Source organism: Panicum virgatum, chromosome 5N (genome assembly GCF_016808335.1).
Source record: "Panicum virgatum strain AP13 chromosome 5N, P.virgatum_v5, whole genome shotgun sequence".
NCBI lineage: Eukaryota > Viridiplantae > Streptophyta > Magnoliopsida > Poales > Poaceae > Panicum > Panicum virgatum.
The window spans coordinates 30,824,356-30,896,444 of NC_053149.1; the positions used below are offsets into that span (position 1 = coordinate 30,824,356).

The window sequence follows — 72,089 nt, forward strand, 5'->3', positions numbered from 1 at the left end:
CTCGAATCGCTTGGCATGGCCAAAGTTCTGCCTCTTCAGTAGCTCCAGGGCCTCCCGTTCATAGTCGTTCTTAATGACGATTTGCTCAACCATCGTCAGGACCCTGATGCGGAGATGGTGCCTCGGGACTACTGGAGACTCCTCTTCCTCACCGGACACATTTGTATGGCGACCGGAGTCGACCGACATATTATCCCGCAAGGAAGACAAACTCCGTGAACTTCTCGAGCTCTTCGAGAATGTCTTCTTGATCTTTTCTTTTGCTTTCTCAAACATGGTTCCTGCAAAATGTTAGCACACAATACCCGAAGGATATGACAATTAATAGAGAGGTTAGTCGTTCTTGCGGGGCGTTAAACCACCACAACCGTTTGTCATTCAGCGTGCCATAACTTTATTCAAGGAAAATATTTTTTTTTGGGATTTTCAGATTTAAAGAACTTCACTAAATGCTAAAGGGTTTATTTTTGGTTGAGCTAGCACTTGAGTTCTTTACTTAATCAACTCAAAAGAGCTCAATTAAGCAAAGGAACTCAGGAAGGGAGAGGAGATGGACAAGCTCGGGCTGGAACACGCAAACCTGAGCTTCTGATGCACTGAGGATCATCACCATCATCGGGTTTTATAGCGTCGTGCAGAGGCCAGGCCGGCCGACCTAGGCTAGGCCGGCTGGCCTCCAACGGAGGCGAGCGTGCTACGGCTGGGGTCTAGAGCGTAGTTCTGCTGTTGTTGGTGCTCCCTGTCGACGGTGAGGGGACGTGAATGGCGCAGGGAGGCCGGCCGGCCTGTATGGGGCCGAACGGCCTGACCTTGGCACGTTCAGTGCTCGTCCTTTTTCCTTTGCTCCATGTGCACGCAATACTCCTTATCCCTTGCTGTTCTATGCCAAACCAAAAGAGTGTAGGGCCGGCCGGCCTAACAAATGGCCAAATTTTTTTGATTTTTTTTTTGTAAAGTTCTTTTGAATGTAGTGTTTCAAAATTCAAACATGCTTTGGTTTAAAATCAAACATGCTTATGCAGAGATGAAGTAAAATTTATGTAAGAATAAATAAACTATCCTATATGCAATGCGATGATGGATACGTACCATGAACCTCATGGCACGGGCACGGGTTTTGAGTCCAGAGCTGGACTCTCCTTCCCTTTGGTTCGTTTGTCGTCGCTGGGTGGAATTTCCGACGACGACCCTTTCTTCCGCCACACCTTCTTGGGTGTGGTTTTGATTCGACCTCTTTCTTCTCCGATTCCAGAAATTTCTTACGTTGGATTCTTCGTCTCACATTTCTGTAGTTCTGAAGCTTGATTTGCTTCGCCTCCTCTTGAATCCGTAGAATTTCTACGTACTCAATGAGGGCTTCAATAGGTGGGATGAATGGCTTCTCCGACTCTTTCTCGGACTTCTTTTTCCGGTTGATTGCCTTGACTTGAGAACATTGTTCGACCTTCGGTTTGAAGGCGAACGTCTCCTTCTGACCATTGATGTTGAGCTGAATTTCTCCAGCTCCCACATCAATACTTGCGTTTGCCGTACTCAAGAATGGTCTCCCAAGGATGAGAGGTGTCTTGGTGTCAACTTCCATGTCGAGGACGACGAAGTCTACGGGGATGAGGAAATTCTGGATTTTCACCAGAATGTTTTCCGCTACTCCCGCGGGGTAGCGAACTGATTGGTCCGCTAGCTGCAAACACATGGCAGTAGGGGCAAGCACATGATGATTAAGGCGGTCATAGACTACCTTGGGCATGATGCTGACGCTTGCTCCCAAGTCGCATAAAGCGTTTGAGAAATGTTGAGTCCCGATAGAGCATGTGATGGTTGGGCAGCCTGGGTCCTTCTTTTTCACCAGGAGAGGATTGAGTATAGTAGTGCTACACTCTTCTGTTAACTGCACGACCTTGGTGGTGGGTAGCGCTCTCTTGTTTCCAAGAATATCTTTGATATATATGGCATACGTAGGCACCTGCATAGCATCAAGAAGCGGTATGTTGACATAGAGCTTCTTTATTACCTCAATGAACTTGCTGAATTGTTCGTCGGCCACCGGCTTCCTTATCCGTTCCGGAAACGGTAAGGCAGTTGTGTCGTGGTAGTCCCATGAAGTTCTAGGGGGTTCCACGAGGTCTTCCTGGGCTGCAATAGTGTTGGAGTCGACAGCCTCCTCCTGCTCTTCTTCTTCAGCTTTGGTATCGCTGGCGAATACGGCTTTCCGCCGGGTTCCTGCATCCTGTGGGAGGGGTGGCTCCCGTGTGGACTTAACGCCACGCGTAGTCACCACATTAACGTTTTCTTTCGAGGGAACTTCCGGTTACCCGGGCAGTTTCCCTGTGTTAGCATTAGGACAGGATGAGGCTAGTTGAGCTACCTGGGTTTCTATCATTTTATTGAAGCTCAACTGGTTTTTAATAACAGAGCTAAAGCCCTCTAGTTGTGAGGCCAAGGATTCCAAGACTTTGTCATTAGCAAGAAACTTCTTGCTGATGTTGTCATTTATTTGCTTCTGGCCATAAACTAGGTCTTTTAAAGAAGGCTGAAAATTGTTATTAAAGTTCATACCTTGCTGATTTCCGAAGGGGAGGTTGGGCTTTGAGTTCCAACCTTGCTGAGAACGGAATCCCGAGTTGGGATTATTGTTGTTGGTGTCAACGAAGTTCGCGTCCTCTTGAGTAAGGGGGCATGATGTGCCCGAGTGCCCAGTCTCGCCACATGTTTCACATGTCATCCGAGACTCCGAGACCTGGTTAGCCTCCATGTGCAGAGACTCCAGTTTCTTCATGAGAAGATCCATCTTGGCAGCCAGCATATCGACGCTGTCGATCTGATGCACGCCCCTCGGACGGGCTGGCTGCTTGTCACCTCTCCAACTCTGATTGGAGGCTATCTTGTCAATAAGCATCTTCGCTCCTGTAACATCGAGAGAGAGGAAGGAACCACCCACTGCTGCATCTACGTGGTCCTTGGCTTGCTGATTCAGGCCATGGAAGAAGTTCTGGATAATCAGCCACTCCTCCATGCCGTGGTGTGGGCATGCCTGAATGTATTCCTGCAGATGCTCCCAGGCCTCTAGGATGGTCTCATCCGGTAGTTGCTGAATACTGGAGATTCTATTTCGGAGGGCGTTGGTCTTGCCCACCGGGAAGTACTTGGCTAGGAATGCATTTGAACAAGCTTCCCATGTGCTGAAAGCCTCTTTGTTGGAGTAAAACCACGTCTTGGCCTTCCCGAGCAGTGAGAACAGGAATAACCGAAGGCGGACGATATCCATCATAGTACCTTTGGGGTTGATGGTGTTACTCACCTCCAGAAAATTCTGGAGATGGACATTGGCATCCTCGGATGCCTTTCCACAAAATGGACTAGCTTGAACCATGTTCACAAGTCCAGTCTTCAGCTCAAAGCCGTCATTGCCGGCTTGGTCTTGGTTTAGTCCAGAGGGAATGTGGCTATTGGACGGGGCCAAGAACTGACGAAGTGACTTCTGGGCCATGGATGATGCGACTGAAGTGGATGGTAAACTAATGGGCAAGGTAAGTCTTTTCTGAGGTGGGACAGCGCGGCGTCTCACGATTCTCCCAATTCTTTTTGGGTTCGGATTGAAGTTACTTGGTAAGTTGAAACCGGTCATGCACTGGTCTGCAACAATCAAGAAGATAGAGAGAGCAAGGGTAAGCCCGCTAAGATTAGTGGTGACAAACTAGTAAAGTCTATCAAACTATTTACGATATCTTTAGCCAATTGCTTCCCCGGCAACGGTGCCAAAAATGCTTGTTGGCGTTTCATATGCCCCAATAGAATATCAATTCCGCAAGCGCACAGAATCACCACTGTAGCACTTCACCATGGAGTATTCCAGGGTATCGTATTTTTCCTCAGGGAAGCACTATGGTAAAGAGTATCATAAATCGAATGATAACTATACTAGTTTTATCAACCGACTAATTTAGACGGGGGTAAGCCAGATACAAGGATAAGATAAATGGCCAGTCTATGACCGAGTGACACACCGAGACCCAATTCCTTAGAGAGGTAACAGTTGGGAGGACAATGAGCGAGATAAGACACCTGATACACTTCTGAACTATCGAGCTAGCCTCTCTAGATCAAACTAACTATCTAACTAATCCTCGGGAAAGAAGAGCTTACTTCGGCGGCCTCAGGGAATGACTCAGAATGGGATGAGAAGGGAGTCCAACGGCAGTCGGCACTACTGCTATGAAAACACCCGAGCATGGTGGACTACAAGGGATGGACAGGGTTGTCACCATCTGCCGCCTACCACAACGGTACTGTGGGGTGGAACACACTTTCTAGCTAACACTAAGCTCAGACACCACGTCTGCACTCGGTGTTAGTATTTCTCTCGAGGCCTTCGAGAGAAATCCCCCTCAACCTAGAACACTAACTTGAGATACTCTAGTCTGGGCGAGAAAATTCGTAAGATAAATTCCCAAATATCAGAGACATAACTTAGCCTAAACTAAAGGATAAAACTTCCGCGCTCAAGCTGAACACTCATTCTCGAGAAGATAAAAGAGAGCGGAAAGTAAAGCTGACTCAGAAAAGTATTGAAGATAACTTATATTGATAACTTCGAAAGAAAGATACAAGAGCTTTAGCAGACTTCCGAGAACTCCGAAATCCCGAGCAAGCTCGACTCAACTCTAACTCCCAAACTACTAACCCTTCCAAGATCGGTTCTGAGCAGGTGAAGCACATGGCGTTGGTTGGAGGCAGTTGTGACAGTTGTGCTTAACCTTCACGCGTAGCCAGAGCCTGAGTGGCTGCAGAGTGGGGCCAGCCGGCCTCTACTAGGCTGACCGGCCTAGGATTTTGGCCATCTGGCCACCACCTTTGCTTGGACGTCCCTGATTGCCTCCTGGAGTCAGTGTAGCTTGCGTTGCCCAAAAGCAGACAAGCCCAGGCCGACCGGCCTAGGGGAGGCCGGCCGGCCTCCCTCTGGCTCCTCTCGGCCCTCTGTTGCACCGATGTTGCTAGTGGACGCTTGTGATCTTGCAGGGAGGTGGATTGCTGACTTGGACAGGTCTTTGCACTGAATGGTGGGGCCTTTGATCCTTGTGCAAGCCTTTCGGTCCATTCGATCAAACCGACGTCCAATACTTGGCACGGATACACTTGAGTTCATGACAATGCCCCTGGATCGAAGATGTGGCATGGTTTGTAGGGGTGCCAGGCCGGCCGGCCTATGATAGGCCGGTCGGCCTGGGTTTTGGCCCAAATTCGTCCCTTTTTGTCATGTATTCTCCTGAAATCAGAACTTATCAAAAACTCATGGAACTTATTAGAATTAAACAAAATATGAATGGAACATAGTGTAAAGCTCGTTTATTACCGAGAAGTTGACGGCCAGAACGTGAAATAATGGCCATCAACAGTAATCAATAGTGTAGACGTGGTGTCTAGGCTAGGGGTTATCCTTCGTTTGCCTTATATCCCACGGTTTAGTAGAGGTAGGTCATAGGTGGTGACAGCCCTATTGGTCCTTCATAATCCTCCATGTTCGGATATAGCATAGAGCTGTTGGCCGGAGTCGACTGGCAGACCAGTTGTAAGCCGGTGCCCGAAGCGAGTATTGTGCCTGAGAGATCGACCTTTAACTCGGCAGTAGCACTATCTTAGGAACCCTCTCTACCCTTCTACCTATCTTGGTGTGTCCTTGGACCGATTAGAATAGAAGAGAGTGCACACACGTTCCCTGTGGATTCGATAACCCTTGGAATACTCTGAGGTGAAAGCTACAACGATATCCGTGCGCTTGCGGATTTATTCGTGACGCTTAAATATCTAACACATGGCAATGTCACACTGGCGAGAGACTCCACGACATGGAGCAGAGGCAGCTGCAGCCCCAAGAGGAGTCGAGGGCCTACTGCCGTTGGACGGGTTTCAACCCCGACCAACAGTACTGAGCATGAAGTTATAGCTTGGGGGAGGACCCCCACAAGAGGTAACTTGTATCATGGATCTTTACTGCTTTCCAAATCTTGCATGAAACCCATAAAAATTTGCAAAACCTAGAAAATCCATAAAAATGTGCATAACTAAAAACAAATAAAAAATTGCAGAACTTAGAAAACACCAAAAATATTTCCCTACTTTAATATGTGTAGTAAGCATGGTGTGAGTTTTCCTTGTTGATGATGAATAGTTGGTCTGTTTATTTCCTTCATATGCTTAGTTACAACTTTATGCTCTACCTAGTTTTGAGTTCGTTGGCTAAAGTTCAAACCTTAAACTTAAAACTTGTGGGTAGCAAAAGCATGATCCAAATCTAAGTTGTTGTGAGCTATGATATGGTTAAGTAGAGTTTCTATGATCTTCTCTTATGTGATGCTTGATATCCGGAGTATTTAATTTTCAAAAATACAAAAATAAAATAAAATTCCTCGATGATATGAAATTCCTATCCAAAGCCATATGTTGTTTTCATTGCAAAATCTTCCACATATGCAACTTGCTATCTTATTGAGCTTTGTCAAATTGTTGTGACCCTTATTGCGATTCATTTCATACTCTCATGATCAAGATCACGTACATGTTTCACCACATACTATGTTTCTACACTAGAAGTAAGCAAACATCCATCCATCCACAAAATAAAACTCCATGTTGTAGTATGACACCTCTCTCACCAAAAGGTTAAATCAAGGATATGGGGCTATGCAAAAAGAAATAAAAAGATGCATACCCAAAGAAGGTATGCCACATGCTTCGGCATGTCAAAAAAAAAGAGAAAAAGAAAATAAAAGATGCATACCCAAAGAAGGTATGCCACATGCTTAGGCATGTAAAAAAAAGCCCCTTATCCAAAAAGAAAGAAAAAAAGAGATGGTTCATACAAAGGAGTTCAACATTGTAGCAACTCCTCATCAACAACATGAGCCAAGTTTTGCTCGAGACGAGCAAAAGGCTAGCTTGGGGATGTTGTTGATGGTCCTTAAGTGCAAAATATGACCGTCAACTATACTCACAAAAGACGGAAAACCATGCCTCTTACTCACGTATTTGTATCACTAACCTAGCTCCAAAGTTGTTTTGGAGAATTTATCTTTTCAGGAGCACAAGTCCGGAATAAGAAGAAAACATGAAGAATACGAAGAAGAAGTCGCAGAAGATTACGTCCTGCGTAACACAACCAAAAGAGGCCCACTTGATAGACCAAACCCATCAACCAGACCTCGGCACCGACAACCTGACACAAGGACCCATCAAGCAGTGACCCAGAGGAAGGCGGTGGCTAGAGGCGCCAAGGTGGGGCTGGCCGAACCATAGGTTCGTCCAAACCTGGACAAGCACCTGTCCAGTGCATTTTGATGGGAAGCTCAATATTATCCTTCTGAAGTCGGTTTGGCACATTTCCATATGAGGGGATGGCGGGAACCGACCTCTCCAAGCTATAAAAGGGGCCTCTCCTCTCCCACTCAACACACTCCACTTGGAAGCCTCTCTCTCTCACACTCTCATGTGACTTGTACTCCTTAGGGTAGTGGAGCTAGGCTAGTACTTCATTTCCTTAGCGAATCCAATCATCTTGGGGTCGGTGAGCAATCCTCGACCTTCGGTATGGCTTTGTGTTTCGACTATCGTTATGCTATTTATACAGAGTTCGTTCATGGTTATCATGCTATGTTATTAGCTTGCCTAGCAATGATCTGTTCTTCATCCGGTCTTGGCCCTAGGTTTTCGTCGAGTTCTGGGTGGATCGATGCCGTGAGTTGAATAAGGTGTGAGCTATTTATGAGCCGAGGAAGACACCGGTCGAAGGGGAGGCCGAACCGCCTCGGAAATGGTCTAGGCTGGTCGGCCTCATGGGCCTAGGCCGGCCGGCCTACCCCTTTCGGGCCTGCCTCGGTCTCATCTTTCGCGTGTAGACTCCTCACATCTTCTAGAGTTTATGTCCTTCACGATTGCACCCCTTTGGACGTCGTTATCTTAGAGATATCTTCGAGGAAAGGATAGGATAGGGAATCCTTCCTTAAATCTTCATTTGCTTTGCTTAATCCCGAAGTATCTTAATCTCATCTTCGTGGGCTCGGTCCTTTGGGCTCTCTTGGAGGATGGATGTGCATGAATGGGCTTCGAATCAACATGGGCATTGGTCCTTCCTTTGGGCTTTGGCCTTCGTCTTTCTTCGTGTTGGTGCTCGATCACGGGCCTCATCATTTCATGATCCAAAATAGGCCAAAACCTGCAAAAACGAAGTTCCTCCAAAATATATGTGCAAGTGTGAAAATGACCAATAATTAGGCCGGGGTTAGGACAGTTAGTGATTTTGATATTAAATTCATGCCATTATCACGGATAAACAAGGGATAAAATGGGTACTTAAGGAGCGCCAACATGCACCTACATTCTTCAGCTCAAAAGGCATCGAAATGTAGCAGTACGACCCGTACGGAGTGATGAAGGAGGTTGCGAGCTGGTCAGGGATAGAAACCGCTGGGGTATGTTCCCGATCTTTCGATTAGAGTGGGGGATAACTCGATTTGAGGAGGATCGATGTTGTGCTGCCCGACTACAACACCACAAGGGCCGCGCTGCGTCTTAGTGACAGTTACACCCCCTCCGATTTGTGTTGTAATCGAAGAACTCTCAAGAACAAGTAAACAAGGACTGAAATCGCAAGGGGAATAACAAGAACTCAGCCTGGATTGAACAAAAGTGGGGTTCTGAATACAAGGAGACGAGCGGCTGGATCAGCACGCGCGCTCCAGGAGAAGTAGCAAGTGCAGTTCGGGAAAACAAAACCCACCCCTCCATGGTGGCCGCTGGGGGTACAAATACTGGGAGGGGGTGACCTCCAAACCCTAGGACGTGCCCATAGTGAGCTCAACTAGATACACGGCCCATTGGGCCAAAACAGGGTATCGCAACACCATGGGCAGAACGACCTTTTATGAAGAAATGATGATTGTGCCCAACTCCTAGTAGATATCATCATGTGGCTGTATCCTTTTGAAAGTAGACTTCATAAGCATTCCGTGAAGTACATGAACGCCCCAAACGGAGTTCGGATGAAGTCGTGGGCGATGTTACAAGTTGGTGCTGTCCTGCTGTCCGAAACCAGTCCACGCCAAGCCGCTCCCCTTCTTATCCTCTCCATCAGTCCTAAAGAAAACAAGAGTACGTGTGTTTCCATTGTCTAAATATAATGGACAAGAGGTTAAAAATGAACTTACTTGATGATTGAGTTGACGGGCATGAGCACGAGTAATAGGACCAAGCAGTGGTGGCATTGGTGTGGATGTATCATTGGTGTAGATGTCCTCATCATCCTCCCCTTCTTGCATTTGAGTCATCCTCGACTCAAGCTCATCCTCCTCTCCCAAGTATGGTGTCAAATCTACAATTTTAAATGTGGGATGTCGGCGGTCGATATCGATGATTTTCGCCGCCAACGCTCTGCCTAATTTCATGAAATATAGGCCATAACCATGCCATAACCATTATTACTAATGAGTTCCACAAGTTTTGGTATTTATTTGACTTCATGAACAACATATCCCAATTTGACCCAAAACGGATGCTGTTTGGACCGGAAGGCCCGAATCCGGCCGACCGGCATACTTTCGGTGGAATCTTGGCATGAAACTTTACAAAAGTCACATAGAGGGAGAATTCAAGCCATTTTAATGGGTTGGACCCAGAAGTACACAACTTGGACCCAGAAGGCTTGGACCCATATCCTAAAGAGAAACCAACCTAGGCCATGGTTAAGTATGCAACATCCACCCTATCCAAGAATGATCCATGGCCAGAGAGGAACGTGTCGGAGCAACGGAGGACCGAGAGGCCGCCGGAGGTAGGCCGCCCGGCCCCAAGGACGCCGCCCTACCCAAGGCGGAGTCGGTTGATCATACCGCCTGAAGGACCGACCTTCAGAAGTAATCAGGACCGTCCCACGGGAAGGCGGTGACACATGGAGGCAGGGCCAAGCCGGCCGGCCTAGGCCAGGCCGCCCAGCCCCACTTTCTAGTGTCTCGTCTTTAGCCTTCGCGTGGAAGTCAATCATTGCCTCCACTGTTGCTTACAACCGGCGCTACCTAAATTAACAATCGAGAACCGACCTTGGCAATCTATAAATAGGACCCCCTCACCTCACTTGTAACACACACCTTTGGAGCTTGAGTGCCTCATAGTTTCAATTTCATCCTTAGTAGTGTGACACCCTAGGTGTCTGCACAGTAGAACAACATTTATTTTCTGTGCTTCATGTGTGAAATTGCTTGAGTAAGGGTCTATTTTAAAAATATCAGGGCCATTTGTGTAAATATGAATTGATGTAGGGTCATTCTTATAGTTTTATTTGTATAGGATGTGTGATTATTGTTTTGGTGGAGGGTTTATTTGCAAAATTCAGTGCAATCATTACATGGCAGAAAATTTTACTTTTTAGTCTGAATTTGAGGTGAATTTGCATTGGAAAAGACAAAAGTCCATTAAATTCAAAATCCTTCTTATGTTTTCAAAATAACTCTTTAACCTTTGGTCAAATCAATTTTTGCACAACACCAAAGTTGTAGATCTTGAAAAGTTGAACAACTTTCATGTTGGACACTTTTTCATTTGAGACTTAGTTTAGGAGATATTTTAGTTTTACAGTGGGCCCCCTGATCTTTTCGGAATTTACAAAGAAGTCCAGCTTCTTCTTCCTCCTCCCTCCCATCCTGCTTCCTCTGTCCACCGGCGCATCGCTGCCCGCCGCTCAGGGCCGGCCCCGGCCACCTCCTGCTCTCCGTGGCACCCACGCATCGCGCCCCAGCCCTTCACCGCTCTTTTGCCCTCGCGCTGGAGCTCTCCTCCCCTTGCCACGCGCCCCCACGGCTCCGCCGGCCGCCACCTCGCCGCCACCGTGGACAGCACGGGATAGAGCCCTGCCGCTCTTTCTTTCGCGTGCCCCAGCATCCAGAGGACCCCCGCATCCTAATCCTCATGCTCGTTCCCCAGCTCCCTGCCTCAACACCCCAGACCACCGCCATCACCACCCGAACGCCGGCGAGCTCGAAGCTCACCGTCGACCCGCCATTCCAGACCCGCTCCGCCCGCGCTGACCCCACCATTAGCTCCGCCTCGTCCTTGCGCAGCTTGCAGACCTCTCCTCCTTGCCTAGAACCCACCGGAGCACCCTCGCCGCCGTTGTCCTCCGCCGCCGCCGCCCTGCTCGCAGCGGACCTGCCTCCTCCGACCGTTCTAGACCCGGCCAAGCACACCTACAGGTGCGCCCTGACCCGGTGAACCTCCCCAACCCCTCCACCCTCGCCGCCGGTGACGAGCCCCGCCGGAATTGGCCGGTCAACCCTCTCCCGTCGCTCTGACTCCGGCCAGGGACCTATTTGCTAGAATTTGAAAACTTCTAGGGACCCCTCTGCATGTTCTCAGATCTTTTCCGTTTGTTTTTAGGCTGAATTTTGCAAATGACTAGAAATTTGTAGAAAAATCAGAAAAATTTAAATCCAAATGTTTTGGAATCCTTGTTACAAGAACTACAAGTTTTGTTACATGCACATCTTCAGTTTTGGTCTGTATTTTAATCTAAGAAAAAGGAAAGAGTAAATATGCTTTATTTGTTCTAGGGGTTCTACTCAGTAATTGCATGTGGACTACTCTTTATTGCTTTTCAACCAAAGAAAAACCAGAGCCAACAAAACCTGCATAGTCTAGCTAGGTGGACTAAGTATATTCGTTGACGGTTAAGTCTTGCTGAGTATTAGAATACTCAGCCTTGCTGTTGAAACCTTTTTCAGGTATGAGTTTTGAGGACTAGATCGCTAGTCTGTCTTGGCCCTGCTCTTTGCCTCCTGGCTGGTCTGTAGAATGGATCCGTCTTCTACCGGCCATAACCCTGACGAGTGATACCTTGCTTGGGCTAGCTTGGTATACTTTTGCGACGTGTTGTAGCCGTCGTGTTTTCTTTCCGCTGCTTTTCAAACTCTGAACTTAAACTTATGTCTTGTATAATGTTTTACTAAGTTTGTATCTGTATTAAGTACTTTGAACTTGATGTAATAAATACTATGCTTGTGTTGTAAAATATGTATGGTTGTAATATCTCTGGACTCGCCTTCATGCGGGGTATGCTTGTTCGATCCGAGAACCGGTGGTTGTATCGGGACGTTACCCGACAGACCAAGAATTGTTCCGTTTGAAGTGCGTGTGAGTCGATGTTACCTTTATGGTGATGGCCAGCGCACTTGAGCCGGGATAATTCAGGTGGGCCCCCCTCTCATCCCTTTATGTGCCCTTCTCTTAGGCCGCCGAAGCAGATCAAGTTAGTAGCTTTCCAAGTTATCTTGGTAATTAGGATTCTATCTGGAGATAATCCCTCTACCCTCGTATCTCTGCTCCTTGGCGGGTCTGACTGAATCGCTCCAGACCACTAGTCGAAGCTTATCATTCCTTGGATTCGATATCCCAGGCTTACTCACCTGGTGAAAGTTACAATCGATCTCTGTGCGCTTGCGGAATAATTCATTAGGCTAAGGAGTGCCAACAAGCTTTCTGGCGCCGTTGCCGGGGAACGGTAGCAACACTAGTACTAGAGGTTTTCTGCTGTACACTTATCCATCCATCCACCCACCTTTCCACATGGAGTTTCCTCCTAGTTATCCAGCAATTCAATTCCGCGAGTATATGGAACCGCCTCCATCCTGCCATCCCATTTTATCTGATGGTTACGAGATCCGTGCCAGTCTCATAGCCATGGTTAGTGCATCAACCTTCTCTGGTAGAAGAGACGAATGCCCCTATGCTCACTTGCAAAAATTTGAGGAGAATTGTTCTCTCCTCATCATACCCAGAATGAACCAGGACACCCTGCAGTGGAAGCTATTCCCGTTCTCTCTGACTGAAAGAGGAAAATCTGGTACTACCGGTCTATAGTGAGAGTTGGAGGAGATTGGATTCAGCTGAAGGACGAGTTTTTTCTGTTCTTTTCTTCTAGTCCCCAAAGTGATCCCGCGTCGCATTCAACTGCTCACCTTTGAGCAAGGTGACAATGAATCACTTGGGGTAGCGTGGGCACGATTTACGCATCTTGCAACCTCTGGTCCCCCTCACAAAATTTATGAGGAGATGTTGATGCAACACTTCATTTACAGCCTCAACCCGAAAAGTGAGCGTTTCTTAAACCTTGCTTCCAAGGGATCTGTCATGTATAAGACAATGGCTGAAGTAAGGACCATCTTAGAGAAGGTCCTTAACTCTACTTAGTACACTGATGTCTTTGACGATCCTCCTGAGCCAGCAATTCCGCCCACCGAACAGTAGCCACTCCACATCCTTTCCGTTGTTTCCTCTCCACCTCCACCACACATAGAGGAAATCACCGAACCACCCAAGTCCTCAGATCATGAGCCACTCCTTGAAGATTTGCCTATGTTCGTACCCGATCTCTTCTCAGAGGAGGAGTACATTGAACTCGGCCATGTTTCGAACATGCCGAAAGAACATAAGTGCATTTGCTCACGATCTGAGGCGTTCATTCCCAAAGCCACCTCACAAATCGAGGGTCTTTCTATGATTATGAGCCAGGAATGGATAGAAGAAGCAGAATCTTGCGGTAGTATCATCCAGATCTACCGTAATCCCAGACTTCTCTTTTGCGCTATTGGGGACGCCTACCCGCAAGAGGCCTTTTACGACCCAAAGGTCGGGGTGAACGTGATGTACAGAGCTCTGGCAGATCACATCTCACCTGAGGGCCCCTAACCTTGTCTCGTAAGCACCTGAAGTGGATCGATGGCTAGATTGTGGAATGTCAAGGTATTCTCCGAGTTATTCCCCTCATAATGGGAACCAACAGGGTCTACCTAGACTTCCACATCTTCAATATCCCTGAAGGTGTAGAGTTTCTCTTAGTCGGAAGGCCAATTGAGCCTCTCGCCAACCCCAACAGAGACTGAGCCACGCTCGAGGTTGAGGTTGGCAGAGAAATTATCCCAGTCAGCATAATGCGTTCTTGCAACACCATTGCGGAAGCTAGACCGGAGCAAGACCCACTCGAAGACGCTGTGTGCACCATCTAGGAAGGGCTAACTCAACCCTCCCTCAATGACGTTGCCACTTATTTCACCCAGGAGCTAGAACCGGACGGCCAGAGTAAGCTGGACGGAGAGGAGCCACCGCAACCTACTCTCCCAGAGCTGAAGCCGCTGCCTCCTGGATTGAAGTATGCCTTTCTTCACAACAACAGAGCCACGCCAGTCATCATCAGTGATAAGCTGACAGAGTGTGAGACTCGGCGGCTCGTTGCATTCCTGGAGAAGTACCGATTCGTCATCGGGTACTCCCTACAGGACTTGAAGGGGATTAGCCCCAATCTGTGTACCCATCGTATCCCTATGGAATCGGACCATAAGCCGTCGAGAGAGCACCACCGTCGTAGTCAAGAAGGAGGTTCTGAAGTTACTACACGCGGGCATCATATACCGCGTGCAAGATAGTGAATGGATTGGCCCAGTTCAAGTAGTCCCAAAGAAGTGAGGCATGACAGTGGTCCAAAACGAGAGAAATGAGCTCATACCTCAGAGGACCGTTACTACTTGGCGAATGTGCATCGATTACCAGATGCTTAACAAGGCTACCCAGAAAGATCACTTCCCACTCCCCTTCATTGACGAGATGCTTGAACGGTTGGCCAAGCATTCCTATTTCTGCTACCTCGATGGCTATTCTAGTTATCATCAGATTCCTATCCATCCTAATGACCAGAATAAGACTACCTTCACCTGCCCGTACAACACGTTCGCCTACCGACGAATGTCATTTGGTCTTTGCAACGCACCCGCTTCTTTTCAGTGGTGTATGATGGCGATCTTCTCTGACCTAATCGAGAACATCATGGAAGTCTTCATGGATGATTTCTCAGTCTATGGAAAGAGTTTTGACGAATGCCTTGAGAACTTGGATAAAGTTCTCAAGAGATGTCAAGACACGCACTTAGTCCTTAATTGGGAAAAGTGCCATTTCATGGTCAGAGAGGGGATTGTCCTAGGACATAGAGTGTCCGAAAGAGGGATAGAAGTGGATCGGGCAAAGATAGAGATGATTGAGCAATTGCCACCCCCGACAAATGTCAAGGGGTGAGAAGTTTTCTGGGCCACGCTGGCTTTTACCGAAGATTCATCAAGGATTTCTCCTATATAGCCCGACCCTTGACAAATCTCCTTGCCAAGGATGCCACTTTCAACATCGATGACGATTGCCTCCTAGCCTTCTATACCCTCTAGAAGGCACTCGTTACTGCACCCATCATACAACCCACCCCCCCCCCCGATTGGAGTTCCTTTCGAGATCATGTGCGATGCGAGTGACTACGCCGTTGGAGCATTGCTCGGTCAGTGCAAGGATAAGCAGCACTACGCCATATCTTATGCCTGTAAGACACTGACTGGCCCCCAGCTCAATTACGCCACAACAGAGAAGGAACTTTTGGCTGTGGTTTTTGCCATGGACAAGTTCAGATCCTACTTGGTTGGTGCTAAAGTGATAGTGTACACGGATCACGCTGCACTTAAGTACCTACTCACCAAGAAGGACGCTAAGCCACGACTCATACGTTAGATTCTGCTCCTTCAAGAGTTCGATATTGAAATTAGGGATAAGAAAGGAGCTGATAATTGTGTGGCTGATCATCTCTCCGGGATGCAAATCCAAGGATCGGACCTTCCGATCAACGATTATCTAAGAGATGATACTCTCCTGAAGGTCACTGCATCCAGTCCATGGTACGCTAACCTAGTGAACTTCATGATAACTGGATACATACCTCTAGGAGAAGACAAGAAAAGGCTAATTCACCTCAGTAGATTCCACCTTTGGGACGACCCCTAGATGTGCAAAGTCTGTGCTGATGGTCTACTTCGCCGTTGCATCCCGCTTTGTGAGACCCGGAAAATTCTTGAGCGTTGTCACTCCTCGCCTTATGGAGAACACTACGGAGCATTCCATACCCATGCAAAAGTTTGGCAGAGTAGATTCTTCTGGCCAAACATGTATGGGGACGCCAAACAATTTGTCCGGCATTGCCCAAGATGTCAGAAGTACGGGAACATCAATTCCCGAGATGCTATGCCCTTGAAGAGCAATCTTCAAGTGGAAATCTTCGATGTAAGGGGAGTTGACTTCATGGGTCCCTTCCCTATGTCAGAGCAATGCGAATACATCTTTGTGGCTGTGGACTACGTGTCCAAATGGGTAGAAGCACTTCCTTGTGTTGCGGCCGACTCAACGAGCTCCAAAAGAATGTTTCAGGAAACCATATTCCCGCGCTTTGGAGTTTCGCGAGTCGTGATTAGTGATGGAGGATCACACTTCATCAATAAAACCTTTAGAAAGTGCCTCAGCGAACTTGGAGTAGCTCACCGGGTTACTACTCCATACCATCCCCAAACAAGTGGTCAAGCAGAAACATCTAACAAGCAAATCAAGAACATTCTGCAGAAGACTGTAAATGCCATGGGGAAGGGTTGGAAGAGCAAACTACCCGAGGCACTTTGGGCATATCGGACAGCCTATAAGACTCCGATAGGGATGACTCCTTACCAACTAGTTTACGGCAAAACCTGCCATCTTCCGGTTGAGCTAGAATTCAAGTCACATTGGGCAATCAAGAGGTGGAATATGGATCTCCAATCAGCTGAAATTAAGAGACAAATCCAACTAGCTGAATTGGATAAGTGAAGGGAAAAAGCGTACCATAGCTCCAAGTTATACAAGGGGTGTACGAAATGTTGGCATGATAAGCGAATCAAGATCAAGCAATTTAAAGCGGGGAATAAGGTACTCCTCTTTAACTCCTGCATTCAATTGTTTGGTCATGGTAGGCTTAGAATGTAACACCCTAATTTAAATTTCAGCCTTTTTAATAAATTTAATTGGCTTTATTTAAATTTCTAAGGTTTATTGTGTTTAGTCTTGCATTTAATCAAAATTTTGTTCCATTAGTAATTAAAATTTTTTCTTAGGTTTAACTTTGTTGATGCATTCATGCTGGTGCATTATTTTATTTGTTTGAGTGTTAGGGTTGAATTCAAATTCAAGTTTGAATTCAATTAGTTTGTTTGGTTTGAATTGGAGTGAAGTGGCAAATAGAATAGAAAAGGAAGAGAAATAGAGGAAAACCCAAAACCCAAACTCAAACCTAGTGACCTACCCAGCACTATTCTTTTTCCCCACGACCCACTCACCTCGCGGCCCAACCCGCACGCGACCTGGCCCAACGAACGCACACGACTCATGCCCCGCACGGCCCGCTCCTCACGCCCGCGCTAGCCCAGCGGCGCGCCCCCCGGCCCAGCACCGCCAGTGCCGCGTCCCGCTCAGCCCAGCGCCGCGTCCGCCCGCGCGCTCGCCTCCTCCCCGCTGGCACCGCGGACCCACACGTCAGCGCCTTCCTCCGCAAGCGCCCGCTCCCGCTGACCAGCCGGGTCCGCTGGCAGCTCCGTCTCCCTCTCTCGCGTAATGTCCGGCCGAGATCCCCGGCCATAAATCTCGCCGGCCTTCCTTACCGGCACGCACGCCCAGGCCACGCCGCCGCCCTATAAGTAGGATCCCCGGCCCCCTCCGAACCCCAGTCTCGCCCCGCAGCCACCACCGCACCCTAGCCCCACCTGCGCCGCAACTCCGCCGGAGCAGAGCCCCGCACCACCATGGACTCGCCGCTCTGCCGCCTTCAAGCCTCCGCAGAGCCGTGCAGCGGCTCCGCCCCGTGCCCTAGGAGCTTCCCGAGCCCGCAACCTTCGACTCCAGTCCGCACCTCGCCGGGAATTCCACCCGAACCCCACTGCAGGTAACCCGGCCGCCGCCCTATTTCCTCGCCGTCGGCGACTCCGGAGCCCCCCCCGACCCCTGTAGCCTTTCCACAGGACCGCCAGGAGTCGAACCAAGGGGATTAGAAGGCCGGAGCTCCACTCTAGGAACCCCTCATCGCACCCCGCCGAGCTTCGCCACCGGACTCGCCGCCGTCGAACCTTGTGCGCCGTTTCAGCCCGAATCAAGCCTCGGTGAGGATCTCTTCAGCCCGCTCTCCCTTTTAGACCTGCTAGCATAGGCATAGCGCACCCCAGCCGCACAACCCCGCTCGCCGGCGAACCCAAGCCGCCTGTCACTGCCGGCCGTCCTCACCGGCCGATGCAGCCCTTTCCTGAGCCCACCAGTGGATCACGCGCTCCGCGTATATCCTCCCCGACCCAAAGTACGCTCAAATCCCAGCTCGGAGGGCCGGAAGCGGCGCACTCCGGCGAACTTCCGCGCTGTGCCGCCGCGGGAGATGAACTCCGGTCACCCGTGCCGCCGGCCCGCGCGCCCAACTCTCCCTGGCCGCCCGATAGAGATCAAACGGCCCAGGAACACCCGAGCCCAGGTCAACCCAGGCGGATACCGGTCAGTGCTGGTAATCTTGCTAAAGAGACCCCCACTTTTCCCAATATAAACCCGCAGTCCTTGTCTGTTGAAAAATAATTCCAAAACCGCCCCTGCTTTTTATGTTTTAGACCCTGGGTTTCTTTAAAATACAACCCGCCGTCCAGCCTGGTAGTTTTTGTGCGTTAGACCCTAGAACTAAGGTTTAATTATGTTTTAGTCCTCGGTTTTTGCAGAAAACCCCCTGGAACTTAGTTTTTCTCGCAGATAAGCCCCTAGAACTTGTTTTTAGCCTAGATTATGCGTTTTAACTCTGTTTTAAGCGTTCTTTATGTCCACGCGATCGTTGTAACACGTAGAATAGTCTTAGACTAGTTTAGTGTGCTATTTTTATGTATTGATGTACTGTTTCTTAGCTTTTGCTATTGTTTACTTGTATGCTTATTGTTGTGCTTTGTTTTTGGCCATGTGTTCGTGAGTAGACGTTGAGCTACCGGAGGAGCCCCAGTACCAGTACCCGGAGCAGCCGTCTTCTGACCAGTTTGAGCAGCAGCAGGAGCAGTACGAGGAAGGCAAGTATAACATGAACAACCTATCACTTTTAAATACATTTTCATACTGCATTTTAATACTGTATGCCTATAAGGATTTCCTAGCCACTTTATATCCTTTATATATCCTTTGGGTTGCATTTTGGTTTGTTGTGCTAGGTGCCGCGCTATTGTAACACCTCAGGTGTTTGGCACTATTAAACAAGCAATTAACATGCAATGACACAGTTAACCCTAGTCGGTTAATTACTTAAAAGCCGGGTTCCGTTTAAATACACCAAAAAGTCAACTCTCGCATCTTTGATTAAACGAACTTTTGCCCAACATGAAAGTTGTAGAGCTTGACAAGATAAACAACTCTCGTGTCCAAAGTTTTTCAAGTTCTAACATGAAAATTTGAGAAAAACCCCGAAACACAAGCGGGATCATTAAACTGGATTTCAAATTTTAAACTTTCAAACCAACGCTCAAATGCATTTTTGCCTAAAAGGAAAGTTGTAGGAAATTTAATTTTGAACAACTTTCATGTTCAAAATTTTTCGAGTTTCCATTGAAAATCTTAAGTTTGAACCAAGTCAAACCGCTGACTTTTTCTCCCTCTCTCCACTCTCTTTCTCTCTCCCCTCTCTCTCTTCCCCGCTGACTCTCTCCTCTCTGCTCTGTGCGCGCGCGCAGGCACTTGAGCGCGCGTGCGCTCGCTGCCTCGCTGCGCTGCTGCCCCGGCCTTGCTGCCTCGCTGCCGCCGCGCTACCTCGCCGCGCCGCTGACGCCCCTCCACTTGAGCGCGCACGCTGTCCTCGCCGCGCCCAGCCCGTTGACGCGCACGCCGCGACAAGCGCACGGCGACGCGCCGCCTCGCCGCCGTAGCGCCCAAACGGGCCGGCCGTGCACCTGCTGCCCGCACGCCACCCCGCCATCATCGCCTCGCCTTCACTGCGTCGCTGCCCCGCTGCTGCCTCGCCGCTCAGCCACGCTAGCGCGCCATAAACGCGCACGCGGAGCGCCACGGCTACCCTCGCCGCCGACGCCCTGCTTCCTCCGCCGAGCGTCCCGCCCCCTCCTCACACCCTCACTCCCCCATTTAGCTCGCGCCGCACGTGTGCACGCACGCCCGCACCCCATTCCCCTCGCATCTGCCCCACCCCTTCGCCCAGAGCGGCCAGCGCCGCCGCGTCACCGCGCAGCGCCGCCGCGCCCCCATTTTCCGCCCGCCGAGCCACGGCTCTCGCGGAGAGCCTAGCTCAGCCCTCCTCCACCCCTATCGAGTACCCAGCTAGCTTCGATTCACCCCCAGGCAACTCCCAGGCCCGCCCATTTTCACCCAGAGCCTCCCAGCGCCGCGGAACACCGCCGTCGCCGTCGTGGACATCGCCGGCCACCCGCCCGCCACGGACCTCCCTGCTTCGCCCTTCCCCGACTCCAATCGACCCCCGAGCTAGCTTCCTCATGGCGCCGTGAAGCTCCCCGTCCTGCTCTTGCCCCTCCTCCCACACCGGAGCGCCGTCGTCCGCTGCAGCCGCCGCCGCCGGGCCGACCCTGCTCCGGCCGCCCCCGTCGACCGCATCACCCATCCTTAGGTAGAGCTCGGTGAGCTCTCTCCCCTGGGCCCCATCCCAGCCGCCGGCGAGCCCCTCCTCGCCGGGAAAACCCCCACCGCCGCCGCCTCTGTCCCCAACTCCGGCCAGGGACCCCTGCGCGAATAGTTTTAGGTTTCCAGGGGGTTCTGTGAGAATTCCAGGGACCCCTTTGCAATCTGTGTTTTTGTATTTTCTAGATTTTCCAGTGAACTTGTAAATTCGTTTAAAAATCGTAGAAAAATCAGAAAAATGCAAACTCAACTGTTCTGGACTCCTTGAAAATAGATCTACAACTTTTGTTACATGTACTTTTTCATTTGCTCAATAGTTTTTACTTCAATTAAAATACAAAGAAAATATACTTTATATTAGATCTCAAGTTACAAGCATGAGTTGTTAGCCATTTTTGGCCAGTAGGGTACATGTTAGATGTATAACATTGTGTAAAAGTTTCATAGACTTTTGACATGCCTAGCTATCGGTTTTATTTAAATCTTGCTTTATGCCTTGTTTAAATTAGTTTGTTTGTACATACTGTTTAACTTGGTTTAATGAGCTCAAACTTTTACAGTGACTTTAACTTGATATTTAGTTACTGTACAAAATTTTTGAGAAATTTTAGATAGGTGGAACCAGTCCAACTAATTAATAGTATAGATATTTACACTAAATCAAGAAAAATAGTTTCTGTACATGAAAAATTCTAATAATTTTTCTAGGGGTTAATCTTGAATATGTGACCGTTCTGGTAAAAGATGAGGCCTTGTAACTTGCTATAACCGTCTGTAGAATTTAGTTTTGATCCATGCAACTATACATTGTATTATTTTTCATGCCCTGTACAATGCTTGTTTAATTGTGAAAAATTTATGGCAGGCTCATCTTTAGGTAGACAAACCTCAGTTAAAATTTCATTACCATTACTTGCATAGTTTGACCTGTAAAATTCATTTTTGTTTCCAGTAGTAGCTGTTTGTTTTATTTTTCGTGGTTAATAGGCTGCATGAAATGGGCTGAAAATTTCACAGTAGGCAAGTTATTTAGATTTGTATCTTACATAAAAATTTCAAACTTAGAATCTCTGTGTAACTTTATTTATGATAAGGACATGCTTAACCTAGCAATAAATAAGTAAAATCTTTCTTTTGCTGCATAGGGATAAAAGAGACAACCCATCCGAGTTACTTTGTGGAGTCAGTATAATGATTATTACTCTATAAATGGTTGCCCAAATAATGTAACAGAATATTTTATAAATCATCTTGAGTTGCGTTGAATTACGAGTCTTTAGTGAAGAATTGATTAAATCGTATCACTAAAATAACTCACGCATATGCATTTCATATAGATTCGACTACTCTCCCTGACGGTACGTACGAGTTGGTGCCGGAGTCCGAGAGTGAGCAGCGTGAAGCTCAAGTGAATCTAACTGAAGCTACTGAAGACCCGAACCCAATTTCGGAAGAGCCCACAGCTAGTTACGCTCAGGAAGGCAAGCCCCGGAGCATGTCCTACCTATTTTAAATTATGCAACTATTTGTATTCCTGTTTATTGTGCATTTAAGTTGCAGGAATTGTTTGGAACCTTAGTTGCATGATCCTAGGTACCTATGCTTGAACACTAGTATGTGTAGGTCGCTAGTCGGCTATGCTAATGGTTCGGTAGAAGTCGAGTGATTTCCTGTCACTCGCGAGCTCATAGGAGTTGAATGCTTACTACACACTGCAATATAAGGTTTACGGGCGGGGTTGTTGTACTTGTGATACCCCGTCTGTTTAGTCAAAATGGATAAGGTCGCGGTGTGTGGTAGTGGTGGTTAAGCGTTTGAACGTACTAACCACATGCCGAGAATATGGTAATCGGTAAGCTTAAGTACCTGATGGAACCGGCCGTGGAACATACTCCCCACTGTCTGGTCTATGGTCACGCACGGGTGCAGGGCACCCTAGGACGGTGGGCCTGTTTCATGCCCGGGGAAAAAGGGGAAAAGTCGCGTGGGTGATTGCATTCCCCATGCGTGTGTTTAGGTCTGCCTGGCCAGGTTAATAAATTCGATTCGAATCGTCCGTCTCTCACGGATATTGAGACTGCTTAACCCTTTTGCCACATAGAGTAAGAAGTGGAACAATGATGATGAGAAATATGGTTGAATGATGAAAAATAATTGCTTTCCACCATGTATGCTTTAGGATAGATGCTAATGTAGAATGGTTAAGCATAATAGAACTTGAAAGCTAAAATCGGAAAATAAGGACTTACTGCTTTTCGGCAAAGACAAACCCCTCAAGCCAAAAGCCTTGCATGTCTAGTTAGAAGGTTAGTTATATCCTAGTCGGGTAAGCCTTGCGGAGTATTAGTATACTCAGCCTTGCTTGTGGCTCAATTTTATTTCAGGTAATACTTTTGAGGACATGATTGCTAGCTCGACTTGGCCGTGTACCTTACCCCCTGGTTGGTCGGTGGAGTGGGATACGACTCCGGCCAACGATGGCAATGCCGAGTGATGTCATGTACGGGCTTCATCATGACATCATGTATCGTCGTTTAGAACTCGTTTTATTTCCGCTGCAGTGAACTCTGAACTACTTTCATTTCGAATTTCAAGTACCTTTCAAAGATTTTGAACTTGGTTTGTAATAATTAAGTTAAGACTCCGTAATGTAATATATTTGTGAAATGTTGTACTCTCTGGACTCACCTTCGTGTGGGTTACATGTAAGCTTTGGGTTCGATCGACGCTCAGGTGGATTCTTCGGGACTTTACCCGACAGCACTGCCGAATTACTCCGTTTGAAGTGCGTGTTAGCTGGGATTGTCTTTAAGATGATGGTTAGCGCACTTGAGCCGGATTAATTAGGGCGGTACTGCCACAGCTATAACACATGATGGCCCTTTTTAATTAATTTGATTAATGATATATGCAACTTAATTCTGAGAGTGACCCTCTATGTGGCTTCAGTGGTTCACGTCTTGTTAAAATTGGTTTTGTTAGAAACATGGTTTAGGGGGCCAGCACGGTGCTTACTGCCTGGTTGGCCACTCTCCATAAGGACTGGTTCATAGAGCGACAACCTGGGACAACAACGCTACCACAAGACTGGAATGGGACGGTCTTGGCTTACTAATTAGGTCATTTTGGTTCGGGAGTAACTTACCTGCGGGGCAAGAGGGGAGTCGAGCTTCAATGGTCCCTATGCTACGAGGCTGGTCTGTGTTGTCTTGTACCCCCTCGAGGTGGGCCCCATCATTGCATTGACTGAATCCTTAGCGGTTACACCTTACCAACGTGTCCTTTGTAACGGCCTCGTAGTGAGTCGCTAGCCATCTCACCTAAGGAAGTGTGATGAACAACTAGGATAGCTCAAACTTGTGGGTAAAGATGTGCAACCTCTGCAGAGTGTAAAACTGGTATACTAGCCGTGCTCACGGTAATGAGCGGCCCAGATCCTCCTTTTGATTAGTGGGGTTATCTCCTTCCGACGAGGGAGGTGCCTCTCGGGGTTACCTTGGTGGTTTCGGTTTGGTTCTCAGTAGTAACATGATTAATTACTATGTAACTGGGTTTATGGTAAATTCATCAACTTGTAGTAAATAGCTTTAATAAAATTTTGCCAAAACTTAAAAGCTAATGCAGTTGAGTCAGCCAACCTTTGAGCCTCATAGTTTGTGTTATACTTGTTGAGTACAAGTTGTGTACTCACCCTTGCCTCTTCTCTACTTTTTCCTCTTGGATACGCTGCTACTGCTCAGTTCCTGCCAACGCGAGGGAGTTCGCTCAGCGCTACCAGGACTACGAGGACTTCTAGGCGTTCATCTCCCAGTCGACGTCCCTGTGGCGCCCTGCTTAGCTTCGGATAGTTTTTATCGTATTTGTACTTCGCTTCCGCTGTATCAGACATTTTGTCATTAATGTAATAAATAACATTCGTATTCGCTTTATTATATCTTTTACGTGATATGTGCTGTGATATACTGTTCATTCTGTTGTATATACGTGTGACTTGATCCTGGCACGTATATGATTGCTCGGTTTATGTCCTTTTATAAACCGGGTGTTACATAGAAGTAAGTGGGAAGGCCCTTACATAGTGCTTGACGCCGCCGATCACGGCGCGGTTACCCTCCAAGATGATGACGGGAACATCTTCAAGGTCAATGGCCAAAGACTTAAAGTGTTCCTAGAACAAGAAATGCCGAAACTCGAAGAAGTAGACGTCTTCAAGCTTTCCGAGATATGAAAAATCTCGTCTATGGTCTTCGCCAGACCCGAAACCAGCCTTATCTTGGGGTAGAACCCTTTTCTACTCTATTATTTTCTTCCCTTCCTACCCCTGGAAAAACTACCCCAAGAATTGAGGCCTACACATGATGAGAGAGCACCTGCCAGAAGACCGAAGCCTACACTTTAGATTGTGGGGCCGGCTGGCCTTGCCAGGGCCGCTCGGCCTTTGCCCAGGCCGCCCGGCCTCTCCTGGACTCATTTCAGAGAGCCGTTGCACAGTAACGCTCCTCATCGGGTGAACATTCCACTTCTGAAGGAGTTGCACCGATCAGAGTTGATTTAAGTCGGGAGGCCTCTGCCTCCTTGCCACTCCACTCCTTTCCTGCAATCCAAGATCTCGCCCACCAATTCTTGAGCCAAGATCACGTCCATGGCATCGCAATCCTCGCCCAGAACTCCACAATCTACAGCCATGGACAGTTCCACTCCTTCTGCTCCCACCAAATCCATCCAGAGCCAAAGTTTGGATTACAACCTGCGGATCATCGAGCCAATTCCCATGGCTGATACCATCACATTGCCGCCAGGCCAGCGAGCCGCTCCTCAGGCCGGTCGGCCTATGGGAGGCCGCCTAGCCTCCCCCTCGCGCCGGTCATCTCCAGCTTGCGCGTCGTCACCCTCCAAAAGCCCTGCGTCAAGGGGCAATGGGTGGCTTCGTGCGTGCACTCCTGGACAGCCAACTATCGGGGTCCTTTCCCCATGGAAAGCCATCAGGAAACGTCTCGTGCCATCATCTTCCCGCGGCCATGTGATGCAAGTCGCTGCCATCCAGGCAGTGATGCCCAAGTCCCCGGTGTACACTCTGGCCAGACCAAGTCCACCATGCACTCGTGTGGTTGGACGGAAGGTCGGCCGCGGCAAAGGAGCTGTGCCTGCCATTGGATCGGGAGGAGATGGAGTCCATTGACTCCAACCCAGGATCAGTGCAACGGTTCAGATCGCCACCACCGATCCAGGGTCCTCCGGAGATCCACGCCTACAAGGATAGGGACGAGGAGGAGGAGGAGGACAAGGACGATATCGCCGCACTCCGTGAGCAGCTCGCTGCTCTTAAACTCTGGCTCAACAACATGGATGAGCGGGTGGCAGAGTCCGAGATCGACCGGATGGATCTGGACGATAAGGTGGATACGCTGCGCAAGGCTGTTTATTCGAAGATCAAATGCCTTGCTAAGGCCACCGGGAACGAGGAGCTCTATCGAGCCCCCGACCCAAGGATCTAGGTCTAGATAGGGAGGATAGAATAAGTAGATTAGGTGTAGGTGCTGCTTTGTTTCCTTTATTTTGTTTCCCTTCTCCAGCACCTTAGTTTGATTTCATAAAATTTTGAATTGAATAAAATAAGTTTCCCCATGTCATGTTTGTGGTTGGGACACACTTGTGTGCAAACCACACCCTTGTTCTCACATTCTGCGAAGTACCCAGGAATCTACAGCACACACAATGACTGGAGAGCACCAGAAAAAGTTGAGAGCATTTCGCTGCAGAAAAGACCAGGAGGCCAAATCTAGGCCGATCGGCATAGCAATTCTGCAATCTGCTGCAACACCAAACGGATTTGTGACACGCGTAGCACAACGGATACCATGCAACAGGCCGTTTGTAGAACGGTGGAAGATTAGGCCGCCCGGCCCCACTGTCAGTGAAACACCGAGATCTTTCTCGTGCTGCAGGTTTGCAACTCCTATAGCTCACTTCTCTAAAAGATCAGTTCAAATTGTGCCTGGTTTAATACAAACTAAAATTTGAACAAGAACTTAGAGAAAGATGAAATCATTTCATGAAAATCAACTTGTGCCTAAGTCTTATTTCTCATGCAAGTATTTACATGCCTTTGGAACTTAACTATGTTAGGATCATCAGATCTTTTGTTTATTGACTCTTATGATACTTTGATCCAAAGTCATGCTTGCTCTAATTCAAGGACTTGGAGGTATTTATATTGAAAACAAAAATCATGGCAACTCCCTTATGCTCAAACACCACCAATGCCACATATATACATGAGAGTAGTTTCTATGATTCCACATAGCTATCTTGTACATTTTGAGCTTGTTCAAACCTATTGCCTCTCAAGTTATGCTATGCACATTCCTTACTTTGATCATACACGTACACGACATCAATCACTGTCCATCATGATCAATCATACAAAAGCTCGTCATCCCCCTGAAACAAAAAGAAAACAAGTAAAGTGAGTCATCATGCTCATGGATCCTTGTTCGTAAAAAAAGAAGAGAGAGAGAGAAGAAAGAAAGGGGAAGATGATAAGAGCAAGCGTATAGATGACGGACAAGTGTCGTTGTTTACACATGCACATGATCAAAGTATTTGAATGGCATTTGCAACTTAGAGACACTTTGTTTGAGCTTGCAAAATAAATGGTAAAGATGAGCACATACCTTTGCTATCATACAAAAGAAAGAGGCTTTGGCTTGAGAGAATCATACACCATGAGCATCCAAGAGTTAGCCTTATTTCGAAAAAAAATCTGAAAACCCTCCAAGCTCCGAGAAGAAAGACTTGCATTGATTCTTGGTGACAAGTTCTAAGGATCAATAGACAAAGATGAAGATGTTAGCCACCTGGAATCCAAGGAATGCAAAGAAAGGTAAGAAATAATTCTAATGCATAGTTTGAGTTCATGAAACCAGTCTTCGCTCTTTTCTCGACCTTATTGCTTGGGGCGGGCAAAGTCTGGCTGTGGGGGTGTGTTGGCAGTCGATATTGATGATTTTCGCTGCCAACGCCCTGCCTGATTTCATGAAATATAGGCCATAACCATTATTACTAATGAGTTCCATAAGTTTTGGTGTTTATTTGACTTCAGGAACAACATATCCAAATTTGACCCAAAACGGACGCTGTTTGGACCGGAAGGCTCGAATCCGGTCTATCGGCATACTTTCGGTGGAATCTTGGCATGAAACTTTACCAAAGTCACATAGAGGGCGAATTCAAGCCATTTCAATGGGTTGGACCCAGAAGTACACAACTTGGACCCCGAAGGCTTGGACCCATATCCAAAAGAGAAACCAACCTGGGCCATGGTTAAGTATGCAACATCCACCCTATCCAAGATTGATCCATGGCCAGAGAGGAATGTGTCAGAGCAACGGAGGACCGAGTGGCCGCTGGAGGTAGGCCGCCCAGCTCAAGACGGAGTCGGTTGATCAAACCGCCTGAAGGACCGACCTCCGAAAGCAATCAGGACCGGCCCACAGGAAGGCGGTGACACGTGGAGGCAGGGCCAGGCCGGCCGGTCTAGCCCAGGCCGCCCGGCCCCACTTTCCAGTGTCTCATCTCCAGCCTTCACATAGAAGTCAAGCACTGCCTCCACTGTTGCTTACAACCGGCACTACCTGAATTAACCGTCGAGAACCAAACTTGGCACACTATAAATAGGACCACCCTCACCTCACTTGTAACACACCTTTGGAGCTTGAGTGCCTCATAGTTTTAGTTTCATTCTTAGTAGAATAGGGAGAGTGTGAGGTGAGAGCTTTGGCGGAAGCCAGGCTAAAGGGGCGGAGTCGAGTTCTCTCAACCTTACCCCATCTTGTACCCACCTCAGGGGAATCTTATAATCAAGTAAGTTTTCCTCGCTTATCTTTAGTTTCTCGCTAGTTTACTTTTTACTTAAGTTACTTGCTTAGTTACTCTCTTTGATCTGTGGGATCCCATGTCTGCGTAGATAGCAAGTTCTATCCATTTGGGGTTTCTTCTTGCCTTAGCGCGAGGTGGAAGTCAGTAACTCGATAGTTTAGGCGTGTTGCTTAGGCTTGGTTAGTTACCTCGGGTTGTGTTCCACCCCCCGGTACTGCAGTGGTTGGTGGCAAGTGGTGATAGCCTTGTCCGTCCCTAGTAGTCCACCACGTTCTTGTGCTTTCATAGCAGTAGTTGCCGAAGGAATGTTGGGCCCCCTCTCATCCCTTTTTGTGCCCTTCTCTTAGGCCGCCGAAGCAGATCAAGTTAGTAGCTTTTCAAGTTATCTTAGTAATTAGGATTCTATCTAGAGATAAGCCCTTTACCCTCGTACCTCCGCTCCTTGGCGGGTCCGGCTGAATCGCTACAGACCACTAGTCAAAGCTTATCGTTCCTTGGATTCGATATCACAGGCTTACTCACCTGGTGAAAGCTACAATCTGTCTCTGTGCGCTTGCGGAGTAATTCGTTAGGCTAAGGAGTGCCAACATGGGACTAACCCCAAAATCTATAGGAAGACCAAGCTTATATGCATTCTCATTTACTCGTTGTAGCACTTTAAAAGGTCCATCAGCTCTAGGCATCAACTTAGATTTTCTCAATTCAGAAAACCTTTCCTTTCTCAAATGTAACCAAACCAAATCTCCCGGTTCAAAAGTGAATTGCCTCCTTCCTTTATCACCAGCAACCTTATACTTAGCATTCATGCGTTCTTTGTTTTCTTTAGTTGTTGCATGTAGTTTTAACATCAATTCAGCACGCTGCGTCGCATCAAAGTTCAATTTTTCAGAAGTTGGCAAATGCATTAAATTAATAGGAGCACGAGGAATTAGGCCATAAACAATCTGAAAAGGACACGTCTTTGTAGTAGGGTGCAGCAAATTATTATAAGCAAACTCAATGTGAGGCAAACAATCTTCCCATTTTAATGTTCTTCTTTAAAATAGCCCTCGACATTGTTGACAAAGTTCGATTCACTACTTTAGTTTGACTATTTGTTTGGGGATGACAAGTGGTAGAAAACAAAAGCTTGGTCCCCAACTTTGCCCATAAGGTTCTCCAAAAGTGGCTAAGAAATTTAGCATCTTGATCTGAAAAAATGATATTTGGCACACCATACAAACGCACAATTTCCCGAAAGAACAAATCAGCAATATTTGTAACATCATCTATCTTATGACAAGGTATGAAGTGTGCCATCTTTGAAAATCTATCAACCACCACAAAAATGCTATCACGCCCTTTCCTAGTACGAGGCAAACCAACCACAAAATCCATAGATGTATCCCCCCAAGGAACACTAGGAACAGGTAAAGGCATATATAAACCGTGGGGGTTTAGTCGAGACATAGCCTTTTGACATGTGGTGCAGTGAGCAACAAATCTCGCCACGTCTCTTCTCATCTTTGGCCAAAAGAAATGACCACCAAGGATGTCCTCCATCTTCTTTGCTCCAAAATGTCCCATCAATCCACCTCCATGTGCTTCCTGTAGCAGCAACAAATGAATAGAGCTAGCTGGAATGCATAGCTTGTTAGCTCTAAACACAAAACCATCATTAACCACAAATTTATTCCATGCTCTACCCTCTTTACAATGAAGCAACACATCTTTAAAATTGTCATCATGCATGTATTGCTCCTTAATTGTTTCCAGACCAAAGATCTTGTAATCTAGTTGTGTTAGCAAAGTATGCCTCCTACACAAAGCATCAGCAATGACATTCTCTTTCCCTTTCTTGTGTTTGATGACATAGGGAAAAGACTCAATTAATTCAACCCACTTAGCATGCCTGCGGTTCAGCTTTCCTTGACTACGAATATGCTTCAAAGATTCATGATCAGAATGTATGACAAATTCCTTGGGCCAAAGATAATGCTGCCATGTTTCTAATTTTCGCACAACAGCATACAATTCCTTATCATAAGTAGAATAATTCAGAGCAGGACAACTCAATTTCTCACTAAAATATGCAACGGGTTTTCTTTCTTGTAACAAAACACCACCCAATCCAATCCCACTAGCATCGCATTCCAGCTCAAAAGTCTTACTAAAATCAGGAAGTTGGAGGAGAGGTGCATGTGTCAACTTATCTTTCAAAATATTGAAGGAGTTCTCTTGCGCATCGCCCCAAGAAAAAGAAACTCCCTTCTTTGTTAATTCATGCAATGGTGCAGCAATGGTGCTGAAATCCTGCATGAAGCGACGATAAAATCCAGCAAGTCCCAAAAAGCTTCTCACTTGGGTGATGGTCTAGGGGATAGGCCCCCCCTGAATGGCCTCCACTTTAGCTTGCTCAACTTCAATTCCCTGTGGAGTGACAACAAAGCCAAGAAAAGATACTCGATCCGTGCAAAAGGTGCACTTCTCAAGATTACCAAAAAGACGTGCATCACGTAGAGTAGCAAAAACAACACTCAAATGATCAAGATGTTCATCCATTGATTTGTTGTAGATCAATATATCATCAAAGTAGACAATAACAAATTTTCCAATGAAAGGACGCAAAACTTCATTCATTAATCTCATGAAAGTGCTAGGTGCATTAGTTAACCCAAATGGCATGACTAACCACTCATATAGCCCGAACTTAGTTTTGAAAGTAGTTTTCCATTCATCTCCCAATTTCATGCGAATTTGGTGGTAACCACTACGCAAATCAACTTTCAAAAATACAACAGCACCACTCAATTCATCAAGCATATCATCCAAGCGGGGAATTGGATGTCGATAGTGAATGGTGATGTTATTAATTGCTCTACAATCCACACACATACGACATGATCCATCTTTCTTTGGCAATAAAAGAACCGGAACAGCACAAGGGCTAAGAGACTCACGGATGTAACCTTTGTCAAGCAATTCCTACACTTGACACTGAATCTCTTTGGTTTCTTCCGGGTTGGTCCTATATGGCGCATGGTTTGGCAATGAAGCACCAGGAATGAGGTCAATCTGGTGCTCGATCCCTCGAAGTGGGGGTAGCCCCGGTGGTACATCACTTGGGAACACATCAGCATATTCCTTCAAAATGTTAGCAATAGTAGGAGGCAAAGAATGCTGCACATCGTGAAGGGAAACCAAAGCATCTTCGTAAACCAAAGCATAGACAACTAATTTGGAGGTGACCAGTTCATAAATATCAGATTTAGTAGCTAGCATGCATTTTCCCTTCAAAGTTATCTCTCTTTTTGGATCAAAGTTATCTCTATTTTCTTGGCTCTAGCGACATCATCTTGCATAACTGCTTCAGGTGACATAGGGTGCAACACAATCTTTTTATCATGGTATAAGAAAGAGTACTGATTTGATCTACCATGATGCATAGAATCTCTATCAAATTGCCATGGTCGACCTAGCAAGATACTACAAGCTTGCATAGGCACAACATCACATTCAACAACATCTTTATAGGATCCAATGGCAAAATTGATTCGCACAAGCTTAGTTACCTTTGTCTTACCAATGTGGATGCGATTTGGTGGAGAGTGCAAGTTTCTCCACCATGTCGTTGTTGGCCAAGTTGTTGCAGCTACCGCCATCAATGATCATGCGACACGAACACGCTTTAATGACACACTTTGTTTGGAACAAGGTGTGGCACTGCTTTCTCCATTTGTGCGCTCAACACTCGCTGCACAATTAGGCTCTCATAGTGGTCGGCTTCTGCTGCATTAATATGTTCTTCCGAGCAGCCCTCACTTCTTGCATGGTTAGCCGCAAGCAATGCAAGTGTATCTTCATCAAGTTCACTAGCAGATGAGTACTCACCATCATTTTTGACCACCAAAACACGCTTGCTTGGGCAGTCACGTATGACATGTCCAAATCCCTTGCAGCGGTGGTACTGAATGTCTCTTGTTCTGCCCATGGATGCCACTGATGAAGTGGTTGCAGCGGGTTTTTACGTAGTCTTTGCTGCTGAAATTGCGGGGCTGTCACGAGGCTTGTCGCTAGAAGGTGGGGCTGCTGTCCGAGCTAACGATGAATAAGGTGCAACAACACGTCCAGTTGATGGAATGCTCGAGCGGGGCTGCGTGGAAAAATTCCTCCCTGCAGAAATGTTAGTCTTGGTACTTGCACGTCATCCCTGCACTTCCCTTTCAGCTTTACAAGCAAGATGGAACAAACGGGTTATGTTAGTGTACTCTTTATAAGCATGGATATCCTGAATCTCCCGGTTTAACCCACCCAAAAATCTAGCCATAGCAGTTTCCACATCCTCCTCTAAATTGCAGCGTAGCATACCCATTTGCAGCTCTTGATAGTATTCTTCTACACTTTTAGTACCCTGTTTTAATTACTGCAGCTAGTTTAATAGATCACGTGCATAGTAAGATGGAACAAATCTAGCCCTCATGACCCGTTTCAAAGCATCCAAAGTTTGTGGCATATTATTAGGATTTTTCTTGCCATGCTCTATCCACCAAACAGAAGCAAAATCAGGGAACTCACTAGTTGCAGCTCTAACACATGCATTTTCAGGAAAATCATGACAAGTAAACTTTTGTTCAACAGCCATCTTCCAAGTAAGATAAGCATCAGGATCATATTTACCATCAAAGGAGGGTATCTTAAATTTTATCTTACTAAAAGCATTGTCATTGTTGTGTACCTCACGTGGCAGCTGTCCACCCATACCTCGATGGTTATGGCGTAGACGTTGCTGATCTCGATCTTCAACTTCGGTGTCAGCAGCATAATCAGCACCGGAATTTTCTGCGTTGTCCTCATCCTCCTGGCCACCTCCTCTATGCTGATTAGTAGTCCTAGCATGGAGTTCATCAAAGCACCTCAAAAGGGCAGCAAGACTCTTGTCGACATGACCAACCGATGCCTCCAACCTTGCAATCTTGCTGTTGGTGGAAATCTGTCCACTCTCTAGTACACCAATCTTTTAATTAAGCACCTGCAAGTCAATATCAATTCTTCCGGTGTACTCCCTCACTTGTTTCTTAAAATGCTGCATGATGCCTTTGGTGCGAGGTGTAAGCGGACCTCCACCATCGTCGTCTTCTTCCCCCGAACCTGCCATGGTAAAAGCACAAGAGCAAACAGGAACAAGTGAAGTAGAACAAATTCCCTACAACTAGAGGTGCTTAATTTGAGACCCTCTCTCCTCAACCTGTTACACAAGTTCTTACCAATTCTGAACTTGCTGAACAGGAGGGTTGGCGGTCAGCAAGAACAAAACAAATGGTTACACAAGCACAACCTTGTGATGTAGTAGATAATCTATGGAGCTATAGGTGGCTGCAAAGGAAACAAATCAAGGTACAGCTAGAACCACATTAGTCAAAGCAAAATGAATAATCATTCACTGATGGTCCTATGTTGGTCCTTGGGGTAAATCAAGTTAGAGACGTGAGCCTAACACAAGCGTTGTCACACATGAAAGCAGCAATGAAATGCAAAGAACCAACAACTTTTACCCCCTTCTCTTTTGTTTTCTCTTTTTTTTTGTTTTTTTCTCTTTCTTTCTTTCTTTCTTTCTTTCCTCTTTTTTAGGGGGTAAAACTCCCTTTTTTCAGTATCGCAACAACCCAAACAAAGGTATTACTTCACATAGCTCCTTCGAAATCAGATCAACATCTCGAGTTTCAGACAACTGGTCGCGAATCTCAAGCGCTACTGCCAAGCGCTAAGAAGGAATTTGGGAGCAAGGTTAGATCCGTTGGAAAGAACACAAGATAAGCTTTCCAGATTGTATTTAAACACTTGAATCGGACATGCAACACAAGATATAGGACTGTTTTCTTCCAATGCTTAGATCTGAGAAGATGGATTCGTGGTGGCAGAAACGACAGCGGAAAAATGAAAGGATTTAGTGGATTTCGTGGTGACTAAAGCATTACCAGAACTCAAAACTCTAAAGATTAAACCACCAAGAACCAGCAACTAGTCCAAACAATGCAACTGAAAACTCAACAAGCAAAGAACAAGGTATAACAGCAAAGGCTCAAACTTGTTGTTGCGATTTTCTAATCTAACTTGTTTTTGTGGATCTTTTTGGACTATAGGTAATGGATGGGTAAAATTTCTCACCGAAATACCTTGCTCTAATTACCACATGATAGAATCCACTGGGGTATGTTCTCGATCTTTCGATGAGAGTGGGGGATAACTCGATTTGAGGAGGATCGACATTGTGCTGCCCGACTACAACACCACAAGGGCTGCGCTACGTCTTAGCGACAGTTACACTGCCTATGATTTGTGTTGTTCTTGCTGTACCAAGAACAACCTTGAACTTGCAAGCAAATTGAAGAACTCGCAAGAACTCAGCTTGGATTGAACGAAAGTGGGGTTCTGAGTACAAGGAGATGGGCGACTAGATCAGCACGCGCGCTCCAGGAGAAGTAGCAAGTGCTAGTTCGTGAAAACAAAACCCACCCCTCCATGGTGACAGCTGGGGGGTACAAATACTGGGAGGGGGTGACCTCCAAACCCTAGGACGCGCCCATAGTGGGCTCAACTAGATACACGGCCCATTGGGCCAAAACGGGTGTCGCAGCTCCATGGGCAGAACGGCCTTTCATGAAGAAATGATGACTTCACCCAACTCCGAGCAGATATCATCATGTGGCTGTATCCATTTGAAAGTAGACTTCATAAGCTTTCCGTGAAGTACTTGAACGCCCCAAACGGAGTCCGGATGAAGTCGTGGGCAATGTTACAAGTTGGTGTTGTCCTGCTGTCCGAAACCAGTCCACGCCAAGCCACTCCCCTTCTTATTCTCTCCATCAGTCCTAAGAAAAACAAGAGTATGTGCATTTCCATTGTCTAAATATATTGGACAAGAGGTTAAAAATGAACTTACTTGATGATTGAGTTGACGGGCACGAGCATGAGCACGAGTAATAGGTCCAAGCGGCGGTGGCGGCGGTGTGGATGTATCGTTGGTGTAGATGTCCTCATCAGTCAGACTCCATCATGGCGATCTGGTGATAACTGGAATACGCATCGAGGAAGCAGAGGGTTTTGCACCCAGACGCAGAGTCGACCACTTGGTCTATGAATGGCAAAGAGAACGAATCCTTTGGGCATGCTTTGTTGAGACTCGTGTAGTCGACACACATCCTCCATTTCCCATTCTTTTTCCGCACAAGAATGGGATTCGCCAGCTGCTCGGGGTGGTAGACTTCCATGATTAAATTGGTCATGAGGAGTTTCGCGATCTCCTCGCCTATGTATCTAGGCTTCTCCTCGTCGAAGCAGCATAGTCGTTGTTTCTCTGGCCTGGAGGTCTGCTTAATGTTCAGAGAGTGCTCAATGACTTCCCTCAGGATGCCTGGCATGTCCGAAGGCTTCCACGCAAAGTTATCTCTATTGGCGTGGAGGAAGTCGACGAGCGCGCTTTCTTATTTATCAAAGAGCAAGATGCTAATGCGCATCGTCTTTTCCTTGGACCCATCGGGGTCAACGCAGACTTTCTTGACATCCTCCGTCATTTCGAAGGAATCAGAGGAGCACTTGGAGTCGATAGCATCCTCGACGACCTCCTGTCGGTTGTCAGCCAGCTCTTCAGAAGCTATGGCCGCCACCGCGCACTCGTAACTCTCCACATCGCACAGGTACGCGCGCTGGAATGAGGTGCTAACGGTGATCAGCCCCTAGGGCCCTGGCATCTTGAGCTCGAGGTAAGTGTAGTTGGGGATGGCCATGAACTTGGCATAGCAAGGTGCCCCAAGATTGCGTGGTACGCTCCACAGAAATCCACCACCTCGAAGGTCAGCGTCTTCGTCCTGAAATTGGAGCGATCTCCAAAGGTGATGGGCAAGTCGATCTGCCCGATCGGCACCGTCTGTTTCCATGACACGATGCCGTGGAACGGAACTCTACATGGTCAGATGCGTGATCAATCGATTCCCATGGCGTTTAGGGTCTCGGATTACATGATGTTGAGGATGTTTCCCCCATCCATCAGTACTTTGGTGAGGCGCTTCATGCCAACGATCGGATCGACCAAAAGAGGAAACCTTCCTGGTCGAGGGAAGTGCTCCGGATGGTCAGAGCGGTCCTAGGTGATGGCCGAGTTCGACCACCAAAGGAACAAGGGCATAGCTGGCTTGGCGGTGCAGATCTCGCAGCGCGTGAGCTTCCGCTTGTGCTTGGACTTGTAGGCCGTCGGGCCTCTGATGATCATAAAGAATTCCACAGTGGTGTGTTGACCCGCCTCCTGGGTGTGAGGGCACGCGGGCATGCCGCTCCCCTGGTTGGCGAGCTCATGTTCGATCTCGGCGCGCTCCCACTCCAGCTAATGCCAGGCCTCGTCAATCTCCCTCTGCTGGTCTCGCAGCAGGTCGGACCGCGGCCGCGATGGAGCGCTCCCCCCCCCCATCCCGTCATTGTTGTCGGGGCTGGCCAGAGGAGTGGCCCCCCCGTTGCCATCGTTCACGTGTCCGTCGGGCAAGTTCTCCATGAGGTACTCGTGCAACGGGTGGTGGCCTACCTCATTGGAGCCGGAGTCCGAGAGACTCTCTGATGCCTCTGCAAGGAGGTTGTGCATGGATTCAGACATGTAGCCCTCCATGCCAACGAACTCGATGTTCGTTCGCTCGAGGCTCATGTGCAGCATGGCAAGACGCTGCGTGTCCTTCGCGGCATTGCACATGCCAATGGGGAGCGCCACAGGGGCGCGCCCAGAGAGAAGCTCTAGGGAGATCGGTTCTCCTCCAGAGAGTTGCAACATGACATTGCCGATGGAGAAGAAGACACGGTGTAGGTTGTCCTGGGTCAGCTGATCACCCAGGAACACGCCGAGCTGCTGTTCCACACTCCCACAGTTGATGGTGGGATGTTGGGCGCGCATGGGGGTGTCGGCCCTTGGCGCGTCCAGCGGCAGTTCAAGTAGGGAGTCGACAATGGAGTCAGAGCAGGCGATGTCATTGGAGCTGTTAGGAGAGCAGACGGGCTCCAGACCGCCCTGTAGGTTGACGATGAAGCGTAGGTCACCGAAGCGCACGAGCGCACCCGGGACCCATTCTCGGCGTTGATGACCATCTGCCACTTGGTGAAAAAATGAAAAAGCACAAAAATTTCCTACCTGGCGCGCCAACTGTTGGTGTTTTTTACCACTGGCTAGTGATTCTCGTGGATTGTGTGGTTAGGGGCGGATGGTAGTGTGAGAAGACATAAGAATTTATACTGGTTCGGGACGCTCGGAAGAGTAATACGCTACGTCCAGTTCGTGCTTCTCATGTATCTTGCACTGGTTTGCAGTAGGGGTGAACAAATGGTCGAGAGAAGGACGAGCATCCCAAGTCTCTGGTGTGAGAGAGTGTGGGACAACTAAGCCGTTGTCTGGTCGGGGCAGCCGCTGGCGAGAGGTGATCGGAGCTCCGGTGGTGCCTCTTCTAGAGAGGAGAATCTGTGCCCCTATATGTGTGTGTGAGAGAGTCTCCCAGTCTCTTGGGTTCGATCCCCTATGCAGGGGGGCGTTCTCTCTCCTTTTATATGACAGGGGAGGGAATGGAGTACAAGAGAGAGAGAGGGAGAGAGAGAGAGAGTCCCGTGTCTTCTATTGCTCTTGTCGTCATGGGCCCTCCTGGGACCTTCATCGCCGTCCTCCTCCTATGCGGCCGGGTCCATCATGTCGTGCAGTCTGCGGAGCGGAGAATGTGGATGCGCCTCCATTAAGGTGCAGCACGCCCTACCCTGTGGCCTATACCGTCGCAGGCCATGATGGGGAGGGGCGTTCCACTTTTCGCTGCAGTAGGACAAGTCTCATCGCTTGTCCATCCACGCTTGTCCATCCACGCCACTGTCAGTCTTCATGCGGCGCGGGCCATGGTGGGCCTTTCCGTAGGTCGGGCATGTTTCCCTCGCTCGTTCACTGGTCGGGTGAGATGGGCGAGGCAGAGTCCCCCGGGGAGGTCGGGCCGCCTGGTTGGCCACGACTGTCTTTTGGCCTAACCGAGTGGTTTATCGGCTAATCCCTCATCCTTGGGTATCCGTAGTATTTATACCCGACAGTGGTGAGCAAACAGTTTTTTTTATTCACTAAGGAAATAGTGAGAATATGGGGTTAAAAAGCAAAGAGTTTGCTTTTGATTCATTAAGGAAATAGTGAGAACATGGGGTTAAAATGTCTATACGTTGGATTCCTGGTTAAGGTGGAGTTGATGTAGTTTGAGTTTGTTCTTGATTCGCTAAGAGCTTATTTGGGAGGGCTTTTGCCGCCTCCAGCTTCAGCTGTTTTGCACAAATCAAGACACTGGCATGAAGGCATTTCGTCAGCCAAGGTAAGGGCCTCTTCGGCAGGACTTCAAAACCGGCTTCACCTAAAAGCTTGCCAAAGAGGTGATTTTAGAACAGCTTGATGTATAAAGCCACCCATGAAGCCAGAAACAGCTTCCACTGTGGAGGGTATGAAGCCCTGCCAAAGTGGTGATTTTAGAACAGCTCGATGTATAAAGCTACCTATGAAGCTGGAAACGGCTTCCACTGTGGAGGGTATGAAGCCCTGCCAAATCTTTTGCATTTCAAGCAATTCAAAATCATCAGTCAGTGTATGGAGGCAGTTTTGTCCCTACGCAACATTCAACCAAACAGAAATGGAGTGGCTGAAGAATATGATGCACCACGACAGTATTGAGACGCACACCTCACACAGCGGAGCAAGATCAATCAACACATTGCAATTGTCTGCGGAACACATGGGCGCTTTCATAGACAGATGCGGTTACAGATAAATTAAAATGCTAAGTTTCACTCCGGTGAGCCAGATGCTACTTCATTCCAAGAGCAAACGACAGTTTTGGCCGCGACTTGTTCTTGCCCAGCAGCTTCATCTGGTTCTGCCTCTGCTGCTCTTCCTCCATCTGTTTCCGCTTCATGACCTCCTCCCTTTCTTTCTGAAGCCTCTCCAGTTCCTGATACCGCTCTAGCTCTTTCTGCTGCTGTTCCATCGCTTGTTTCATCAATGCTTCTTCAGCTTTCTTTCGTTGTTCTTCAAGCTTCTTCTCTTGCTCCTCCCGCTCCTGCTTTTCTCGTTCCTGCATTCACAAAACCCCAGTGAAAACATGCCCTTGGCTGGGTCTCTGCATTCTGTTGCAACAAGAAAATAGTAATCTAGCAGCAGGAACATAACAAGACTATTTGAAGTTCCATGTACTGATCAAAACAAAATGGCGAAGTAACTTTTTTTCCACCAAATTTATTCACCATAACATAAAGAAAGCTAGAGAGAAAGAGATGGCTAAAGTTTGCCTACCGCTTTCTGCATGGCTTCATTTAAAGCTGCCTCCTTTTTTTTCTCAATCTGGATCGCTACCTCTTCATATATCCTTTTTCGCCCTTCCTCAATTCGTCGTTGTATTTCTTGCTTAATTTCCTCACGATTCAAACTCTCCTCAACTTTTTTCCTAATAGCTTGCTCAACTCTTTTTAACGTTTCCTCCTCTAATAGTCTCAGTTCAACTTCTTTTTGTCGCCTGCAGGTTATATAACAAGTTAGTCAAATGAACTAGGGAAGGGCATGTCCAATGCTGATTTTTTAGTAAACTCTTAAAGGCCATAAAAGCAGCCAAACAGACCACATGATTTAAAATCTTAACACTATATATGATCTACTATGCCTTTCATCAGCATAGTTTTGACTACAATCTAATGCATTCAGGCATACCTCTAGTACGTTCCAGATCCAAAAATGAATTATCAAAACTGGTCAACAGTAGATAAAGGATCACCAATTGCATCATCAAATATAACAAGTGGAACTATAGCAGTAGCTTCCTTCGGTAAAGCCTGTAGAGAAGAATGTCAAGTAACTTGTGGCAGTTTTAGAGCTTATCACGAGGCATTTCAATATTCCAGCTGAAGCATATTCTTGCATGCTACATGCCCAATTAAAGTGAATGTTCAAACTTCGAAGCAATTATACAATATATTGCACAATTGACAATACTACTTGTAAGTCGATCGAACTGCAGCAGGAGAATGATTTTCGGCACTTCGAAATGGCAGGTTATCGCTATGGCTTAAATAAATTTAATAGAAACAAGCTAAATCTCACTGCATTATAGATTTAGAACACGAAGAAGTGAACTGAGATGACACCACAGTTGATAGTTGTAATGCAGGCCTTTTGGACTAACCTTCTAAAATATCATTACAGTGCAGTGATCCAACCAACTTAGACATTCCCAAACTATTGTACTATGGCCTAGCTAAGATGATTGTCTTTACAGAGAATTTTATCATATAGTAAGTGAAGCCAAGAAGAAAGAGCACTAAAGATTGTACTAAAATATCACTAAGTAACTTTTATACCCAAAACACAACCGAACATATGTAGCAGCCACTCCAATGCCATTCAAATAAACATAAGCTGACGGATGAGATTATTTCCTACAAAAAAATAGTTCAACTACATAACAAAAGCAAATGTAACTGAATAGCTGCGATCATAAGATTTCTTTCCAAGCAACATATGATGTAATCCTGGCAACTTATCTCTGCTCGAATAATAGTCACTAAAAAAATCAAGAATTAGTTCTACTGTAGATTTCAGCTTAGAAAAAAAACAATACAAATTTCATAGGTGATGAGTAGGACAGCTAATTTCACAAAATTCTATTGAGCACTGTTAAAGAAAATGTTAAAAATAAACTTCCTGGAATAAATAGAAATGTTTTGATTAACTATTTGAACACAGACACTAATTCGACACACCAAAACTCAAATTCAAAACAAACTACACGAGTACATTCGCAAAATACTATTTTACTCAGAAACAGATTAAATTTGTGGACAGAGATACAAACTATTTTGTTACATCCAATACATTATTTTTTAGAACAAACAACTTATTTTCAATGCTCTTTTCTGACAGGAAAGTTACAATGCATTATGTCCACCACAGATGATTTCTTTGGAGCTAGCTACACTGAAAGCCAAAATTTCTAGCAAAGCAGAAACTCCTACCAAATTCAAAACTTGGAATTGCAGTTGTCTTTAAAACCAAAGTGACCCTTATCCAATATTCGTATTCCCATTTTCTCAAGTATTTTTTTCATTATTACTTTGAAAAAGCAATAATAAAACGGCAGCAGATGTACTCTGAAACTCTGATAAATAGATAGACAGATTGTCAAATAGAGCTGACCTTGAATTATACTCTGGTGCAAAGAGCAGCTAAATTAGTACAAATTCATTATCAACATCAAAGAAGAGGTACAAGAAATTGTGCAGCAGTTAATAGTTTGGTCTGTAGAAGGAATAATCTGGCCTATGTAGCAAAGCAGATACTTCCCACCTTTTCTTTTCATCTTCTAGCCTTTGCTTATCAGTAGCATTCTTATTCTCTGCCAACCCAAGGTGGGAAATTTGAGATGCGGTGATTGGAGAGCTAGTGACACTCGGACTTCTCCTTCTTCTGTAACGCTTTTGTGATGGAGACAGACTCTTGCGCCTCCTAGGAGATGGAGAATGGCTCTTGCGCCTTCTTGGGGAAGGTGAAGGGCTTCTCCTTCTGCAGTACAAAGATTAGCCCTGTGAGGATAAAACTAGGGGCACAACAGCATTAAACAAGAAATTACCGCCAGCTCCTGAAGCCCTAAAATGCAGGCGGTAGTATTACCTCAGACACTGTTACAATAACCTTTGGGGGTGGAGCATTCCACAGCAATACAGCACAGAGTAAAATCTTTGTGGATTCCATGCTTTTTATGAAAGTAACTCTTGTTAGTCCATACAAGCAAGTAAAGCAAAACATGGCATAACTATATCTAAGCATTATCTGCTCATTATATGCTGATTTTCACTCTGCGCAGCAAGTAATTTTTTTTCCTTAGAAATCTGTATCGTCCTCATGCATCATCAACATTGCACATGTTCATAGAAATAACAATTGATTGAAATATGGTATACCACAGCATACTACCACACTAGCTAGCTCATACAACAATTGATAGATCCGATAACTACAAGCAGAAGCGCACATCCCATTTCCACCAAATAAACTATACAGTATAAAAATTCCATAAGCGGATTAGCATCGCCTCATATTTTTTCACAGTACAACCTAAAATAAATTAAATAAAAAAAAAGAGTCGCCGGATTTCTGTGGTGGTGCGAGAGGGTAGCTGGGGTCACCTATACGCGGGGCGATAGGGGGATCTGCTACGGACGGGGCTTGGGCTTCGATCGCGGCGCCCCCTCCGGCCACGGTACCGCGCGGGGGACGGCGACCGCTGCCGCCGGCGCGGCGGCGAACGCGACCTCGACAAGTCGCGCGGCATCGCACGCGGTGCGATCTAGGGCCTCCGCGGAGCACAGCACCCCCGCGGATCTGGCCGATACCCGACGATCAGAGAGGGACAGATGAGGAGTCGTCGCCGCAGGCCAGGTCAGGTGGAGGCGTCGCCGCCGCCGCACGGGGGGCAGATGAGGTGAGAGGGGCTTGCGGCCGTCGCAATATATTAACAGATTTACTCGGTGTAAGAGCAACTCCAACAAATTGATCTTCCCCTATCCCTTTTCTCCCTATATAGGGAAATCCTTTTTCTCAATTTCAACATATAGGGGAGAAGTGTTCCAGCAGTTAGATTTTTCCCTTTCCCCTTTCCCCCCTCCTGTCATGTGGGGTCACCTTGTCATAGTCTGCGCTCTAAAAAAATTGTCATCGTCTGCTACCTTGTCTACCTTGTCGCCGCCGCCGGCGCCCTCGTCTGCTCCAGCGGTGCCAGGCGCTGAGCGAGCTTCCAGGAGCCTGCACACTGCAGCGCGCGCAGCAGGGCAAGCAGCAGTCGTCCTTGGCCAAGGGAGCGGCGCTGATTCGGTCCACGCAGCGGCCGGCGGCAAGCGGTGGCGCTCTCGCGCAGCTTGCAGGCAGAGCAACTGAGGGCGCACGCGAGCCAAGAACCAGACCAGGTTCTGTCCACGCAGCGGCCGGCGGCAAGCAGTGGCGCTCTCGCGCAGCAAGCAGGCAGAGCAGCTGGCAAACACGTCGGCGGGGCACAGCCGGGGGCGTGCGGCCTTGCCCACTCGCAATACAAGCTGCGAAATCAAGATTCATTTTTGCAGCGGTGAATTCTTTGGAAACATCTTAGGGTGCCGTGCAGTTAGGAAGCTGGAAGGAGGAGACGAAACAACAAACTCACAGCAGGTGCCAGCTAGGTGTTCGACAAAATTTCTGCAAAGACAAACGATAAATTCCAAGCACACGAGGTTTGCATTCAAGCTGATGGTTTCATTTGAGATGTTATTTTTATGCTACAGTGATAAATGATTAGGAAATCATTGCAAGATCTTTTATTTTATTATTTAAGCTTTAGCTTGTGTCGATCAGCAACTTTCTTGCTTGCATGGGCAGCACTGTGATCCTTGTTTAAGCAATAGTTAAATAGCTCCTTTTTTGAATCTTATCACTGTTGGTTCTTTGCATGGTTCTTTGCCAGACAACTTATTTTGTAATTCTTGTGATGAAATAAGTCTTTTTTGTGGGTTCTGTGCAGATGGACTCATTGCTTCTGAGGTTGCTTGAAGATGACTCGTCATCGGATGAGGACTACGATGTGGCGGCTATTATGCTCGCTGATCTTGCAAAGAATGAACAGCCCAACCATGGTGGTTCTGTGCAAGGTCATAAGGTGGTTCGTCGGAACAAGCAGAAAGGAGATGCAAAACTCTTTGATGACTACTTTGCAGAAGAACCTGTGTTTGGACCAGTCACATTCAGACGGCGGTTTAGAATGTCAAAGAAGTTGTTCTTGCGCATTGCAGGTGCTGTAGAAGCACATTGTCCATATTTTCAGCAGAGGAGGAATGCAGCCGGGGACCTTGGCCACAGTGCTTTGAAGAAGATCACTACAGCATTGCGCATGCTTACTTATGGGGTTCCTGCTGATTCTCTTGATGAGGCGCTTTACATCGCAGAGAGCACCATAATTGAAAGCCTAAGGGAGTTTGTCAAAGCTGTGGTTGAGGTTTTTGGGTAGCAATACCTGCGAGCACCAAATGAGGAGGACACAGCAAGACTTATGCAAATGGGTGCAGCTAGAGGCTTCCCTGGGATGCTTGGATGCATAGATTGCATGCACTGGCAGTGGAAGAATTGTCCAACAGCATGGCATGGGCAATTCACCAGGCATTGCCATGATCCTACAATCATTTTGGAAGCAGTCGCATCACGTGATCTGTGGATTTGGCATGCATACTTTGGGATGCCTGGTTCTCACAATGACATCAATGTCCTACACAGATCTCCTCTGTTTGCAAGGCTTGCTGCTGGGAAGGCTCCACCTGTGAACTTTCAAGTCAATGGCCATGATTACACTATGGGCTACTATCTCGCAGATGGCATTTATCCCTCATGGTCCACCTTTGTCAAGACAGTTAGAAACCCAAGCAGTAACAAGACAGCACACTTTGCAAAGGTTCAAGAAGCTGAGAGGAAGAATGTTGAGAGAGCTTTTGGGGTGTTGCAGTCTCGGTTTGCAATTGTCCGAGGCCCTGCTCGATTTTGGGACCAGACGACCTTGTGGCATATCATGACAGCATGTGTCATCATGCACAACATGATAATAGAGGATGAAAGGGATCAACCTGAAGATTTTGTGTATGATCATGTGGGAACACCTGTGGAACCCGAACAAGATGAAGACCGAATCTACAATTTTCTAGAAATGCATCGAAAGATCGAAGACCCCGTGGCACATAGCCAGCTTCGTGATGACCTTGTTGAGCATTTGTGGCAACTACATGGGCAATGAAAATTACTGTAGGGGATGAAATGAGCTATGAAAATTACATGTTGTCCCCTTGTATTCTGTAATGTTATAATAATTACAGTATTTTGTAATCTGTAATGCTCTGTATTGTTGTCCCCTTGTAAAAAGATGCCATTTTGCTGTTTCTTCTGATTTAGAACTGAGCAGGATATTTTAATTGCATTAATGTGCAAGTTTCTGAACTATATGGATATGCATTTTCTGAACTATATGGATATGCATTTTCTGAGCAGCTTCTGTTGAATGGGCGGCATATATATATTGCATTAACTGTGAGTTTCAGAAAAGTTTCAGTGGATCATTGTACAACATCAGCAAAGAAATTACAAAAGTTTCAGTGGAAAAAAGCTTGTGCTTCAGAAAAAAAAAGAAGGCAGCTCACTTGGCCAGCAGCCAGCCACCAGCAGCAGCAAGAGAGACAGGCAGAAAGAGCTGAGGGCCAAGAAGGCAGTAGTAGCACTAGCAGCTGCATGGCCAAGAAGGCAGTAGTGCATTCTGATCTCCATTCTTAATGCAACATCATAATCATCAGGCTGGTATACCAGAATGCCTGCCCCAATTACAAAAACAAAACATTGGGACACTTACAAATAAAACAGCAATTTCATTATTTTTTAAAAACAAAATTCATTTCGCAACAGTACTATTTCTGCATCAGAAAGCAATATGCCATTTCAGAAACCAATGACATTGCATCAGAAAGCAACATGTATATTTGGAACACAATCTTGCATCATCATTCTCATAAACACTAGACACCAACAGATATATTCAGATAATACTATGTATTTCAGCTAGAATTTTAGCACTAGACACTCCCACCTCCACTGCCTCCTAGTATTTCAGCTACAATTTTAGCACGCATGGCCTCGACATATGCCCTCTGTGTGTCATCAAGAGCACTCATGTCCATGAACATGATTTTTTGGTCCTCGTCCTTCTTCTTTGCAGCTGCTTTGCGCTCTTCCGCAGCCGCTTGAGCCCGTGCCTTCTCACCCTTGAGCCTTAGTCTCTCTTCCTCATTTGCTGCCTTGCGCTCTTCCGCAGCTGCTTTGCGCTCTTCAATTGCAATTTTGCGCTCCTCAATGGCCTTGATATCCGTCCACCTTGAGTCCTTGTCAATTGCAAGCCTCTCCTTTGATTCGATCATCTTTTGTATCGCCTCCTTGTAGCCACTGGCATCTTTCTTCGACCTCTCTTTCTCCTTCTTCCTCCCTGCAGGCCTCTTGCTCATTTCGTCAATTCCTTCATCCTCCTCATGGGCTTCGATATCTGCTGAAGATGAACAGTTGGACCTTGGCCTCTTTGATGGGCATTCAAACTCCCTGTCTATCCACTTTTGATTGTTTTGCAGCAATGTCCAGCAATGTTGCATGGTAAAGGGCCTATGCTTCTGTTGATCCATGGCCTTGTACCTCTCCTGGGCGAGGTTGGCCTATCAAAGCAAAAATGAGCAAAATGTCATGATCAAATGAACAAAATGAGCAAAGAAGTTTTGAACAACATGAACAATGTACTAACTTGCTCTTGAAGTGGGACTCCACTTGGATGTTGGCATGCAACTTGAGCAAGACATGACTTCCATTTGTTACAACATTCTTGGATTGTAGACCAACGATGTTGGAGCGAGCCGATTGTTCTAGTCGTTGTTGTATTGCCATTACCGTGAAAGTGCTCTGAGATGCGGCTCCAAAAGGTGCTACTACTTTGATCAACTCCTGCAATGGCATCAAGGGATACGGACTCCCATGCCCTGATCAAGGCAACATCTTCGTCTGATGAATAATTGGCAGCCCTTTGTCCTCTTTTCCTTGTTGGACTGATCAAAGTGTCGTCTTCATCATGCTCCTCATCAGCACTTGGCAATGGTTGGAAGAGAGAGATATTTTCTACTTCAACACTGTCATCCATCATATTAGAAAAAGATTGGGCACTGCACATTCAAACAAATTCATCATATATAGTATATACAGTGTCTAAACTATCATTGCTCCTTAGATCAACCTTGTCAATGATAAGAATATATGGCATCCACCAGAGAATTAAATATGGCACTCTATAGGTATCAAGCTGGACCGAAGAATCTAGTATTTTTGTGAGGAAAAAAAAATAGGAACTCTAGCATTGGTAAAAGTTATGTTGTGGGTGCCTGTGTCTGTTGATTTTAACATAGAAGCAATGGTAAAAGTTATTCTTGCGAACCCATAGTAGCAGCTACTATGGGTTCCTATAGAGTGCCTGCATACTCTAGAAACTGCTTATGCACTGGATTAGATGGTGGTAGACCATCTCCTGACCATGCATATCTAGCAGACTGCATACTCTAGCATGTTCCTTCTGCAGAAGTCTCTTATAGAAACTCTCAGATATAGAAAGGTTTTGCTAATCCTAGATAATGTCTGGGAAGATAGCAGTGTTGAAAAATGGCAAACATTGGTCGATCCTCTAAAAGTCTGCAAGAAAGGAAGCAGAGTCCTACTGACGACTCGGATGCAATCAGTAGTGGACATGGCATCTGCTGCTATAGGAACTGCAGCTGAATACCTGAAACTGGATGACTTGGATGAATATGACAGTCTCATGCTCCTCAAAAGCCGACTGCCTTCTCAGTGTATATCAGATATACACTGAATACTGAATGATTCAGTGAACATGAAACCTCACTTGAATTCAGAACAAAAATCATTTGCAACGACTGAATACTGAATACTGAACTTAAATGATGGTAACAGGTAGCCAAAATCAGGGTACTCTTTTATATGCAAGAAATGAGAACGCATCTGATATATCATACCTTGCAGACATCCCATCAAACACATTGTTGGTAACATGGGTGTCTTCCTCGGTGCCACAATTGGGAGCTGCGATGCTTGCCGACGCTGAAGAATTTGTTGTCGGCGTTGAAGCAGAGGCTACCAGAGTTGAAGAAGGCATCTTCTTCTTCGGGCCCGGCTTCTTCCTCGCTGCTTTTGCCAAGCCGGTGGTAGGTTTCTTGGGCTGTCGTGGGGCGTTCGGCCTTGGGGGCATCAAGCTTGTCGCAGCAGTAGGTGGAGCGACCGCCCACGGTGCCCTTGGCCCAAGAAGGTGCGCTGCGCCCATGGGGGGCATGCCCGTCGGCGGCATGGACGGCGACCCCTCCATGGAGGGCATGCCCATGGGCGGCGCGGCCAGCCACCCCTCCATGGGGACCATGCCCATGGCCGCGACCTGGGAGAGGTCGGGCCAGCGCACTGCCCCTGCGGCCTCCATGGGCGGCGGCCTCCAGTGAAGCAAGGATGGAAGGGGACGAGGAGGGCGGAGGCTTGAGGCGGGCCGCTGCTGGTAGCTGTGCTCGTCGGCGGCCATCAGGAGGCGGGGGCGGCGGCGGCGGGCACGGCCCTGGCGGCGGTGGGCGCGGTGGTGCCGGGCGGCGCGGCCCTGGCGGCGCCCGGGAGGCGACGGCGGGAGTCCTGTCGGGACAGAAAAGGGAGGATAGTTTTGTTCCCTTTCTATTGGGGATTGAAGATATAATATTGGGGATTGAGAAAAAATAAAGGGGAAAGGGAGATGGAAAATCAATTTGTTGGAGTGGGTTTTTTCACCATCAATTCCCTATATTGAGAAAAAGTGGAAAGGGGATAGGGAAAAATCAAATTGTTGGAGTTGCTCTAAGGTGATTTAGATTTTGTACAAGTGTATGTCAACGTACTGGAGCGTTAGATCATCATCAGACTGCTCAGATCAGTTCTAGTGTTGATGCTGCAATCGGGGTTCATTTGCGGCCAATTTAGGCCCGGTTTAGTTCCCAAAAATTTTCCTACTGTACCCATCACATCGAATTTTCAAACACATGCATGAAACATTAAATGTAGTTGAAAAAATAACTAATTATACAGTTCAATTGTAAATGACGAGACGAATCTTTTAAGGCTAATTAGACCATGATTGGATATTAATTATCAAATAACAACAAAAATGATATATTAGCCAAATCCAAAAAATTTCACGAACTAAACAGACCCTTAGGTGCCCGGATCCAAGTGTCATTGTTTGGTGTGCTGACAAACCCCCACTCATCTGTTTTATTTTCTACATATCCGGGTCTCTCTCCAAACTTAACCTCTCCCCCCACTCTCTCTCTCCAACAGGTACCATAATATGGGGCACCCCAACATAGGGATTAAAACGCCTTCAAAAACGCAAAACACAATTAATCAACCAGACCAAAAGCCCCCGGGTGCAGTGCCATCATCTATGCTTGGATGCCCAAATCCTCTCCAGGTGCACAAGGCCCCACCCCGGCGCTTGCCATCATCTATACTTGGACGCCCAAATCCTCTCTAGGTGACAGAAGGCCCAAGGACACGCTTGGCCCACAGCCCAACGCCGAAGTACGGCTCGTCCAAGGCCTCACAGGCTGCAGAATGATCTCCGCCTCGCTCGAGGCCTCCCCGCTGAGGCCCCTGGCAGTGCATCGCATCTCCGCCTCGCCCGAGGGTAAGAGGCTTACCCTCGAAGAATAGGAGAACTCCTCGTTCGAGGACCCCTCGGCCGAGCCCTCCTTAGGGCCTCGGTAGGAGGGGAAACTCCGCCTCGTTCGAGACCCCCCTCGGCAGACTGGGACTATGACCCTCCCACTCGACGGGACCAGCGCATTTATTGCGGAACCACCCCGCGGCATGTGCGGGTGTCAGACGGCGTCAGCAGCCACGCCGCACAGTGGACACGACCAGAGTCCCGTTTACTAACTCCGGTCACTGTTCCACCATTCCCGGCGCTGTGCAGATTTGCCAGGCGCTGTGTGGACATGTCCAACACTGCACCCGCTACTATGCTACCAAATCTTTGTACTCCCCACTCTGCAGGACCCTTGGCAGGCATGGGCAACAACTCTCGGACACGGTACGGTCATTGACCAGAACAAATACCACCATCAGCAGCCCCCTCGGCGCCGCGCCCAGTCAAGCGAAGAGGACGGCGCGCCCTGCAGCTGTCGCCACGCCGTCCGCTAGCGCCACAAGACAAGAACACACCCCAAGCGTGGCTAAAGACTTCCAAGGACGATGACCATGCCCGTCGCCATGTCCCACAGTACTCCGCTATAGGAACTACCAACTGTGCCCCCCTGATTCTTGGAGAGGCTGATGAAACCAAGAACATTCCATACATGTAACCCGTCCCTCCTTGAACCTATAAAAGGAGGAGGCGGGCCTCTCCCCAAGGGGGCGAACTCTCAGAGACACACATTCTCGACCTCGTTCTCCCCCATATTGGCACTTGCCTCAATCATCTCCCTCGCATACACTGAGACTTGGGTGCTTCTCTCCCTCACTCGTCCAAAGCTTGTATCCCCTACTACAGTCACCCCCAGTGCAAGATAATACAGTGCTCACTCCTCTTGCTGGATGTACGGCCCCATCGGCCGGAACCAGGATAAACCCCGTGTCATTGTGTTTCTTCTTGCATCAACCATCTAGAGATAGGGACGCGCAGCATCATCACTAGTTGGTGCTAGGCCGCCGGGTCTAGACACCGACAGTTGGCGCGCCAGGTAGGGGGCGCTGCGTGACAAATCGTCTTTCGATCCCGCTTGCTCTCCAGATGGCGGACGGGTCATGCCCAATCCGAGCAGGCACGGTGATCTAGTTCGGGAGTCTTGAGTTCAGGGCAACCGGCAATAGTTACAACCTGGAGCTCCTCCCGCCCGAAACCAACCCCGACGCTCCGGCACCACAGCCCCGGCGCAGGAGGCGCTCGGGCCAGCGCGCGCGATAAGTGCGCATGTGTAGCGAAAATGGCCTCTCATGCCATATTTCAATATAATGTTTTGGCGATTGATGACACACACAACACTTGGACTAATAAGATCGTTAAGATGAACATTCCCAGGCTTTTAGGTTCAAGTGATGACAAAGAGAAGATAGGCGTAACTAGGCCCGAAGGGCCGCCCCTACGGGGCTTCCGCTCTTTGGTCCAAAGGATTCGAAGATTGAAGAAACCGTGAAGAAATCCAAGTCGAAAAGATCAAGACGCAAACAATTTGCTATCACCGGTTAAACCGATGATGAGCAAATTGCACTCATCGGTGCAATGAACATGGCACCGGATTAACCGACGTTGAGTGTTTTACACTCACCGGTGTAATGGACTTGGAGGCAGCAGGAGTTTTACAGGCACCGGTTAAACCAACGATCAAGGCCAAGTGAGCGTCGGTGCAGTTGTCCAGAGACTCCATTTTTCGGGGGGTTTCTGAGCTTGCTCTCACCGGTTGAACCGATGTTAGTTTTTGAGAGCGTCGGTCGATTGATCAAGTAGCCGTTGGAGCAGTAATGGCTAGTTGCTGGGAGAATACACTCACCGGTTAAACCGGTGATGACAAAAACTAGAGCGTCGGTTTAACCGGCGTTAAGGGTTTTCGTCAGCCTTTTTCCCAACGGCTAGTTTGGAGGGTTGGGCTATATATATGCCACCCCACGGCTCATTTGAGGTTGCTGGAGACCAAGGAAATATACAAGAGCCAAAGATCATCCCCAACCACCATAGAACTTCATTGTACATCATATAGGCTTAAGCACACTTGTGAGAGTGCTTAGTGCTTGTTTAGGCTTAGTTCTTGAGAGAGCAAGCTTGAGAGAAGTCTTGCTGCGGCAAGCAATCCTTGTGATCCTTCGTGTGACCCTCCGGCTTGGTGTGGAGTGGCAACGACACTTTGTGCGGGGGAAGAGGAGACCCCCTCCTTGGTGGAGAAGCTCCGTAGTGGATTTCGGCCGGGTGACCGAGAGAGACGGTGGCGGTGCACGAGACTCGGTGTCTTGTGTGCACTTGCCTTTGCTTGCCGGCATCGCCTTGGTGGCATAGTGCAAGACGGTGATCGGAAGAGCCTCGGTGTCCCGTGGACATAGGCGTTTGTGCCGAACCACGTTACATGACCGTGTCTACTCGGGAGTTTGCATCCCTCTTGCACTTACCTCTTTACTTACCGTATTATGTTTCCGCATTTACTCTATCTTGCGTACCTTTACTTTCCTAGTTGGTTTGATTAGGATTGGCTAGGTTGCAAGTCTTTTAGGGGTAAGTAGAGAGTAGCATAGATAAACCTTAGTCATAACTAGCATGTATAGGACGTGTTAGGTTTATCTTATGCAAGTAGTTTGAGCCCTAGGTTAAAAAGCGATTAGCGACCCTATTCACCCCCTCCCCCTCTAGGGTCGGACACCCCGGTGATCCTTACCGCATGGAACGACGCATGGCGGCTCGCCTCAGCTCCCCCACGTGGGTTGAAGCTAGCGTGCCACAACCTGGCGCCGTGGCAGAAGACGCCACCTCTTCACCACCAAAGGCAGCAGCGGTGCCTGTCGAGGAGAACGTGTCTAGGCTGCCGCTCCATCCTTACGGGATGCGCACTCCTACTGCGACCTACGCGTCATCCGTCAGCACCAATCTGAGCGCGTACGAGGACTTGCCCTGGCATCACCTGCTCTCGATCCGCGACCTCATCAAGTCAACCCCTGATAGCTCATACCCCGACTCCGCGGATGAGGGGTACGTCTTCGTGCGTGATTGCATCGCCTCGGACTTTTTCAAAGTCCGCGTTCGCGAAGCCTTTTTGTCGTTTCAGTCTACGGTGGACTACTGCCTCACCTGCACCGATGACTCCAGCGAGGGAGATTACGACCCCTCTCGAGAGTGCTTCCTTGTCGAGCTGGCAAGCTCAACGACGACGCGCCGAACGCTGCAGCGCCGATAGCGCCTGCAGCACCCAGACCAGCCACATCGATGAACTCGGGACTGCAGCAGGCACAGCTAGAGCAGCTCCAGGAGCTTGAAGCCAAACTCCAGGAGGAGCATCCGCAAACGCAGCTGCTGCGCGCCACGCTTGAGCAAGAGCACGTCGTTCACGGTGCGGGTGCCCGAGAGGCAGGACGCATCGCCCGGGAGTGGATCCTAGCGGACGACGGCACTGTGGAAAACCAGCCGGCCTTGAACAGGGCCAGCCAAAAGATCACCGCTGCGGCTATTCTACTCCGAGCCATGCCCGAACCCTCTAGGCCCGAGGGCCGCAATCTACGCAAGGAAGCGCAAGCTCTTCTCGAGGATGCTACAGTGCAGCAGGCCGAGAGCTCTGCGTCTCGTATGCACTCGGTGATTTCAGCAAGAGCTGGTGGAACTGCACGACGAGACCGCGAGGACTCAGTGCACACCTCACCAGCGGAAAGGAATAGAGCACTCTCGGTACGCTCGGTGGTCGGGGCAAAGGCACTCACGGTGCACGACCGTATCCAGTTGGCTCCTGTAAACGAGTGAATCCTGGACACGCACGGCAAGGCCGATGACAGCGACGCCCGCAACTTCATCAACCAAAAGAAGCACGGTGGTGCAGCCCATGGTTACTACTCTCGGCGTGGCGGCCGTTACGACAGCAAAGAGGATAGGAGCCCATCGCCGGAGCCCCCGGGCACCCGCGTGTTTAGCCAGGAAATCTGTGCTGATCAGTTCCCCCATGCTTTCGTCAGCCCACCACCCTCACCAAGTACTCGGGAGAGATCGATCCCGGGCTCTGGCTCAACGACTATCACCTGGCTTGCTAGCTGGGTGGTGCGACTGATGACACTGTAATCATTCGCAACCTTCCTCTGCACCTTGCGGACTCCGCGCGCACATGGCTCGAACACCTTCCCGCCAACCAGATCCACGACTGGTCCGACCTGGTCAAGACCTTTGTGGGTAACTTCCAGGGCACGTATGTGCGTCCTGGGAATTCTTGGGATCTCCGGGGTGCCGTCAACAGCCCGACGAGCCCTTGTGTGACTACATCCGTTGCTTCTCCAAGTAGTGCACCGAGCTCCCTAGCGTCACCGACTCTGAAATCATCAGTGCCTTTCACTTGGGCACAACGTGCAGGGGTCTGATGCATGAGTTGGGACAGAGCCCTACCTCTAGTGCAAATGAGCTGTTCGATGTCGCCACCAACTTTGCCTCCGGCGAGGAGGCGGTTGGTGCCATCTTCGACAGCAAGAAGGCCAAACGCAAGGAGGATGCGCCCGCGAGGGCAGGAAGACCAAGAACCCTGTGAAAAAGCAGAAGCGAGGCAGGAAAGGGAAGAAGAAGGGCCAGCAGAACCAGCGCAGTCAAGGGCAGGAGGAGGACTCCGATGAAGCCCTCGCCGTCACCCCCGATCGCAAAGATCCCCAAGGCCCCCCTCGAGGTGGTGGCCTGTTCGACGACATGCTGAAGAAGTCGTGTCCTTATCATAAGGGCTCGGTCAATCACACCCTCGAGGAGTGCGACATGCTCCGCAAGTACTTCAACCGTCTCGGCCGCAAGGATGAGGCCAAGAAGAAGGACGCGGGGGACAAGGGCGACGATGGCTACCCCTTGGTGGAAAACTTGTTCTTCATCTTTGACGGCGCAAGCGAGAGCACTGAGGGTTCTTCTCCGTTCACAAGGCCACACCATCCTACCTCGACTGGTCGGAGGACACCATCTCCTTCAGCCGCGAAGACCACCCCGACTACATCCCGAATCTAGGACAGTACCCGCTCATCGTGGATCCCGTCATCGGCAACACACGGTTCTCCAAGGTGCTCATGGACAGAGGCAGTAACCTCAACATCATGTACACGTACACCTTGGAGCTCATGGGGATTGGCCTGGACAAGCTGCGCCCTAGCACGTCGCCGTTTCATGGCGTTGCGCCGGGAAAGTGAGTCCAGCCCCTCGGACAGATCGATCTTCCCGTTTGTTTTGGCATGCCATCTAACTTCCGCAAGGAAGTGCTCACCTTCGAGGTGGTGGGGTTCCGTGGAGCGTACCACACCATTCTGGGATGGCCATGTTATGCCAAGTTCATAGCGGTCCCCAACTACACCTACCTCAAGATGAAGATGCCGGGTCCAAAGGCGTCATCACCATTGGCCCATCATTCGAGCACGCCTACGAGTGCGACATCGAATGCGTCGAGCGCGCCGAGGCCCTAGCAGAGGACAAGGCCCTCACCGCCGACTTGGAGAAGATGGCGAACAAGGCCATAGACTCCACTCACCGACACGCTGGTAGCTTCGAACCTGCCGAGGATGTCAAAGACATGCCCCTCGATCCGAACTGCCCCGACGGCAAGAAGTTGAAGACCAGCGCCACCCTTGATAGCAAATAGGAAGTGGTGCTCGTCGACTTCCTCCGCGCCAACGCCGACATCTTCGCGTGGAGCCCCTCGGACATGCCTAGCATACCGAGGGAGGTCGCCAAGCACTCCCTTGACATTCAGCCCAACTCCAAGCCGGTGAAGCAGTGCCTGCAACGCTTCGACGAACTCAAGCGCCGGGCGATCGGCGAGGAGGTGCACAAGCTTTTGGCAGCCGGATTCATCAAGGAGGTATTCCATCCCGAGTGGCTAGCTAATCATGTACTAGCTAAGAAAAAGAATGGGAAATGGAGGATGTGCGTAGACTATACTGGTTTAAATAAAGCAGGTCCGAAAGTTCCCTTTCCTTTGCCACAGATTGATCAAATAGTTGATTCAACTGCGGGATGTGAACTTTTATCCTTTCTTGATACTTATTCCGACTACCACCAAATAAAGATGAAAGAATCCAACCAGCTCGTGACTTCTTTCATCACACCTTTCGGCATGTACTGCTACGTCACGATGCCATTTGGCCTTAGAAACAACTGAGCTACATATCAGCGGTGTATGCTCCACGTGTTTAGGGACCATATCGGACGGAACGTAGAAGCGTATGTCGATGACATTGTCATGAAATCCTGGAAAGCGAATGACCTGGTAGCCAATCTCAAGATCGCGTTCAACTGCCTTAGAGCCAACGGGGTAAAGCTCAATTCGGAAAATGCGTGTTCGGAGTGCCTCGGGCATGCTCTTGGGCTTCATCGTCTCCCAACGAGGCATCGAGCCCAACCCTGAGAAATTTTCGGCCATCACTCTAATGGGACCGATCCGAGACCTAAAGGGGGTACAGAGGGTCATGGTTTGCCTTGCAGCCCTTAGCTGCTTCATCTCACATCTCGGTGAGAAAGGCTTACCTCTATACCGACTCTTGAGGAAAACCGAGCGCTTTTCGTGGACCCCCCAGGCTCAGGAAGCCATCGAGAAGCTAAAGGCATTGCTTACTCACGCTCAAATCTTAACACCGACGATAGGCAGTGAGCCCCTCTACCTATACGTAGCAGCAACGACCCAGGTGGTAAGTGCAGCCATCGTTGTGGAAAGGCAAGAGGAGGGACACGCTTTGCCCGTCCAGAGGCTGGTACACTTCATTAGTGAATTGCTGTCAGAGACCAAGTCACACTATCCACAGATCCAGAAGCTACTATACGCGGTGGTCTTGGCTCGTCGCAAACTACGCCACTACTTCGAGGCTCATCCCGTCACCTTGGTCTCGTCTTTCCCTCTGGGGGAGATAGTCCACAATAGGAAAACCACGGGTAGGATAGCCAAGTGGTCAGTGGAACTTATAGGAGAGGCTCTGACCTATGTGTAGGAATATGGGGTAGCACAAACAAAAATTTTCAACCGCATAAACCAGGATGACTACAGTTATAGATCACATGATTACCACTAGACGCACGGTTGCGGAACTTCTGTAGCGCATCGGTGTAGTGCAGATGGAAGCCGGCAGCGCAATTGCGTGAACCACCTCACGAACGGCTCATCTTTGTACAGCAAGCGCAGCACCTCCACAAAGTCCACATGTATGGGAAGAAGTGTCGCACTCCAGATTGCTAGATCCGCGAGAACAACTAGGGCTTGATGCACAGAAGAGAGGGCGGCGGCAAGCAAAGGGGGCTAGGGTTTTTGTATGGGCTTCCCCTCCCCCCTCCTCCCCTCCTTTTATAACCCAGGTGGGCGCCCCTAGATGGGCCCTAGTGGGCCCCACCTTGGGCGCCCTAGGTGGGCTGCCCTTGCCCCACCTTGGGCGCCCCCCTTGGAGGGTTGCTCTGGGCCCCACCAAGGGTCCAACCCTATGGGCCTCTCGAGGCCCATTAGTGCATCAAAGCCCAGTCTAATTTGCATCTCATTCTCATTAGGCTTCTGGCCCTTAAGTGTGTGACCCTATGGGCTCACGCGTGAATAGACATGGCCGATTACTCCTACTCGTCAATAGTTGATAGCGATCTCTAGCAAGATGTGTCAACTCCTATGCACGCGCGAATCATATCTGTCGAGCCGCCACAATCTTATACATGTTGTTCCCTTTTGCCTCATGATATTTGGTCTAGCTGAAGCCGACCATTCTTTCTTTATCCTGTGATTTGGAATCCTTGGATAACTCTTAACCCCAGCGTGGCCATGCATTTCCTGATCCGAATCACTCGAGGGGCCCAGAGATATCTCTCTCTTGTAGAGAGGGGCAAATCCCATCTTGACCGACTATGTCTCACAGCATGCTTCTTACAGACCCGAAAGCCACTTTCATAACTACCCTGTTATGTTGTAGCGTTTGATGGCTCCTAAGTAAGTCGGTTCATATTTTGAGTACATACGACGATCTCAGCTCTTAGGACACAACGTGTACATATTGTGTAATGAGAAGTCATCATCTCCTGTTGGGTCAGTTCTGTCTCACGTCTCACATGAACCCATATTATTAGTTTGACATCTCCATGTCCATGACTTGTGAAATGTAGTCGATCAACTAATACATGTGTTAGTCTAATATTCATGTGTGTCCTCACATGAACTCCGACTAGTAATATTTTAGAATATCCATACAAGTAAAGAGTTTCACAAATACTTCACATAAGCATTAATCAATACAAGTTGTCATCCATGGATATTCAAGGAACACTTTGTTAATCATGAATACAAGGAAATATGATTATCTCTAGGGCATATTTCCAACAGTCTCTCACTTGCACTAGAGTCAATCTAGAATGTACTAATATCCATTGCTCTTGTGTGCCTCTTATGCTTGGGTTGTGGAAAGGGTTTTGTCAACGGATCTGAAATGTTCAGGTCCGTGTGTATTTTGCATATCTTGATCTCACCACAATCGATGAACTCTCGAATGAGATGAAATCACCACATGACGTGTTTGCTCTTCTGGTGATTCCTTGGCTTGCGCAATAGCTCCACTGTTGTCACAATAGAGATTTAGCGGGCTAGAGGCATTAGGGAACACACTAAGCTCAATAAGGAACTTCTTTATCCAAACACCTTCCTTCGCAGCTTCTGATGCTGTGATGTACTCGGCTTCTGTTGTAGAATCGGCCACCGTCTCCTGCTTGTAACTCTTCCAGCTAACCGTACCACCATTTACTTTGAACACGAAACTGGACCGAGACTTCGAATCATCTTTGTCGGTTTGGAAGCTAGCATCAGTGTAACTAGTTACAATGAGCTCCTCCTCATCTCCATAGACTAGAAACACACTTTAGTTCTTCTCAAGTACTTGAGAATGTTTTTCACAGCTGTTAGTGACTCTCACCTAGATCTAACTGGTACCTACTCGTAACACTTAGAGCATAAGAAACATCTGGGCGTGTAATTACCATTGCATACATAATTGATCCAATTGCTGAGGTATATGGAATTTTGCTCATGCGCTCTCGCTCATCAGTCGTCGTAGGACACTGAGTCTTGCTAAGATGTATGTCACGTGACAAAGGCAAGAACCCTTTTATGCCTCTTCCATGTTGAACCGCTTCAACACTTTGTCAATATAAGTATCTTGGCTCAATCATATAAGCCTCTATGATCTATCTCTATAGATCTTGATGCCCAGTATGTATGCTGCTTCTCCTAAATCCTTCATCAAAAAACTATTTTTCAATGAAGTCTTTACGGACTCAAGCATAGGAACATTATTTCCAATCAGCAGTATATCATCTACATACAGGATTAGAAATGCAACAGAGCTCCCACTTTTCTTCTTGTAAACACAAGCTTCTTCTTCGTTCTTAATGAAGCCAAACCCTTTGACTACTTCGTCGAAATGAATATTCCAACTCTGAGATGCTTGCTTTAACCCATAAATGGATTTTTGAAGTTTGCATATCTTTCCTGCATTGGTTGGATCGACAAAACCCTCGGGCTACATCATATACACGTCCTCGGTCAGATTTCTATTAAGGAATGCTGTTTTGACATCCATCTACCATATTTCATAATTGAAATATGCAGCAATAGCTAGAATAATCCGAACAGATTTAAGCAACGCTACGGGTGAGAAGGTCTCATCGTAGTCAGCTCCTTGAACTTGTCGAAAATCTTTTGCGACAAGTCAAGCTTTATAGATGTGAACATTTCCATCCATATCTTTCTTCTTCTTATAGATCCATTTGCACTATATGGTTCTCACACCATCAGGCGGGTCTATCAAGTTCCAAACTTGATTTTCCTTCATGGATTCTATTTCGGATTTCATGGCATCTTGCCATCTCTCGGAGTCAGGGCCTGCCATCGCCTCTGCATATGTCGCAGGCTCATCATTGTCTAACAATAATAGTTCCTGCACTGTGCGGAGCCTTGCTGACATTCTTGGCTGCGGAGGTGCTTCTATTGCCATAGGCATCTCAACTTGTTCAGCTACATTAGCGTCACTAGTAGAGTCTTGACCTATTGGCTCATCTCGAACTTCTTCGAGTTGCACCGTTCTTCCACTTTTCTCTCCTTTGAGAAACTCTTTCTTTAGGAAAACTCCATTTCGAGTGACAAACGCTTTGCCCTCAGATCGATTGTAGAAGTAATACCCTATGGTCTCCTTTGGGTATCCCACGAATATGCACTTATTCAATTTGGGTGCAAGCTTGTCAGACTGGAGTCATTTGACAAATGCTTCACAACACCAAATTTTTAGAAAAGATAAACTGGGAGTCTTGCCAGTCCATATCTCATATGGTGTCTTGTCTACGGATTTCGATGGCACCCTGTTCAATGTGAAAGTTGCTGTTTCTAGGGCATAACCCCAAAATGACAATGGTAGGTCTGATTGGCTCATCATTGATCGAACCATGTCGAACTTTTTCAATTACGTCAGTCGGAAATCCAGTTCCTTTGAGGCATTCCAGGCATCGTAAGTTGTGGAACAATTCCGCAACTCTTCAAATGATCGCTAAATTCGTGACTCAGATATTCGCCCCCACAATCAGACCGCAAGGCTTTAATCTTCTTGCCACGCTGATTTTCAACTTCATTCTGAAGTTCCTTGAACTTTTCAACTGTTTCAGACTTATGCCTCATCAAGTAGACATAGCCATATCTACTTAAGTCATCAGTAAAAGTAATGAAGTATTGGAATCCTTCTCTAGCAGTCGAGCTCATTGGTCCACACACATCCGTACGTATGAGTTCCAGGAAATCCGATGCTCTCTCTTGAAAACCTGTGAACGGAGTCTTGGTCATCTTGCCCAGCAAACAAGCTTCGCATGTCTCGTATGATTCAAAATGGAATAAACTTAGAAGTCCATCCTCATGGAGCTTCTTCATGAGTTTCTCACTTATACGACCGAGATGACAATGCCACATGTAGGTAGGATTCGAATCATTTAGCCGAGGCCTTTTAGCACTTATATTACAGATAGGAGAATCATCAAGATTTAAAATAAATAGCCCATTCTTAATGGACGCCAAAGGCACAAACATATTATTTTTAGAGATCACACAACCATTGTTTTCACTCGCAAAAGAATAACCAACCTTCATCAAACATGAATGAGACACAATGTTTCAACTCAAACTAGGAACAAAATAACAATTATTAAGCTCCAAGACAAATCCTGACGGTAGGTGTAGTTGCATCGTCCCGACGGCCAAAGCAGCAACTCTTGCATTATTGCCGACGCGGAAGTCAACTTCTCCTCTTTCAATGCTTCTACTCTTTGCCATTCCCTGCATCGAATTGCATATATGAGCAACCGATCTGGTATCAAATACCCAAGAATTAACATAAGAGTCAGCGAGAAATATTTCTGTAATATGAACGCCAAGCGTACCCGAGGTGGAAGAACGATTCTTCAGTGTGGCTAGGTACAGCTTGCAGTTCCTCTTCCAGTGTCCTGGCTGGTGACAATGAATGCACTCTTTGTCTGCAGCTGGTCCAGGCTTCGCCTTGTGTGTAGGGTTGGCATGGGGTTCGCAACCTTAGCCTTGCCCTTCTTCTTCTTCTTCCAAGAAGAACCTTTCTTCTTGAAAGTAGCCTTATTCTGGACAGCCATCACATGGCCGCCACCTGTGTTTTTCTTGATGTCACTCTCTGCCGTTTTGAGCATGCCACACAGCTCATTCAAGCCCTTCTCAGTCCCGTGCATGTGGTAGTTCGAAATGAAGTTTCCATAGCTCGGAGGTAAAGAGGCAAGAATGAAATCAGTGGCCAACTCTTGGCCAAGTTGGAAGCCCAGCTTCTCCAACCTCTCTGTGTAACCAACCATCTTGATTACATGCGGCCCTACTGATGCTCCTTCTGCTAGCTTTGTTTCAGCAAAGGCCTTGGACACATTGAACCTTTCAGTCCTAGCCTGAGTCTGGAACATGTCCCGTAGCACCACGATCATATCGTTCGCCGTATGGTTATTCTCAAACTGCATTTGCAGCTCGGGTTCCATGCAAGCTAGCATGAGACAGCTTACTTCACGGTCGTTATCAACCACTCTCCTGTAAGCATTCCTCTCAGCAGCAGGGGCATTCGCAGCAGGCTCTTCTGGCAGTTGGTTATCTAGAACATCTTCCTTGTTAGCTGCCCTGAGAACAATTCTCCGGTTGCGGATCCAATCCGCTTAGTTTGTCTCATTCAATTTGTTGCTCTCAAGTACGGAACATAAAGCAAATGGTTGGTTTTGAGCCATTGATCTACAACAAAATAAATACAAAATACTAAGACAAAAGTATTCATGATGGAGTACACGAAATTAAACAATTTAATAGAATTTACTCCCACTAAAATCAATATCCCTCTTTTGATTCTTAGTGATTCAAGACCCACAACTAACACGTCCACTAGTGACCTTTTGCATCACCGCTAGAAGACGAGGTAGATCGGTAAGCAACTCTTGCTAATCATAACTCATATGACTCTTGTTGTTGGGTGACATCTCTATGTCTTGCTCCCAACCTTTATGCCCCAAGGTCCTTAACCGTTAAGATGACCTTGTCAAACTAACCAAACCTTTATGCGTGCATGTATCCGATACAACCTGTCTAGTCAAGGAAAACCAGTGGCGCCCTAATTTCATAGACCACCACTAATCGTACAAGATATGTGATAGTGCAAGGTTTAGTTGGTAGGACATGTTGCTCGAAATTAATGAGGGATCATTCTGATTCTACTATGATGCACATAGTAGTAAAACGTCAAGAACGGTAAGCATATAATTGTGAATCAGTATGGCCCTTGTTCTCATGGTGATATCCATCTCCATAGAACTTGTTAACCATGTAGATCTCCATCTTCATGGAACTTGTTCACCATATTGATCTCCATCTCCTTGTACATGTGCACCATCCTTCATGTGATGAAAACTCCAAGAACTATAACTTGCTATTACACCTAATAGCTGGTAAATAAAATTGCATTCACGACTTGGATCATCATGGGTTGGCACGCAGGCCACTACATCAAATGCAACAATTCATATGGCTCTGGCCGAATTGTCATAATCACAACACGCAAGTCATGAAACAATTACACACATGCATCACATACACATAGAGGCCATACTAATCACAAAACCTGCAAAACAGAGTTATGCGATTCTGACGTCCGAACTTAAAATGCCGAAAACCCTATCTTCTGTGACGTCCGAACTTAAAACACCAAAAACCCAATCTTCTGGGCCGAATTTCACAAATTTAAATTTTGTAAAAGCAGCATCGCTGTTTTGAACCAAGTCTAACTTTTTATGTAGATACAAATTGTTATAAAATTCGCCTCAATCCGAGTTCGTATGCAAAAGTTATGACTGTTTTACAGTAAAACACTTTTTTGCAACAAAACGGAACTCGCAGTAGATCCAATCTACTGCCCTATGCATCTCATGCATCTAGCTTATGCCCTAAATTTTGATTCGACCAATCACATCGATCTCCAACCGCAGCGACCAGGTTTATGTGCATCACTTGACTCCGATGGCGGAAAACCGACCGGTAGGAGTATGTCGTTGCACAATCTTCGCAGCAAGTCTATGAAATTAGGTCATAGATCGATCTGAAACTACGCATATCTCCATATGCACATATTTGAATCTATAACGAGACAGCACTGGCTCTTGATACCGCTGTAGGAATATGGGGTAGCAAAAACAAAAATTTTCTACCGCATAAACCAGGATTACTGCAGTTATAGATCACAGGATTACCGCTAAACGTGTGGTTGCAGAACTTTTGTTGTGCGTCGGTGTAGTGCAGATAGAAGCCGGCAGTGCAGTTGTGACACCCCAGCCTACAGATAGTACAGGAGGATTTGAGAATCTTTCAGACGAGGCACAAGAGTTATGCTATAGTTCCCTTTTTCGGATTTATGTAACACCTATCTGGAGTTAGCAGCAGTGATGCATGGGCAGTGTTGCCTAAATAAGATAGAACCTTAGATAGTGGGGTTTTCTCTCTTCTTTGACCTTACCAAATCTGTGTTTACTCTTTACCCTAGCCCAGATGTCAGCGGAACAATAAGGCCTTGGAGATAGTGCAATGGGTGATGGTGTTCATGCAACAGTTTCTGTGGAGCAACCGATAACGGTACAAGATCAGTCTTCACAAACAACATACCACCCAAAGAATGGTGAGAAAGCTTTGTCTGTGTTGCCAATTCTATGGCGTTCCTTGCCGTCAAGTTCGTGCGACTGAAAATGAAGCCACAACTAGGAGGAACTAGAGGTTGTTCTCCAGTACAAAGAGAAAGATGTCTCATCAAGAGCAGCTAGCAGAGGATTCCTTTTCCTTGACTCTCCATCAGTCGATGAGCTACAGACCATCCAGAAGAGAAAGGGTCCTGAGTGCTCTAGAGATACACAGGTCAAGAACTAAGCACTCTATGATTATGTTGATGGGTTGACTATCACTATAAATGTGATTCAACCAAGTAGCGCCACTCACCACCACCGCATGTGCTACAAATGCGGGCAAAAAGGTCATTATGCCAAAAGTTGTCCACAGAAACGCCTGTCACCGGTAGCACAGGATGCCCAGAATGATCAGGATCAGCAGCAGGTGATACTAGTGTGCAGTGATCGTACAAAGCGTAAACGAACTAAGGAGGGACCAAAAGAGTACCAAGAGATTCGACATGCTTCCAACTCACATCATGTGGGTATGAGATCCCGACTCAGGAGTGAGTAGAACCTAATCCCATCGTTGTTTCTCTTTGCTAGCCAGCCCAGAATCTCGGGACGAGATTCCTATAAGGGGGTAGGAGTTGTAACACCCTAATTTAAATTTCAGCTTTTATAATAAATTTAATTGGATTTATTTATTTTTCTAGAATTTAATTTTCTTAGACTTGCATTTATAATTTATTTTTGCTTCATAAAATAATTAAAAATTTATTTTAGGGCTAACATGTTTGTGCATTCATGTTGGTGCATAATTTTATTTGATTGAGTGTGGTTTGAATTCAAATTCAAATTTGAATTCAAATAGGTTTAGTTTAGTTTGAATTAGAAATAGAAAAGGAAAGGAAATAGAAGAAGAAAAAGAGAAAAACCTAAACCAGCCAGCAGCCCACCCAGGCCCACATCCCCTTTCCGGCCCAGCTAAACCCAGCAACCCAGTCAGCCCAGCCCGTGTTCCTCTTCTTTCCCGGCGGCCCACCCTTTCCCCTTCGGCCCACGCCTCACGCCCCGCTCTAGCCCAGCGCCCGGTCCGCTCTCTCCCAACCCCGCTCAGGCCCGCACCAGCTCAGCCGCGCGCGTCATGCCTCCCTGACAAGATGGCCCTGCTCGTCAGCCTCCCACCATCACCCGCACAGCACGGCTCAGTGCTCCCCCGCTCACCACAGCGTCCGCGCCCCGCACTCCAGAGGCCCACGCTCCAGCGCACATCCCCGCGCTCGGCCCACCTTCTCCGCACTCAGCCCAGCAAGCTGCCGCAGCCGCTCGCGCGCGCCCTTCCACTGACATGCTGGCCTCGCATGTCAGCGCCCTTTCTCCCCTTCCTTTCTTCCTCCCCGCACCACGCAGCGGCCAGCCCGAGTCTCGTCGTGATCTCCGCACTGCGTCAGCGCCCTGGGCACGCACGCCTAGGTTCCTCTGCTGATAAATAGGATCCGCGACCCTTCCTGCACATCCCCATCGCAGCCGCCACGCCCAAACCCTAGCTGCAGCCGCCCGCCTTGCCTCTGCTCGGAGTAGAGCACCCCACCACCGTGTTCCCAGCGCTCCACCGCACCCCCACCACCGTGAGTTGCAGGAGGAGCTCCGCCCGGAGGCCAGGAGCATCTCCGAGCCCGCAGCCGCCGACCCAGACCCCCGCACATCGGGAATTGCTGCGGAGGAGTGACGTCGGCCACCTCCGCGCTGCCACGATCCCGCCCTGCGCCGCCTCTCGTCGATATCTACGGCCGGCAACAGCATCACACGAGGGTAACGAACACGCCGTGCTCGTTCCCCAGCCCTTTTTCCTTCTGCTGCACCTAGTTAGCCTCACTGACGAGCTAGCGCCACCCTGCACCGCCGCGAGCCCCAACCGAGCCCCAATCATCAGACCTGAGTGCCCATATGGATTAGCCATGCCACGTGCATGCTCCAGAGCCAAACATCGGCCCGAATCAGCCACGGGAGCACCGGATTGGCCTCCTCCGGCGAACTCCTGAGCCGCGCCGCCGCGGGGAAGAGTCTCCCGGCGATCCCCGCCGCCGCCGTAGCCTCGATGGCCCTGAGCCGTCCGATCCAGAACCCGCGCCCAGGATTAGATCAAATGTACCCCTTCATCCAGAACCCTCCGATCGCGATCCAACAGCCGAAAGTCACCCATATCGCTTCAATATGACAAATTTGCTAAAGAGTCCCCGAACTCTTTTGAAATTAACCCGCGGTCCTATATAGTGTAAAAGTATTTACACTGAGGCCCAGTTTTTAGCACTTAGACCCCTGATCTTTTCCCTTTTAGAACCCGTAGTCCAGCTCCTGACTTTTTGCGCGTTAGCCCCTGAGTCTATGGGTTAATTGCGTATAAGTCCCCAGTTTTTGCCCAGAACCCCCCTGTAGCTTAGTTTTTCTCGCAGATAGGTCCCTAGATCTTGTTTTAAGCGTAGTTTTCACGTTCTAGCTCCGTTTTAGGCGTTCTTTATGTCCACGCGATCGTTGTAGCACGTAGAACAGTTCTAGCTTAGTTTTGTTTGCTGTTTTTATGTATTGTTGTACTGTTTCTTAGTATTTTCCTTTGTTTGCATGTATGTGTATGTGCTGGACTTGTTTTGGCGTTACAATCGTGAGTAGACGTTGATCCTTCGGAGGAGTACCAGTACCAGGAGCCATCTTCAAAGCAGTTTGAGCAGCAGGAGAACTTTGAGGAAGGCAAGTATAACATGAACAACACCTATCACCTTTAAATACAATTTCATACTGCATTTTAATACTGTATGCCTATAAGGACTTTCCTAGCCACTTTATATCCTTTATATATGTACCTTGGGTTGCATTTTGGTTAGTTGTGCTAGGTGCCGCGCTATAACACACTTGGTCGTTTTTAATTAATTTGATTAATGGTATATGCAACTTAATTCTGGGAGTGGCCCGTTTGAGTGGCTCACGTCTCGTTAAAAATTGGTTTTTCTAGAAACTTGGTATAGGGGGCTCGCACTGTGTTTTGTGCTAGCTACTCTCCATAAGGACCGTACGTCATTAGAGTGACAACCTGGGACAACCGCGCAACCACAAGACTGGAATGGGACGGTCTTGGCTTATTAATTAGGTCATTTTGGTTCGGGAGTAACTTACCGACGGGGCAAGAGGGGGGTCGAGCTTCAATGGTCCCTGCGCTACAAGGCTTGGTCTGTGTTATCTTGTACCCCATCGTTGCATTGCCTGAATCCTTAGCGGTTACCCCTTACCAACATGGTCCTTTGTAACGTTCTCGTAGTGAGTTTGCTAGTCATCTCACCTAAGGAAGTGTGATGAACAACTAGCGTAGCTCACGACTTGTGGGTAAAGATGTGCAACATCTGCAGAGTGTAAAACTGGTATACTAGCCGTGCTCATGGTCATGAGCGGCCCAGATCCTCCTTTTGATTAGTGAGGTTATCTTCCTTTGGTTAGGAGGGTTTCCCCGGGTGGTTTGGTTTGGTTTGGTTCTCAGTAGTATCATAATTAATTCTGATTAATTACTATGTAACTGGGGTATGGTAATTCATCAACTTGTAGTAAATAGCTTTAATAAATTTTTGCCAAGATTAAAAGCTAATGCAGTTGAGTCAGCCAACCTTAGAGCCTAATAGTTTGTGTTATACTTGTTGAGTACAAGTTGTGTACTCACTCTTGCCTACTCTACTTTTTTTCCTCTTGGGGACACTCTACTGCTGCTCAGTTCCTGCCGACGTGAGGGAGTTCACCCAGAGCTACCAGGAGTACGAGGACTTCTAAGCGTTCGTCTCCCAGTCGACGTCCCTGTGGCGCCCTGCTCAGCTTCCGACGAAAGTTATCATATATGTTTTACGCTTCCGCATACTCTGTATCAGACATTTTGTCATTATTGTAATAAATAATATTCGTACTCGCTTTATTATATCTTTTTACGTGATATGTGCTGTGATGTACTGTTCATTCTGTTGTATATACGTGTGACTTGATCCTGGCACATATATGATTTCTCGGTTTATGTCCTTTTATAAACCGGGTCTTACAGCAGTTGCATGGACCACCTCACGAACGGCTCGTCCTTGTGCAGCAAGCGCAGCACCTCCACAAAGTCCACATGTACGGGAAGAAGCATCGCACTCCGGATTGCTAGATCCGCGTGAACAACTAGGGCTTGATGCATGAAAGAGAAGGCGGCGGCCAGCAAAGAGGGCTAGGGTTTCTGTATGGGACGCCACCTACCCCCTCTCCCCTCCTTTTATAGCCCAGGTGGGTGCCCCTAGATGGGCCCTAGTGGGCCCCACCTTGGCCGCCCTAGGTGGGCTGCCCTTGCCCCACCTTGGGCGCCCCCCTTGGAGGGTTGTTCTGGGCCCACCAGGGGTCCAACCCTATGGGCCTCTCGAGGCCCTTTAGTGCATCAAAGCCCAGTCTAATTTGTATCTCATCCTCATTAGGCTTCTGGTCCTTAAGTGTGCGACCCTATGGGCTCACGCGTGAATAGACATGGCCGAGTACTCCTACTCGTCAATAGTTGATAGCGGTCTCTAGCAAGACGTGTCAACTCCTATGCAAGCACGAATCATATCTGTCGAGCTGTCACAATCTTATACATGTTGTTCCCTTTGCCTCACGATATTTGGTCTAGCTAAAGCCGACCACTCTTTCTCAATCCTGTGATTCGAAATCCTTGGTTAACTCTTAACCCCAGCATGGCCATTCATTTCCTGATCCGGATCACTCTAGGGGCCCAAAGATATCTCTCTCCTGTAGAGAGTGGCAAATCTCATCTTGACCGACTATGTCTCACAGCATGCTTCTTAACAGACCCGAAAGCCACCTTTAGAACTACCCAGTTATGGTGTAGCGTTTGATGGCTCCTAAGTAAGTTGGTTCACATCTTGAGTACATATGACGATCTCAGGTCTTAGGACACACCATACATATTGTGTAATGAGAAGTCATCATCTCGTGTTGGGTCAGTTCTGTCTCATGTCTCACTTGAAGCCACATTATTAGTTTGACATCCCCATGTCCATGACTTGTGAAATGTATTCAATCAACTAATACATGTGCTAGTCTAATACTCATGTGTGTCCTCACATGAACTCCGACTAGAAACATTTTAGAATATCCATACAAGTAAAGAGTTTCACAAATACTTCACATAAGCATTAATCAATACAAGTTGTCATCCATCGATATTCAAGGAACACTTTATTAATCATGAATACAAGGAAATATGATTGTCTCTAGGGCATATTTCCAACACTATGCGCCTCGTAAGGCGATCAAATCCCAAGTCTTGGCAGACTTCATTGCTGAATGGACCGATACTCAGCTACCCCCACCACAATTCCAAGCAGAGTGTTGGACCATGTACTTCGATTGGTCAGTGATGAAAACTGGGGCAGGAGTTGGCCTCCTTTTCGTCTCAACCCTCGAAGTACATATGCACTACGTGGTACGCCTTCACTTTCCGGCATCCAACAACATGGCAGAGTATGAGGCCCTCTTCAGCGGCCTCCTCATTGCCATCAAGCTCGGCATCAAACGCCTCGATGTGCGGGGAGACTCCCAACTCGTCATCGACCAGGTGATGAAAGAGTCCGGCTGTCACGACCCGAAGATGGAGGCGTACGGCAACGCGGTGTGCCACCTCGAAGGCAAGTTTGACGGCCTCGAACTCAATCACATCGCACGCAAGTACAACGAGGAGGCGGACGAACTTGCCAAGATTTGGTTTGGGTGGACCACCGTTCCCCCGAACATCTTCGTCCATGACCTCACCAAGCCATCCATCGATTTCAAAGATCCAGCGGGGGCTAGCGCAACGATCGCCGAGCCCATAGCCTAGGGCCCCTCGATGAGCGAGTCCGAGGCCATGGAAATGGAAACCGAGATCTCCTCGGCAGACGAGGCTGAGGCATGCAAATCGACGAGGCTCCGCTCTCGCGAGACTAGCGTGACCAGTATCTTGACTGGATAAACCGAGGGGTGCTACCCTCGGATCGCGCTCAGGCACAGGGCATCGCAAGGCGGGCCAAGTCCTTCGTCATGATCGACGACGAACTGTACAAGCGCAGCCCCTCGGGCATTATGCAACGCTGCATCCCCATTCCCGAGGGCAGGGAACTGCTTCGGGACATCCATGCCGGAGTTTGCGGTCACCACGCGGCGCCACGCACCCTCATGGGCAGCAGGGCTTTTACTGGCCCACAGCAGTCATCGATGCCACTAAGATCATGCATACTTGTGAAGGTTGCCAGTTCTACGCCCGTCAGAGGCATCATTCGGCTCACGCTCTGCAGACCATCCCCATCACATGGCCTTTCGCCGTGTGGGGATTGGACCACGTCGGACTGCTACAGAAGGCGCCCGGGGGCTTCACCCACTTGCTAGTAGCAATTGACAAGTTCTCCAAGTGAATTAAGGCTCGGACCATCGCCAAGATCAAATCCGAGCAGGCCATGCAGTTCTTTACCGACATAATCTACAGATTTGGGGTCCCAAACTTGATCATCACGGATAATGGCACCCAGTTCACAGGAAGGAAGTTCCAAGAGTTCTGCAATGACCACCACATACGTGTGGACTGGTCAGCTGTGGCGCATCCACAGACGAATGGTCAAGTAGAGCGTGCCAATGGCATGATCCTACAAGGCCTCAAGCCAAGAATCTTCAACAAGCTGAACAAGTTTGGCTGGAGATGGCTCATGGAGCTACCGTCGGTTATCTGGAGCCTATGAACGACCCCCGAGCTGAGCCGCAGGCTTCAGCTCATTCTTCATCGTCTATGGTGCCGAGGCCATCCTCCCCACTGACTTGGAGTATGGGTTCTCGAGGCTCAAAGCCTACCAAGAGCAGCAGAACCAGCAAGCCCGCGAGGACTCACTGGATCAGGTGGACGAGGCTCAAGACGTGGTACTCCTACACTCAGCGCGGTACCAACAGTCCCTACGACGATACCAAGCACAGAGGGTTGGATGCCGAGACCTCAACAAGGGAGATCTGGTGCTGAGGCTTCGGCAGGACAGCCGAGGGCGCCACAAGCTCACCCCGCCATGGGAAGGCCCGTACATCGTCGTGGAGGTCCTAAGCCCGGCACCTTCAAACTAGCTAACGAGAAGGGTTCACCAACGCTTGGAACATTCAGCAGCTACGTCGCTTCTATCCCTGAAATTCCAAGCTCTTTGTACATACTTTGTACTTGTATTTCGAATTCCCAGAATAATAAAGAGTATGCTTTACTTGCAAACTTTTTGGGAATAATCCGAACCCTCGGGAGCTCGGACGCGCACGTAACACTAAGGGAAGCTTGGTTTTGTCCTCGACAAAACCAAGCCTCCCTCGGTGGCTATAACGGGGGAACCCCCCAAACGTCCCCAAAATGCCATCATTTTTTTTCGAAAAATTTTCGTATCTAAGCCTCTCGTGCACTTAGAAAAATGGACGCAAGGCATAGGCAACTACAGGGCAGGGCCGGCCGAGCTGCGGGACCGCCTACACCTCCGGGATACGGCATCCCCACTCACCTCCCTACGCGTAAGTAGCTTATGAACACGATAATCCTTGCAGAAATTGTCTAAGCCGCACATGAGAGCACGAAAATGCAGTAAATAAAACGGTGCGCACAAACACACAAGAGCCTCGAATTGCCGCACTATCAAAATTACATCTTTGTTCCTTTATGTAGGAAGAAAAAATCAAAACAAATCCTAACTTTTCTACTTGGGCTCTGCGGCCTAGCCTGCCTACAAATCGTCTTCCCCGCCGCGTGCACCCTCGTCTTCATCGTCGTCAGTGCCAGGGAAGAGATCGCCCTCAAAGAGCTTGGCTAAGGCAGAGGCGGCGCCCTCGGCGGCTACGTCAGCTTGCTCCATTGCACTGACCACGGTGTCCTCATCGCCATCTAGGATGATGTAGCCTATGGCTAACTGCTCAAAGTTGATGATGTAGTGCGTGGAGACGACAACGAGAGCCTTCCGGACGCTGAGACGTAGGGCACCCTTGAGACTCTCGGTCAGCCGACCGCCCAAGGACCTCTGGCGACCGGCCAGCAAGCTGCCAGACGAGCCCTCACCCTCAAGTCCCTGGCATGCGGTTGTGGCAGCTTCCTCAAGGTCCTCGTAGTCCTTTTGTGCCGAC

At 48.0% G+C, this 72,089-nt stretch overlaps 1 protein-coding gene and 1 non-coding gene across 2 annotated transcripts; one reads left to right on the plus strand and one right to left on the minus strand.

Moving 5' to 3' along the window:
- Positions 1-3,011: 3,011 nt before the first annotated feature.
- LOC120677029 lies at positions 3,012-3,118 on the plus strand. The gene has a single exon (XR_005676094.1). It is a non-coding gene; the product is annotated as a small nucleolar RNA R71 (small nucleolar RNA).
- A 35,817-nt stretch (positions 3,119-38,935) lies between these two features.
- LOC120671991 (uncharacterized protein At1g10890-like) lies at positions 38,936-42,925 on the minus strand. The gene is made up of 4 exons (XM_039952274.1): positions 42,592-42,925; positions 41,753-41,968; positions 39,710-39,929; positions 38,936-39,491 (listed from the first exon to the last, which is right to left on the minus strand). Exons 1-4 carry the CDS (start codon positions 42,735-42,737, stop codon positions 39,225-39,227), a joined length of 849 nt encoding a protein of 282 aa, XP_039808208.1. The 5' UTR covers positions 42,738-42,925; the 3' UTR covers positions 38,936-39,224.
- Between the last annotated feature and the right edge of the window lie 29,164 nt (positions 42,926-72,089).

Bases quoted from the DNA above. Each gene is read 5' to 3' on its own strand.
- LOC120671991 (XM_039952274.1), bottom strand. From the start codon at position 42,737: ATGCCGCGCGACTTGTCGAGGTCGCGTTCGCCGCCGCGCCGGCGGCAG. The intron at 41,969-42,591 runs GTGACCCCAGCT...TTTGTACTGCAG, and splicing joins CCCTATCGCCCCGCGTATAG to AAGGAGAAGCCCTTCACCTT. The intron at 39,492-39,709 runs GTAGGCAAACTT...TTGTGAATGCAG, and splicing joins ATGAAGCCATGCAGAAAGCG to GAACGAGAAAAGCAGGAGCG.